Source organism: Lycium barbarum, chromosome 12, assembly GCF_019175385.1.
Source record: "Lycium barbarum isolate Lr01 chromosome 12, ASM1917538v2, whole genome shotgun sequence".
Taxonomy (NCBI): Eukaryota; Viridiplantae; Streptophyta; class Magnoliopsida; order Solanales; family Solanaceae; genus Lycium; species Lycium barbarum.
In genome coordinates this window covers 20595464-20667552 of record NC_083348.1, presented here as the reverse complement: position 1 = coordinate 20667552, position 72089 = coordinate 20595464, and the positions used below count along the sequence as shown (strand labels likewise).

General features: G+C 39.9%; 2 protein-coding genes across 2 annotated transcripts; both read left to right on the top strand.

Annotated features, from left to right (window-relative positions):
* The first annotated feature begins 39228 nt into the window (after nucleotides 1–39228).
* Nucleotides 39229–40235, top strand: LOC132624162 (uncharacterized). Its single transcript, XM_060338983.1, has 2 exons — nucleotides 39229–39598; nucleotides 39853–40235. The coding sequence occupies exons 1-2, from the start codon at nucleotides 39229–39231 to the stop codon at nucleotides 40233–40235; spliced, it is 753 nt and encodes a 250-aa protein (XP_060194966.1).
* Nucleotides 40236–59460: 19225 nt separating this feature from the next.
* Nucleotides 59461–61035, top strand: LOC132624161 (uncharacterized). The gene is made up of 2 exons (XM_060338982.1): nucleotides 59461–60195; nucleotides 60253–61035. Exons 1-2 carry the CDS (start codon nucleotides 59461–59463, stop codon nucleotides 61033–61035), a joined length of 1518 nt encoding a protein of 505 aa, XP_060194965.1.
* The last annotated feature ends 11054 nt before the right edge of the window (nucleotides 61036–72089 follow it).

Here is a 72089-nt window from a genome sequence, read left to right as displayed (position 1 = left end):
TAGACGTAAGTAAGAAATGATATGAACCTTGGGGTAAATTCTACTCTCTAGTTCCAAGCATAACTTAGGATTCTATTTATTCCTTAATGTTATTGTCACGAGCCTACTATATGATTGACTAATAAATGATGTATAGAAGTTCCTACTCTTATAGAATTGCATAATTAGAGGCATACTTGGCTTTCGAAAGCTACACCACGTTAAATTGATACATGTACATGAAATCTGACACGTTCCTTGCTATAGTTTGTAATGAGATTTAAAAAGAAGAACTGAATATGATTATAATCCTAGCACTTGAGGGCTGGTTAGTTACTTATCTATTGAGTCTCTAAAGATGATTTGCATGCATGTGGTTGCTTATTATTCTGCTAGTGCTTACCGCTATATCCTTCACTGAGTCCCGGGCCAGGACACGTTTTCGTGCGCATATTTTTTACATTATTCACCGAGTCCCTCACTAGAGGGCCGGGACACGTTATATATATATGATGATATGGGGATGGCGGCCAGGAGGGCATATGTTCATTATTCACCGAGTCCCTCACTAGAGGGCCGGGGCACGTATATGTATATGTTTATGATGCTATGATTGTAATTACCGAGTCCCTCACTAAAGGGTCGGGACACATTATATATGTTATATACAGAATGATTATTCAGCTTTGATTACAAAACTCTATATTGATATTGATATGAGAACGATACCGATGAAATATGTTCAAAGGTATGTTTTATGAAATTCTGTTTGTTGCATTGGGTCCTACACACCTTGTCTCAGTATGAGTCTATTACTATATTTCATGCTTTACGTGCTCAGTACATATTTCGTACTGACCCCCTTTCTTCGGGGGGCTGCGTTCATGCCCGCAGATACAGACGCTCGTTTCGGAGATCCGCCAGCCTAGGATATCTATTCAGCTACTTTTGAGTGCTCCTTTGTCTCGGAGCCTAGCTTGTGGTATAACTCCCTTTTGTTGTATATATATGTGTTTGTTCGGGGTACGGCGGGGCCCTGTCCCGTCATATGATACTGTCATCACTCTTAGAGGTCTGTGGACATTTGTGTGGGTATGTATATAGTTGTTGTTGCGTTGTATGAATAAGACTTATGTTTGGGGCGTACCCATTCGTAATGGCAGCCTTGTCGGCTTGCATATATATATATGTTTGGGATGTTGCGTGTAGTGGCAGGCTTGTCGGCTTGCGTAGATATATATATGTTGTTGTTGAAGATCGTAACTCCTCAGGAGACAGAGGCCTACGACATACAGAATTGTGACAGATTTAAAATAACGTCCTGCCTTTTTATACAAATAAGTTCATAATATACTGGTTATAAAAGATTATAGTTAACAGGGGATATGAGTGTCCAACTCGGGCACTAGTCACGGCCTACGGGGTTGGGTCGTGACAAAAGTGGTATCAGAGCGGTTCAATCCTCGGAGTGTCAACAGACCGTGTCGAGTAGAGTCTTGTTTATCGATGTGTTGTGCACCACATTTATAAACCGGAAGCTACAGGACATTTAGGGTGTCATCTTTCTTTCTCATTCTAGATCGTACGACAGAGCCTGAACCTAGGAAAGATTGTTTCTGACCTCTTTTCTTGTAGGTAGGTGCAGAATTGCGAGAGATGAAGAGGCCAGCTGCAGATAGTGGGGGTGCTAAGAAGGCCCCTAGGGTAAATTCGGGACCCCAGCCTCCAGGACCGAGTAGGAGGAGCCTCAGATATTCTATCGAGACTGACCCCTCGGAGGACCCAGCGACAATTCCTCCAGAGTTTTTGATATCCAGGGAGGCGGTCCCTGAACCCATACCAGTTGTTCCTATGGTAGGGCACCACATCAGACCGCCTACCCCGGTAAGTGTTACAGATTATTCTAGCCCCTGTCCTAGTCATCGGCAAACCTGGAGTTGCCCGGTTATCTATATTCGCCGGATTTAGATGAAGCAGATGATGAAGGTCAGACAAGTAACTGGCGGGCAGACGATGACGAGGAGCACACTTCACCTTCTAGATCACCGGATCAGACTAGAGACTGATCGACTACAGGTATATGAGACCTTATTGAAATTTCCTATGTATGTGCATTTGTTATAGATTGTTACCTAATCGCGGCAAGTGGAAATCAAAGGAGTCAACAACCAAGTATTTACGAGTAACAGTAACCAAGGCGTTCCCACCCGTGGGAATTTTGGAATCTAGAATGGAAAATAGTTGCACGTACAGGTGAAAGTTGGATAGCAAGGGTACGTAATGAGAATTTATATATACGGAATGGAAAATTGGCCATCATTATGGTGAGTTATGGTAAGTATAGTAAGGAAAATGGTTGAATGGATACATTGCAGATAAGTCCAGTTAGAAAGTGTGCACAGAAGAAGCTAAAGGAACCAGTAACTTTAAACATAATATATATTAGACATACTACGAATGCTGCAGGTACGTTTGAAACCAGCAGTTAAATATGGAAAAGGAAAATAAACAAGAAAGGGTGACAGATACAGTTTGTGTTGGGTATACGAGGCTATTTCGTCATTTTTATCTTGCGGTTGATTAGGAAGCCCTGTGCGGCTACGATACGATATATATATATGTATGTGTTAGCCCTGTGAGGCATTGTTGGTATTTCCTGTGTGCAGGTTTGAGATAGTAAGAAATACAGGGGAAGCTCTGCTAATTGTTTTTTTGAAATAAAAAAAGAATGACATATAAGTTCGTAATATTTTTGAAAGGTCGTGCCAACAGTAACGATAAGATTTGGCTAAGTCGCAAGTACGTCGGACTTCGAGAAATAAAGTTAATGGTTGAATTGGTAATAATAGTAAATACGAGGTCGACATTGATATGGTAAATGTATCATGTTGGAGTAAGGCTTTAAGAGATACCATCCATGTCAACTGTGAGGGGCATCATTCTTATTTGGGAAATTTGATTTTGAAGGAGCAAATATGAGCAGTAAAGTTTGGAATTCATTTGAACGGACCAGGTACTTTCCAGCCGCATTTTACCTCAGAAAAAGCTCGTGTTGAAGAACCAAAACGTCTAGCGGTTAAGTTTCACTCTTATCCGAAGAGTATGAGGCACACAGTAAGTAATTTATGGACAAAAAGGTTCGCTCACAACCTAAGTACAAATCTAGAGGTGAATTATGTAAATCAAGCATTAGGAGCCCCGTGATACTAGTCGGACTCTAGTTCCCCTTCTGATCATTGTTTGGAGGATATTTATAGGAATGAGTAAAGTCTGGTAAGGAAGTGACTAAAAGATAAGACGTGATCTATACGACTAAGGTATAAACGAAATTATGAAATGGAAAGGCGGGGTACAGAACAAATAAGAAAGACCTACAAGTCCTACAGGGAAAGTTCGGAATAGAGATCAAGTGGTAACGAAACTGAAAGCGAGCACAGGAAGAGAAGGAATTAATAGAAGAAAGAAGGATGGGTCGCTGCGGATGTGTATTGATTATAGGCAGCTGAACAAACTAACAATAAAGAATAGATATCCCCTCCCCAGGATTGATGATTTATTTTACCAGTTGCAGGGTGCTAAATGTTTTTCAAAGATAGACTTGCGGTCAGGTTATCACCAGGTGCGGGTAAAGGAAACAGACATTCCGAAGACTGCATTCAGGACCCGATACGGGCATTACAAGTTTAAAGTGATGTCTTTTGGGCTGACCAATGCTCCAGCCGTGTTTATGGACTTGATGAACAGGGTGTTTAAGCTATTCCTCGACTTGTTTGTGATTGTATTTATTGATGATATTCTGGTCTATTCACGATCGGAAGAAGAGCATGCAGATCACTTGAGGATTGTACTTAAGGTCCTCCAGAATCAGAAATTATATGCTAAGTTCTCTAAATGTGAATTCTGGTTGACTTCAGTAGCATTTATGGGGCATATTGTTGGAGCAGACGATATTCGGGTAGACTCGCTGAAAATTGAGGTCGTCAAGACTTGGCCTAGACCTACGACGCCTACTGAGGTACGTAGCTTTCTGGGGCTATCAGGATATTACAGGAGATTTGTAGAAAAGTTTGCTTCGATTTCAGCGCCTTTAACAAGGCTAACACAGAAAGCGGCTAAATTCCAGTGGACCGATGCTTGTGAACGAAGTTTCCAATTATTGAAAGATAAGTTGACCACAGCTCCAGTTCTAACTCTTCCTGAGGGGCCAGATGGCTATGTTATTTATTGTGATGCTTCCGGTGTTGGGTTGGGTTGCGTGTTGATGCAGCATGGCAGAGTTATCGCCTATACCTCCCGACAGCTCAGGAAGCACGAAAGAAATTATCCTACCCATGACCTGGAGTTGGCGGCGGTGATACATGCCTTGAAGATATGGATACATTATCGATATGGCGTACATGTTGATATTTATACAGATCATAAGAGTCTCCAGTATATCTTTAAGCAGAAGGAGCTGAATTTGCGGCAAAGGAGGTGGCTAGAGTTGCTGAAAGATTATGATGTCGATATTCTATATCACCCAGGAAAGGCTAACGTTGTAGCAGATGCACTCAGCCGTAAATCTATGGGTAGTTTGGCAGGTGTACAGCCAGGAAGGAAAGAGATAGTCCATGAGATTCATCAGCTAGCTAGACTTGGAGTTCGTTTGGCTGATTCTGATGGCAGAATTTTTATGCGAGGTGTTGCTGAGTCCTCTATTGTAGAAGAAGTGAAAAGATGTCAATATGAGGATCCTCTTCTTGTACATTACAGAGACACAGCACTTCAGAAGGACGAGACCCCATTCAAGATGTCATCTGATTGAGTACTACGATACAGAGACAGATTATGTGTACCTGAGGTTGCAGGATTACGGCAGCAGGTAATGGGGGAGGCACATTATGCTCGTTATTCTGTTCACCCAAGATCAACAAAAATGTATCAAGACCTTAGGTGTTTGTATTGGTGGGAAGGTATGAAAAAGGACATAGCAGAATTCGTGGCCCGGTGTCCAAATTGCCAACAGGTCAAGATAGAGCACCAGAAGCCTGGAGGACTACTGCAGGAGATGGAGATTCTGACCTGGAAATGGGAGGTAATTAATATGGATTTCGTCACAGGTCTACCTCGCACTCCACGGAAATATGACTCTGTCTGGGTTATTGTTGATAGATTGACAAAATCAGCCCACTTTCTTCCAGTCAGGACTACGTATTCAGCTGAGGATTATGCCAGATTGTATCTTAAGGAGATTGTGAGACTTCATGGGGTTCCCACAGCTATTATCTCGGATAGAGGGGCCCAGTTTACAGCTAATTTCTGGAGATCCTTCCAGGAGGGATTGGGGACACAGGTGAGTCTCAGCACAGCATTTCACCCTCAGACTGACGGACAGGCTGAGCGTACCATTCAGACGCTACAAGATATGTTACGGGCCTGTGTCATTGATTTATGGGGCAGCTGGGATGATCACTTGCCGCTGATCGAGTTTGCTTATAATAACAGCTACCATTCTAGCATTCAGATGACACCGTACGAAGCTCTATATGGCAGGAAGTGTAGATCCCCTATAGGCTGGTTTGATGTTGGTGAGACTAAGCTAATAGGCCCAGATATGGTTCAGCAGGCTGTCGATAAGGTGAAGCTTATTCAGGAAAGGTTACTGGCAGCCCAGAGTCGGCAGAAGTCATATGCAGATAATCGACGTCGACACTTGGAATTTCAGGATGGCGATTGGGTGTTCTTGAAGGTGTCACCCATGAAGGGTGTTATGAGATTCGGCAAGAAAGGGAAGTTGAGCCCGAGATACATTGGACCTTATCAGGTTATCCGTAAGGTAGGCCAAGTTACCTACGAGTTAGATCTACCAGCGGATTTAGAAGCAGTACATCCAGTCTCTCATGTGTCAATGCTTCGGAAGTATATAGGCGATCCTTCCAGGGTGTTTCCTGCAGATGATATCCAGGTAACAGAGGAGCTATCATACGAAGAGCAGCCTATAGCCATACTTGATCGATCAATCAGAAGGTTGCGAACAAAAGATGTGGCGTCGGTTAAAGTGTTGTGGCGGAACAATAATAGGGAGGAGATGACTTGGGAGGCTGAAGAGGAGATGAAAAATAAATATCCTCACTTGTTTTCCACGCCTACAGGTAATCTAAACCCCCTTACTTGATTGTGTTAATTGTCTGCTCAATCAATATGTTAGCGATAAGGAAAACCCTTCCCAAGACTCTTATAGAACCCGACGGGATAAAAATTGACATTCCAGGATGAATGTTCTAAAGGGGGGGAGGATGTTATATCCCATATTTTCATACATTGGGACGTTTGAAACTAAACGCGACAAGTTAAAGACAAGACAATTTTAAGATACGAAGTAGAGACTTTAACTTCCGATTTTGTTTCTAGTCACAAGTTACCTGTAAATTTCATTTGGTATAGAAGCATTAATGGAAAATTGGGATTAAATTAACCATGATTAGATTATTAATTAGGATTAAAAAAAACCAAATCAGTCCATAAAATAAGCCATAGTGGCCGTGTAAGAGGATGGAAGTGGTCAATGATCATTGACCCAAAATTTGAGTGGGACACATGTCCAAATCATGTAATGCATATATATAACACAAATTCTGATTCATTCATCACTAACTAGCTCATTTCCACATTTACAAAGCAAAAAAAAAAAAATAAGAGATAGAGAGAGAGGCTCTCGGCTACAAGCTGGCCGAGAATAACCTTCTCCAAATTGATCCAAAAATCAGTTTCTTAAGCAATTCAACTCCCTTGAAGGTGTGTATTAACGTGTAGCATTCATTGGAATAGCAAGAACAAGTGTTAAAATTCAAGAAGTGAAAGTGAAGGGCTAGCCGATTGAAGGGTTTAGTTACAAGGTAAGAATTGATCCCTTCTCATATGTTTTATGGTGAATTGAATGTTTATGATTGTGCATGTTGGTATTGGACTGTTTTTCTTGAAGTTGAAATGGGCCGTGTGCTATAGACCTAGGTGAAATGATGCTTAATCTTCTTGTACATGTATTGGGAATGAATTGAATGTGTTGTAGTATGGATAAATGGATGAAAATCATGAAGTTGTTGTAGTTGTGTTGAAGCCGTGTAGGGGACTGCTTTAGGAGAAATTATGGACTGTTTTGTGTCATGTTTTAATTGTTGTTGTTATGGACATTGTGGTGTATTGTATGCATTATGGAAAGATGAATTGGGGTGTAAAATAAATGAATTATGTTGAAGTAGGAAAACAGTCCCAAACCGTGGACTGTTTTAATGATAGGAGTGGATTAGTGCGTTTTGAATGTGGATTGTTGTTATGAACGTATAGTGAAAGTGAAGCTTAATGATTCAAGTTGAAATTGAAATGGTTTGTGGGCTGTTGTAAGAATAAATATGATGCTAAAACAGTTCCAATAATCGTATAAGTAATGTTGTAAATGTGTTGTTGTCGTTGTAGTTGAAGTTGGAAAACTGCGAATTGAAAATGGTAATGTTGTGCGTGCTGTTTGGCCGTGAATAGGGGACTGTTTTGAATGATGTACGGACTGTCCAAAGTTCCCTTAAGTCATGTTTAACCAAGTTCGGATTGATACTTGAAAGTATGATTAGCAATATTAGTTTGTTGTACTAGTTGGTTTGAATACGAACGAAACGTCGTCTAAATGTTAGAAAGGGATTGTTAACGTTAAAATACATATTGAATTCCCTCTTAGACTAATCGTAGCTCTTGATATCTTGATATAGGATAAGTACCATTGGGCAGCAAGAACAAGTTATAATACGACTAAACGCTAAAGGTATGTAAAGCCTATTCCTTCTTTTTCTTGGCATGTCCTAGACGTAAGTAAGAAATGATATGAACCATGGGGTAAATTCTATTCTCTAGTTCCAAGCATAACTTATGATTCTATTTATTCCTTAATGTTATTGTCATGAGCCTACTATATGATTGACTAATAAATGATGTATAGAAGTTCCTACTCTTATAGAATTGCATAATTAGAGGCATACTTGGCTTTCGAAAGCTACACCACGTTAAATTGATACATGTACATGAAATCTGACACGTTCCTTGCTATAGTTTGTAATGAGATTTAAAAAGAAGAACTGAATATGATTATAATCCTGGCACTTGAGGGCTGGTTAGTTACTTATCTATTGAGTCTCTAAAGATGATTTGCATGTATGTGGCTGCTTATTATTCTGCTCGTGCTTACCGCTATATCCTTCACTGAGTCCCGGGCCAGGACACGTTTTCGTGCGCATATTTATTACATTATTCACCGAGTCCCTCACTAGAGGGCCGGGACACGTTATATATATATGATGATATGATGATATGATGACATGATGATATGGGGATGGCGGCCAGGAGGGCATATGTTCATTATTCACCGAGTCCCTCACTAGAGGGTCGGGACACGTATATGTATATGTTTATGATGCTATGATTGTAATTACCGAGTCCCTCACTAATGGGCCGGGACACGTTATATATGTTATATACAGAATGATTATTCAGCTTTGATTACAAAACTTTATATTGATATTGATATGAGAACGATACCGATGAAATATGTTCAAAGGTAAGTTTTATGAAATTCTGTTTGTTGCATTGGGTCCTACACGCCTTGTCTCAGTATGAGTCTATTACTATATTTCATGCTTTACATGCTCAGTGCATATTTCGTACTGACCCCCTTTCTTCGGGGGGCTGCGTTCATGCCCGCAGGTACAGACGCTCGTTTCGGAGATTCGCCAGCCTAGGATATCTATTCAGCTACTTTGGAGTGCTCCTTTGTCTCGGAGCCTAGCTTGTGGTATAACTCCCTTTTGTTGTATATATATGTGTTTGTTCGGGGTACGGCGGGGCCCTGTCCCGTCATATGATACTGTCATCACTCTTAGAGGTATGTGGACATTTGTGTGGGTCTGTATATAGTTGTTGTTGCGTTATATGAATACGACTTATGTTTGGGGCGTACCCATTCGTAATGGCAGCCTTGTCGGCTTGCATATATATATATATATATGTTTGGGATGCTGCGTGTAGTGGCAGCCTTGTCGGCTTGCGTAGATATATATATGTTGTTGTTAAAGATCGTAACTCCTTAGGAGACAGGTGCCTACGACATACAGAATTGTGACAGCTTTAAAATAACGTCCTGCCTTTTTATACAAATAAGTTCATAATATGCTGGTTATAAAAGATTATAGTTAACAGGGGATATGAGTGTCCAACTCGGGCACTAGTCACGGCCTACGGCGTTGGGTCGTGACACCAAACCCACAAAACTACGAATCTCGATAATAGTAGTGGGCCTCGCCCAATCCCTCACAGCCTTAATCTTCTGTGGGTCAACCATAATTCCCTCTTTGGACACCACATGACCCAAGACTGCCAGAGACTCTTACCAGAACTCACATTTAAAAAATTTCTCAAATAGGCTATCTTTCTTCAACAACCCAAGGATGGTACGAAGATGGCTCTCATGCTCCACTCTACTCTTGGAATACACTAAGATTTCATCAATAAACACAATCACAAAAGAATCAAGGAACGGCCTAAAGATGCCATTCATCAAGGTCATAAATTGTCACGACCCAAGTAGGGGCCGCGATGAGTACCCGATACTTGTACCGAGCACCCCCTATCTCATATAGTATTCTTGTTACTAAGTGGGCCGCATGAACTGTACCATATATATATATATATATATATATATATATATATATATATATATATTTTTACTTACCATTAACACTAGTAGCATAGTTATAAACATAGGCTAACAAACTCGGCTAGCACTTTATGCAATAACGAGGACCATCAAAAGTACAAACATCTAACTGTACATATCTGTCTACGAGCCTCTAAACATAGTACACATATACATAGGAAGGGCCGAGTACTACTGTGCCCGAATATATACACAAAATAGTACCAAGGGACTGAGGCTCCGGGACAACTGGAGCGCTGCCACTTACTGCTGATAGAACTCCTAGGAATCAGGTCCATCTACCTGCTGACCTGCGCGGCATGAAACGCAGCGTCCACAAGAAGGGACGTCAGTACAAATAGTGTACCGAGTATGTAAAGCATGGAAGATAATAAAACAGAAACGTAAAGCATGATTATCAATATCATAGGGTCATAGGACATATAATGAGACGAGAAAGTAACTTGTACATCGGAATACCTTTTTCAGGCCGGATACCATGCATGCTTGTCTGTCTTTGGAAAACATTTCTTTTTCATAGTCATAGAAAATAGAGCTTATATTATGTCATGTCTTATCATATCATATCATATCGTATCGTATCATATGAGATCGTGTCATATCATATCGTGTCATATCATATCATGTCAAATCATATCAGGTCATAGCATATCAGGTCATAGCATATCAGGTCATAGCATAGCAGGTCAGAGCATAGCAGGTCAGAGCATATCAGGTCATAGCATATCAGGTCATAGCATAGCACCGAACAATGTCGGCTCGCCCACATAGCACCGAAATACATCGGCTCGCCCATATATCCCGCGTCCGGGCATCCCGCGTCCGGGATGATAACGCCAGCTGACCAGGTGGCAATGAAACATGTTTCCCTTCCCATTCCCTATGTATCCCTTCCTCCACGCCATGTACATATTCATATCGCATATACATATGTCATATAAGCATGCAGGAGAGCCCAATTAAAATTATGTATCCATCGGAGTGACGTAAGGTCGGTGACCTCCGATTACATTATGGAATGACCGTGGTCGCTTTGTCTCACCTTGAAGGAACTAGTATCATAAGGCGAAACTATCAATGAAGAATATCATAAGGCATCGTTTCATATGCTTGGAACCTTTAAAGTAGTCATTACCCATAATAGAGTTGAGATATCAAGAAATAGTTTAACATTGTCATATTGTCATATTCGTAATAGGAACATATCGTCAGCATATCTATCATAGAAATTTTCTCATCTTTGACTTCATCGTTGTCCTCATAAGATCATATTCATCATCTTAGTCATAAGAGCTTCCTATCTCTTAAAACTTGGCTTTCGAAAAATATGGACATTATAAAAAAAACAATTATGAACTATTAGGAAAAGACTTATACCTTGAAGTTATAGACTTATTGTCACGACCCGTCTAGGGGCCGTGACGAGTACCCGATACTTGTACCGAGCACCCCTTGTCTATCGTTTTACCTTTACCTCTTAGCAAGCCATGTAAACAGAGCCATTTTTTTTTAACATTAACATTAGCGGCGTCATTCTGAACATAGACTAATAAACTTCGTTATCACTTATACATCAACATTAGCATGCCAAAACACCATATACCTAACTATACTTAACTGACTGTACATATCTGTCTACGAGCCTCTAGACATAGTACACTTATACATAGAAAGGGCTGAGTACTGCCATGCCCGAATATATATACACAAAATAGTACCAAGGAAGTGAGGCTCCGGAATAACTGGAGCACTGTCAACACTGCTAGTAGAGCTTCTAAGGATCAAATCCGCCTGTCTGCTGACCTGCGCGGCATGAAACGCAGCGTCCACAAGAAGGGACGTCAGTACGAATAGTGTACCGAGTATGTAAGGCATGAATAGTAATATACAGAAAATATGAATCATGTATAATGACATAAGAGAGTTACAACACATGTCCTGGGATAGTAACATAACCTGTATATATATATACCCTTGGCAGGTGCTATGCGTACTTAGCTTTCCTTTAAGAATCTTTCCTTGTTCATATACATATACATATACATATAAAATAGGACATCTCATATTGTCGAGGCGTCGGCAGCCGATCCATTTAACCATAAATATACACATCCCGCGTCCGGGACGATATCATATCATGTAATGCCAACTGATCAGGTGGATATGCGTTCATAACGCTCTGCCCTTACCTCCATTTTCCCCGTATACACATGCATATATCATGTACATATATCAGCGTCTATAGCGCTCTAGCTCTTTTATCATATACATATACGTGTGTCGTGTAGGTACATCAGCGTCTATAGCGCTCTAGCTCTTTCGTCATGTGCATGTTTTAAAAAAATATATACACATATCTTACATACATTTACATGTCTTATATGCATTTACGTATCCTATATACATATGTCTCATAGGCACGCAGGAAAGCCCAAAGAAGAATCATGTAGTCATCGGAGTGACGTAAGGTCGGTGACCTCCAATTATATTATAGAATACTCGTGATCGTTTTGTCTCACCTTGAAGGAACGAGTATTTTAAGGTGAGACTACCAACGGGGAATAATATTAAAGTAAACGTAGAATGAAATCGGGGCATCATAGATGACGGTTCATAGACTTTGAAATCTTTTAGAAAATAAAGTCATAGCTAGGAAATATAAATAAGATTCAAATATTAGTTTATCATTTTCATGTTTACATAAGATACTTAGCTTAGTCATCTTAGTCATAGAGTCGTTCCGGTAGTACGTATCATAGGCATATTCTCTTATCTAACATCATTGTTATCATTATCGTCATGGAAGTGCACTCGTTAGAGGAGTCATAGTATTTATCATTTGGTATTGAAATCGAGATCAAAGGTTCCCTTTGGATTCACTTCAAGTAAGTCAAGCAAAACTGTAAGGAAAAATTCGACAGTAGCGGGCCCACCTCGGGCCGGATGTGGTAGCGTATACGATTTACGTATGTTATGTGTCATAGCGTTACTTGTGAGGGTCTTAGGGTAATCGGGTCCCATTTATACAAGTTCTAAGGGTGTAGGAAGTTTTTCCAACAATTGGCACACTTTCTAGTTCAATTCTATTGAACAAAAAGTGAAAAACTTTAGGTGCGGATTCCGGGGAACCGAGTTGTCCCCGAGGCTCGTACCCAACTTATTTCAAAAAGGGTGAAGCCTTACATGCCTCTTTCCGCTTCTTTTGCTATTCCGAATTCACGTTGCAATCTCGTCAAAATCTGCAAATTGGTCACATTTACCCAAACTTTCATTAGGGTACTTAGAGTTAGAATCTTAAGGAACCGCTTGGCTACCGAAATTTCGGCAGCACTTCCTCTGTAAATATACCATCCTCAACATTCAACATAGCCAAATTCTCATCAATCACAATCCGGGAATTCAAACCCGGCCAAACTATTAACATAATTCAACAATCACACTAAAAATTCACATATTCCATTCAAGGTGCATTCCAACACTTCAATTAACATTCTACCTCCTTCAATACTCTCCAATTCCAATGAAACAACAATAACCTTATAATACATATATTCCAACAACATCATAGTAATACATTACCTGTCTTCCATACAAAAACATTATTTTCAATTTACACAAACTTCCAATTGCCAATACTTCACCAAACTTGTCAAGTCTTTATTTGCGATATAACATCTACAACACAACGATTAAGATATTAATCACAACTCGCTCATTATTCTTTCACAACTCACCAATATACACGACTATACATCAAGTATACACGGCCACATATACCATGCACACTCACACGGCTCCAACATGTATACACCACTACAATCTCTCCAAACTCATTCAACTTCCATTTTCCACATATCATTCACAACAATAACAACTAAACACTAATTAAAATAATTGAAGCATGACTCCCACACACATATATATATACACGGCCATATACTATATTTCTCTCCTTCATGAATTTCATCCATTTTAACATACTACAACACATATAAACCATATATAACACATAAAACAAGATCAAAACTCACCTTTCTTCTTCAACTTCTCACTTGACTACAACTTGACAACTTGTATGATTTTGAATATTTCTTGCTCCAACAACAACTCCACCTTGTTAATCACCCTTTACTTGGTAGAAAATGATTTTTGGAGAATTTTTGCAAATTTTTCTTGTGAAAATTGCTCTTGGCCGAAATGGCCTTAAGTTTTTCTCCTCTCTCTCTTGTTCTTGCTTTTCTTGAAATTTCTAGAACATTATCTGGAATAAGATGACTTAGTCATCTTATTTATTGACCAAATTTTATTTAATATGGGCTTGGGCCATAACCATGGCCGGTTGGGCCTCACAAATTTGGGCCTTATTATTGTTTTTGATTTTTTTGGGCCAACTCGGTTTGGTCCCGAGTTGGGCCTAGCCCACTGACCTTTCGACCTTAAAACGTTCATATCTCCTTGTACCGACGTCACCTGGGCACCGACGACCTATGGTTGGAAAGATAATTCAATTATCTACAACTTCTAGTTCTTGGTACTTTTCCAAATTCCAAACTTATAATACTGTTTTTGCCCCTTGAAGTCAGATCACCCGAAAACGTTTTCTTAAAATATTCGTTTGGAGGACTTCCACTTTGATTTGGCCCAAGGGTCCTTCTTGAGTTGTGTTTAACTTCTCATATGTGATTCATATGTGTTTTCAGATGTCCCAAAAAAATCTCGATGTGTGGGTCCCATCTCAGCAAATAATCTGACGTTCAAAAATACGGGATACAACATTCTCCCCCCCTTTAGAACATTCGTCCTCGAATGTTAAACTGGCCTCATACTGTATCATAATACTTTGGGGAGGTCTCCTTCGTAGACATCTCACATGTCGCTTAGGTCGCTTTTATGTCGTAAGTCCATTGAGTAAGCTCTGAACGTTGGCCCTACGTTAATAAGTCCCCTTTCTGTCACGCTTTCTCCTCTTCCGTTAGTCTTGTCCGTCTCAGCCTACATGACTTTTATAGGGTTTGTAACCACTCCACACACTCTAATTTACATTGGACTACCTAGCTTCACATTCGTCTCTTGTTCCCACATTTGTGAAAATTTCAGCATATTTCCCAGGGGACCACCCATCATGAAATTACTCTCACCCTAGCACGCTTATCCTTGAAACTTTAGTGCATTTCAGCGTCTTAGCGTTAGTATTTTCGCCCGCACTCCCTCACACTACTTATATCACATATTATGGAACGAGTTGGGGTCTTAGCAGTTTTCGAAACGCCGCGTAACACATCTCTTCTTTTATTTACGGTTCTAACCTCCGTAATCTCTAGTATTCGTCTTTTTACCTGTGCGTATGGCTGCCTTTCATCCTAATTTCTGAATTCTTAATATGATCAACAATATAAAGGCAACGTAGGATAGGATAGAATCTGAATCAATTAACATACACATCATAGAAGGTGCCGAAAAAGTACCTGTGGCCGCATCTGCGGAAGGCTCAGGGTCCTGTCGTCCTATCAATGCATATAGGCGGTGCGGAGGACCAGCTGAACTAGGTGTCCCTCCTCTACCTCGGCCGCAGCCCGCTGGAGCTTGGGAGGTCTGTCCAAGGGGGCGTACGGTCGACGATGAACCAACCGCGGACCCGACGGGCTGGGCTTGGTCTCCCTCATACCTCAGTGGGCAATCACGCATCAAATGGCCAACCCGCCCACAAGTATAACATGCACCTGTACCTGCGCGACACTCTCCAGAATGTGGTCTACCACATCGCGCACACCGTGGCGGGGGTGGCATCATCCTGCTAGAATCAGCTCTATACTGGGATCCTGACGCCTTAGTACCCTGATCTGGTCGTGAGTGAGTAGAACGGTCAAGTCCCCTATCCGTAAATCGAGGCGGTGCACTGGCCGCCGGTTGTTCTGAATGCCTGAATAGCTCTTGTGCCTGTCCCCCTCTGTACTCGCTTCTAGTCCTGGAAAACCTGCCCCTTTTTCTGGAACCCCTATCTGGGTAACGCTCCTCTCGCCGTGGCTGATATTGTTCCTCCAGATTTTGGGCGTGGGCCCGGATTCGAGTAATAGTCATCCCGTCCTGGAGTGAAGCTGTCAAACATTCCTTAACCAAATGTGGCCCTAGCCCACTCACAAATCGGTGTACATGATCTCCCTTATCCGCTATCATGGCTGGGGCATACCTGGCTAATGAATTAAAACGGAGGTTGTATTCTCGAACGCTCATATTTCCCTGTCTCAGGTTCAAGAACATATCGGCTCGAGCCCGTCGAACCTCTGGCGGTAGGAAATGTCGCAGGAACGCCTCAGTGAACTCCTGCCAAACCGGAGGGGGTGCATTTGCTCCCCTCGATGATATCCAGCTACTATACCACAGAACTGCCACATCCCACAGCCTGTATGAAGCCAACTCTACGGACTCCGTATCCGAAGCATGTATGATCCCCAGAGTCCTCAGCATCTCATCTATAAAACTCTGCGGGTCCTCCTCTGGTTTTGATCCATAAAACTCTGGAGGCTTCAGGGTGATAAAGTCGCGGGCTCTTGCACTTACCGCTCTGCTTCCCAGGTCTACATCTTGCCGCTGAGCCTGTGCGGCAATGAGCTGGGTTAATAACTGGATGGCCTCTGCCATCTGCTGGCCCGGAACTGCTGGCGGTGGAACTGGAGGTGCGGGGGCTGGAGCTGGAACTCTTTCCTGCTCTGCTGGTGCCGGGGGAGCAGGAACAGTCTGAGGGGGAGCCTCATTATGAGATTCTTCTTCTTCTAGCTCCCGTTCAACTCTGCTGGCTGCCACCCCCTTGGCTTTCTCGGCCATCGTAGCCTTTTTCTTCGGCGGCATTACTGAAACCATAACACAGGTTTAGGAAAAGGAATATGGAAGCCTGGCAACTTAGCTCTATCGCACGATTAAAGAATGCAAAGAAGGTCACATTTCCTAAATGCCCTGTAGCCTCCTGTTTATAAGTGTGGCGCGCTACACACCCATAAACAAGACTCTACTGGACACGGCTCGTAGACAAACCCCTAGGACCGAACTACTCTGATACCACTTCTGTCACGACCCGTCTAGGGGCCGTGACGAGTACCCGATACTTGTACCGAGCACCCCTTGTCTATCGTTTTACCTTTACCTCTTAGCAAGCCATGTAAACAGAGCCATTTTTTTTTTGAACATTAACATTAGCGGCGTCATTCTGAACATAGACTAATAAACTTCGTTATCACTTATACATCAACATTAGCATGCCAAAACACCATATACCTAAATATACTTAACTGACTGTACATATCTGTCTACGAGCCTCTAGACGTAGTACACTTATACATAGAAAGGGCTGAGTACTGCCATGCCCGAATATATATACACAAAATAGTACCAAGGAAGTGAGGCTCCGGAATAACTAGAGCACTGTCAACATTGCTGGTAGAGCTTCTAAGGATCAAATCCGCCAGTCTGCTGACCTGCGCGGCATGAAACGCAGCGTCCACAAGAAGGGACGTCAGTACGAATAGTTTACCGAGTATGTAAGGCATGAATAGTAATATACAGAAAATATGAATCATGTATAATGACATAAGAGAGTTACAAAACATGTCCTGGGATAGAAACATAACCTGTATATATATATACCCTTGGCAAGTGCTATGCGTACTTAGCTTTCCTTTAAGAATCTTTCCTTGTTCATATACATATACATATAAAATAGGACATCTCATATTGCCGAGGCGTCGGCAGCCGATCCATTTAACCATAAATATACACATCCCGCGTCCGGGTATCCCGCGTCCGGGACGATATCATATCATGTAATGCCAACTGATCAGGTGGATATGCGTTCATAACGCTCTGCCCTTACCTCCATTTTCCCCGTATACACATGCATATATCATGTACATATATCAGCGTCTATAGCGCTCTAGCTCTTTTATCATATACATATACGTGTGTCGTGTAGGTACATCAGCGTCTATAGCGCTCTAGCTCTTTCGTCATGTGCATGTTTTAAAAAAATATATACACATATCTTACATACATTTACATGTCTTATATGCATTTACGTATCCTATATACATATGTCTCATAGGCACGCAGGAAAGCCCAAAGAAGAATCATGTAGTCATCGGAGTGACGTAAGGTCGGTGACCTCCAATTATATTATAGAATACTCGTGATCGCTTTGTCTCACCTTGAAGGAACGAGTATTTTAAGGTGAGACTACCAACGGGGAATAATATTAAAGTTAACGTAGAATGAAATCGGGGCATCATAGATGACGGTTCATAGACTTTGAAATCTTTTAGAAAATAAAGTCATAGCTAGGAAATATAAATAAGATTCAAAAATTAGTTTATCATTTTCATGTTTACATAAGATACTTAGCTTAGTCATCTTAGTCATAGAGTCGTTCCGGTAGTACGTATCATAGGCATATTCTCTTATCTAACATCATTGTTATCATTATCGTCATGGAACTGCCCTCGTTAGAGGAGTCATAGTATTTATCATTTGGTATTGAAATCGGGATCAAAGGTTCCCTTTGGATTCACTTCAAGTAAGTCAAGCAAGACTGTAAGGAAAAATCCGAGAGTAGCGGGCCCACCTCGGGCCGGATGAGGTAGCGTATACGATTTACGTATGTTACGTGTCATAGCGTTACTTGTGAGGGTCTTAGGGTAATCGGGTCCCATTTATACAAGTTCTAAGGGTGTAGGAGGTTTTTCCAACAATTGGCACACTTTCTAGTTCAATTCTATTGAACAAAAAGTGGAAAACTTTAGGTGCGGATTCCGGGGAACCGAGTTGTCCCCGAGGCTCGTACCCAACTTATTTCAACTAAGACATGCCATAGAAAGAAGGGTGAAGCCTTACATGCCTCTTTCCGCTTCTTTTACTATTCCGAATTCACGTTGCAATCTCGTCAAAATCTGCAAATTGGTCACATTTACCCAAACTTTCATTAGGGTACTTAGAGTTAGAATATTAAGGAACCACTTGGCTACCGAAATTTCGGCAGCACTTCCTCTGTAAATATACCATCCTCAACATTCAACATAGCCAAATTCTCATAAATCACAATCCGGGAATTCAAACCCGGCCAAACTATTAACATAATTCAACAATCACACTAAAAATTCACATATTCCATTCAAGGTGCATTCCAACACTTCAATTAACATTCTACCTCCTTCAATACTCTCCAATTCCAATGAAACAACAATAACCTTATAATACATATATTCCAACAACATCATAGTAATACCATTACCTGTCTTCCATACAAAAACATTATTTTCAATTTACACAAACTTCCAATTGCCAATACTTCACCAAACTTGTCAAGTCTTTATTTGCGATATAACATCTACAACACAACGATTAAGATATTAATCACAACTCGCTCATTATTCTTTCACAACTCACCAATATACACGACTATACATCAAGTATACACGGCCACATATACCATGCACACTCACACGGCTCCAACATGTATACACCACTACAATCTCTCCAAACTCATTCAACTTCCATTTTCCACATATCATTCACAACAATAACAACTAAACACTAATTAAAATAATTGAAGCATGACTCCCACACACATATATATATACACGGCCATATACTATATTTCTCTCCTTCATGAATTTCATCCATTTTAGCATACTACAACACATATAAACCATATATAACACATAAAACAAGATCAAAACTCACCTTTCTTCTTCAACTTCTCACTTGACTACAACTTGACAACTTGTATGATTTTGAATTTTTCTTGCTCCAACAACAACTCCACCTTGTTAATCACCCTTTACTTGGTAGAAAATGATTTTTGGAGAATTTTGCAAATTTTTCTTGTGAAAATTGCTCTTGGCCGAAATGGCCTTAAGTTTTCTCCTCTCTCTCTTGTTCTTGCTTTTCTTGAAATTTCTAGAACATTATGTCGAATAAGATGACATAGTTATCTTATTTATTGACCAAATTTTATTTAATATGGGCTTGGGCCATAACCATGGCCGGTTGGGCCTCACAAATTTGGGCCTTATTATTTGTTTTGATTTTTTTGGGCCAACTCGGTTTGGTCCCGAGTTGGGCCTAGCCCACTGACCTTTCGACCTTAAAACGTTCATATCTCCTTGTACCGACGTCACCTGGGAACCCACGACCTATGGTTGGAAAGCTAATTCAATTATCTACAACTTCTAGTTCTTGGTACTTTTCCAAATTCCAAACTTATAATACCGTTTTTGCCCCTTGAAGTCAGATCACCCGAAAACGTTTTCTTAAAATATTCGTTTGGAGGACTTCCACTTTGATTTGGCCCAAGAGTCCTTCTTGAGTTGTGTTTAACTTCTCATATGTGATTCATATGAGTTTTCAGATGTCCCAAAAAAAATCTTGATGTGTGGGTCCCATCTCAGCAAATAATCTGACGTTCAAAAATACGGGATACAACACTTGTAGCTTTTGCAAGTAACTAAGATATAAGAAAAACATTTGAGACTTTACGACTTGGGGATCATGCCTTTGGAATCTTTAGAAGATAGTGTCATAACCAAGGAATAGAATATAAGATCAAGAACTACTTTGATACTTCCATACTCATATTCATATTGGGTCCTTAGCTTAAGACTCTTAGTCATAGAATCATTCTTGTCATACTTACCATAGACGTATTCGCTTCCTTAGCATTATCGTTATCATGGTCGTCATATACATATTCCATTAGAATAGTACAGTACTTATCGTTTGATAATCGGAACAAGGATCAAAAGTTTCCTTTGGATTCTATTCCAAAATTAGTCAAACGGAGCAATAGGGAAAATTCGGGAACAATGGGCCCCCCTCGAGTCAAATGAGGCGGCGTACCAAATTTACGTACATTATATTTCATGACGTCACTTGTGAGGATTTTGAGGTAGTCGGGTCATATTTATGCAAGTTCTATATGTTTAGGAAGGTTTTCCAACATTTTACACAATTTCTAATTCAATTCTACTGAATGAAAAAGGGGAAACTTTAGGTGCGGATCCCGGAGAATGGAGTTGTCCCCGGGGCTCGTATCCAACCTAGTATGCCTAAGACATTCCATAGAAGGAAGGGTGAAGCCTTACATACCTCTTTCCGCTCCTTATGCTATTCCAAATTCAAGTTGCAAATCCGCCAAAATATACAAATTGGTCACATTTACCAAACTTTGGTTAGAGCATTTAGAATTGGAATCTTAAGATAATACTTGGCTACCGAAATTTCGGCAGCACTTCCCCTGTAAATACTCCATCCCACCAAGTTCAACTTGGCCAATTTCAATCAACAACAATCCCGGGAATTCAACCCGGCCAAACTATCAACATAATTTCAACAACCATACTAACAATTTCCATATTCAATCCAAGATACATTATAACAACTTAATCAATTTACTACTTCTTTCAAAACCTTCCAACTCCAATAAAAACAATAACAACCTTATCATATATATATTCCAACAATCACCATACTAATATCATTATCTTCCATACATGTAAGAACATAATATTCAATTTACATAATCTTCCAAGACAAGCCTCCAACTACTAATACTTCACTAAGCTCATTAGGCTTTTATTTGCAACATAAAATCCACAACACAACAACCAACATACCAAATAAAACTTGCTCACATCCCTTCATGATTCACCAAATATACACGGCTATACATCATGCATATACAACTACAACCTCTCCAAAATCATTCCACTTCCATTATCAACATAACATTCACAACAATAACAACCAATTACTAGATAAAATAATTAAAACATGATTTCCACACACACACATATAGCACACCTCACGGCCACAACATAGTTTTTCTCTTCCATGAATTTCACTCACTTTTGCATACTACAACATGCATAAAGATCCATAACATATAAGAAAAGAGTTTCACCTTACCTTTTTCTCCACTTCTTCACTTGATTAAAATTGGTAACTTGCAAGAATATGAAATCTTCTTGTTCCAATGAACACTCCACCTTGCTAGGAATCCTTGAATTGGTAGGAAATGATTTTTGAAGAATTTTTTTTTTTTTTTTGGTCTTGAACTTGGCCGAAAATGGCCTATGGAGAAGTTTCTCCTTCTTTCTTTTCTCTCTTCTCTTGAAATGTCTAGAAGATTATGGGACTATTTAGAAGACTTAGTCTTCTTTTAATCCCATAAATTTTAATTTCCCATGGGCTTGGCCCATCAAGAAGGAAGTTGGATGGCCAACCTTGGCCCAAAGTGATCTAGCCCATTTTTTTATTTTTTATTTTGCAATTCGTGAAAAATTATTTTCCAAATTCCAAATTTTCCCTTCATCCTCCTTATATTTCCACGAGTCATATTGCGAATTTTCCCTTTATACCCTTGACCTTTCTTAATATTCCCACTTCAAAATTTTCATAAACCACTTATGCACCCAACAAGATCAAAATTATAGTCTTGCTCTTGACCTTTCGCCACTATCTCGAATTATCCAAATACGCAAGAATGTGGGATATAACATCCTCCCCCCCTTTAGAACATTTGTCCTCGAATGTTAAACTGGCCTCATAGTGTTTTATAATACTTCGGGGGGGGGGGGGGGGGGGGGGGGTCTCCTTCGTAGATATCTCACATGTCGCTTAACATATCCATTTCAGGAACTTGGGTTGCCTTCTGCGATCCTTTAACAATTGTAATTCCTTCTTCGCAGAGTTTGTCGCATCTACTCCCTTTCTATAGGTATATTCCCGTATATCACCATATTAGGGTTTTCTAGCCTTAACTAGCATGGGTTCGGCATCGGTCTTACCCTGTGACATCCGTACTTATCTCCTTCATCACGTCTTTCGGATTTCATTCGACTAGCATATTCCATGTATCGCGACACTATTTGTTAGGGTCCTATAGTCACAGATAAGATGTCATATACATATATACATTCCCACCACTGTTTTACGTACAACCACTTCCAAGCACTAATCAAACTTTCTTTAGTCCTGGAGTTCTGTCATGCTTTCTCCCCTTCTGCTAGTCTAGTCTGTCTTGACTTACACGACTTCTATAGGGTTTCTACCCACTCCACACACTCTAATTTACATTAGGCTACCTAATTTCACATTCGCCTCTTGTATTCACATTTATGAAATTTTTAGCATATTTCCCAGGGGGGTCACCCATCCTCCCACCTTAGCACGCTTAATCTCGAAACTTTGGTGCATTTAAATGCGTGAATGCTGGTATAATTATATCGACTGCCCCGTACGACCTTTGTCACATAATTTAAGGTAGGTCGGGGTTCTAACAGCTTCCAAAACGTCCTCACGGCGGGTCCCACTCCTATCTTCACTTTCCTGACCATACAATTACCATATTGCCTCTGTTTAAATCTTCACTGTTTACTTCCATCCATACATATAACTATCTTTTATCCGGGGTTTCTAAATTCGCACTGGTGGCGGAGACATCTCAATCGCCATTACTCATAACCGCTATGTCTTTGGCCCCTTTTGAATTTCTGTCTGCCGTCATTAATTAGTATGCTTGCAGAGATTACGTATACATAGAAAGTTTCAAAGAAAATCTCATATACCTGTAGCCGATCAGTCTCGAACCTGCTCGGGGGAGCTGCCATGTGAAGTATGTTCCTCATCCCCGTCTATCTGCCCTTTCCTCGTGTGACTCTCGTCATTTCTCGCATCCGAATCGGAGGAGTACAAATAACCAGGCGATTCCTGGTTCACTGATGACCAGGACAAAGGACAGGAGTAATCCGCAGCACTCTCCGAGGTTGCCTGACTAACATAGTGCTCTATCACAGGAGCAGCTGGCATATCCCCGGAAGTCTCCTCCTCCGTTGTCCCAGAAGAATGCTCCGATGGGTCTGTGTCGTAACTATCCTCCTCCCTAGAGGTAAGAAGCTCTGGAGGAGTCATCGTCGGATCCTCCGAGGGATCTGTATCGTAGCCACCCTCCGTGGAATCCCCTGCTCTAGGGGTCAGAAGCTCTGGAGGAATTGTTGTTGGGTCCTCCGACGGATCTGTATCATAGCTGTCCTCCGTGGGATCCTCCGACGGGTCATTCTCAATCGAATAGCCGAGGCTCCCCTTACTCGGCTCTGGAGATACTCTAGGGGCCTTCCTGGTGCCCCCACTATCTGAAGCTGCTCTCTTCATCGACATTACTGAAACCATAACATGGGATTAGGAAAAGAATAAGGAAACCTGGTAGCATAGCTCTATCGCACGATCTAGAATACAAAGAAGGTCATATTTCCTAAATGCCCCGCAGCCTCATCTCCATAAGTGTGGCGCGCTACACACCCATAAACAGGACTCTACTGGACACGGCTCGTAGACAAACCCCTAGGACCGAACTGCTCTGATACCACTTCTGGCACGACCCAACTAGGGGCCGCGACGAGTACCCGATACTTGTACCGAGCACCCCCTATCTCATATAGTATTCTTGTTACTAAGTGGGCCGTATGAACTGTACCATATATATATATATATATATATATATTTTTACTTACCATTAACACTAGTAGCATAGTTATAAACATAGGCTAACAAACTCGGCTATCACTTTATGCAATAACGAGGACCATCAAAAGTACAAATATCTAACTGTACATATCTGTCTACGAGCCTCTAAACATAGTACACATATACATAGGAAGGGCCGAGTACTACTGTGCCCGAATATATACACAAAATAGTACCAAGGGACTGAGGCTCCGGGACAACTGGAGCGCTGCCACTTACTGCTGATAGAACTCCTAGGAATCAGGTCCATCTACCTGCTAACCTGCGCGACATGAAATGCAGCGTCCACAAGAAGGGACGTCAGTACAAATAGTGTACCGAGTATGTAAAGCATGGAAGATAATAAAACAGAAACGTAAAGCATGATTATCAATATCATAGGGTCATAGGACATATAATGAGACGAGAAAGTAACCTGTACATCGGAATACCTTTTTCAGGCCGGATACCATGCATGCTTGTCTGTCTTTGGAAAATATTTCTTTTTCATAGTCATAGAAAATAGAGCTTATATTATGTCATGTCTTATCATATCATATCATATCGTATCGTATCATATGAGATCGTGTCATTTCATATCGTGTCATATCATATCATGCCAAATCATATCAGGTCATAGCATAGCAGGTCAGAGCATATTAGGTCATAGCATAGCACCGAACAATGTCTGCTCGCCCACATAGCACCGAAATACATCGGCTCGCCCATATATCCCGCGTCCGGGCATCCCGCGTCCGGGATGATAACGCCAGCTGACCAGGTGGCAATGAAACATGTTTCCCTTCCCATTCCCTATGTATCCCTTCCTCCACCCCATGTACATATTCATATCGCATATACATATGTCATATAAGCATGCAGGAGAGCCCAAAGAAAATCATGTATCCATCGGAGTGACGTAAGGTCGGTGACCTCCGATTACATTATGGAATGACCGTGGTCGCTTTGTCTCACCTTGAAGGAACTAGTATCATAAGGCGAAACTATCAATGAAGAATATCATTATGAGAAAACATAAAATAGGTTCATAAGGCATCGTTTCATATGCTTGGAACCTTTAAAGTAGTCATTACCCATAATAGAGTTGAGATATCAAGAAATAGTTTAACATTGTCATATTGTCATATTCGTAGTAGGAACATATCGTCAGCATATCTATCATAGACATTTTCTCATCTTTGACTTCATCGTTGTCCTCATAAGATCATATTCATCATCTTAGTCATAAGAGCATCCTATCTCTTAAAACTTGGCTTTCGAAAAATATGGTAAGTAAAAAAAAAATATATATATATATATATATATGGTACAGTTCATACGGCCCACTTAGTAACAAGAATACTATATGAGATAGGGGGTGCTCGGTACAAGTATCGGGTACTCGTCGCGGCCCCTAGTTGGGTCGGGACATAAATGCAGTTGGGGCATTGGTAAGCCCGAAAGACATCACTACAACTCATAGTGGCCATATATCGTCCGAAAAGTTGTCTTTGGAATATCCTCCGCCCTAATATTCAACTGATGATAGCTTGAACGCAAATCAATCTTAGAAAACACCGAAGCACCCTAAAGCTAGTCAAATAGGTCATCAATACGAGGCATATGGCAATTTTTTCAGATGGTGACCTTGTTGAACATGCGGTAATCAATGCACATTCTCGTGGTCCCATCTTTCTTCTTCACAAATAACACTGGAGCACCCCAAGGGGAGACACTCGATCTAATGAACCCCTTGCTCAATAAATCCTGCAATTGTTCCTTAAGTTCTCTCAACTCGGCTGGTGCCATCCGATATGATGGGATGGAAATAGGATGAGTACCCGGGTCCACGTCAATACAGAAATCAATGTCACGATCGGGTGGCATACCCGACAAATCTGATGAAAATACCTCCGCGAACTTGCTGACAATAGGAATAGACTCAAGAGATGGAGATGCAACAGTCATGTCACGAACGTGCGCCAAATATGCTAAGCACCTCTTACTTACTAATTTCTTCGCCCGAAGGAAGGAAATAATCTTCTTCGGAGCGGGACTAAGAGTACCTCTCCACTCAAGCCTAGGGATGCCTGGCACGGCTAAAGTGACTGTCTTGGCGTGACAGTCCAAGATCGCATGGTAAGAAGAAAGCCAGGACATACCCAATATAATATCAAAGTCCACTATATCCAGAATCATCAAATTTACGCAGGTGTCATACTCCATAAAAGTAACTAAACAAGACGAGTAGACACGATCAACAACCACAGAATCTCCGACTGGAGTAGACACATGAACAGGTATGTCTATGCTTTCACAGGGTAAATCCCAACCGATGGCATGAAATGCAGATACATACGAATAACTGGATCCAGGATAAAATAACATGGTAATAGACTGCCCCCGAAAATAAGTAGTACCTGTCGTCACTGCATCGGGGATCCCCCTCCGGAGGCCTAGCTCCCTCATCCTCGCTGCCTCCACTCTCACTGCACAGTCAACCGATGACAGAAATATGGACGTCTCGTAAGCACAACCCAGCATGACTCGCGAAGTCTAAGTGCTACCCATCCCAAATCATTGCCAAACAGAGCCCATGTACTAACAACGATTTTGGAATAACATCGGAATCGGCCATGCAATAATGATGCCGGAATATAACCATCGGACATCGGCCTCCTCACAATCACTCAAGTAAAAGAGTTTATCAAGTGTCAATTTGATATAAACAACGATTCTGGAATGGATCTTCGGACATCGGCCTTTTTAACAATCACTCAAGTAAAATAGTTTATCAAATATCAGTTTCGCTCAATCAACGATATCGGATCATCACTGGATATCGGCCATGCATGATAAATATGAGAGAATACATGAAATGCATATGTCAATCACCAACAGTCGAATTCAACATCACCAATACCACAACGGTTATGCTAACAACATATCACATCACAATACCAACAGTGGGTATGCCAACATGTATCAATAACTCTAGTACCAAAAATGGGTATGTCAATCCTATTCCAAATCAGGACAACGAGCAGAATTCTATATCTACCAACTACACATGGCATCAGGCCAACACATTTGAACAATCGACATGCATAACGGGGTGCCTAGCCCCAACACACATTAGGGCCCAACCTAAGGAAATATCCATCCCAAATCCACACCCGAAGGTTCATATGATGTCTCCAACATTATAATCTATATGTGCTTTACTATACGAAGTCTCACCAAAGGTTTACCATAACTACCTGGACTGCCGAACCACAACACCAACAAGTCACTCTATCGCCTTTCCTTCCTCTGAAGCTCAGAACCAAAGTAGGCTAAGCATAATCGAATTCTAAATTAGAAATCATAGAGAATGATACTTATATTGCTATGACATCAATTAGGTCCATTTTAACCCTAGAAATTGGGGAAACAAGCCCACAAGGAAAAAACAAAATATTCGCAAGTAAAATATCAAATTGAATCCTAGGTTATCATAACCCAATCATTAATTGTTGATTTAGCTTAAGAATTATCCCCAAATCTGATTTCTAGTAAAAACCCACAAATTGGGTATGAACCCTAATTCTCCAAATCCGAAATTCAACGTTAAAAGTGGAAGATATGGACTTACTAAGCTTATATTCTTCACATTTTACCATTAACATCATCAATTTATCAAGTATAATCTTAGAGAAAATTCTCCCAAAACCTCCTTCAAATTCCATTTCTAAGGGATTGGAAAGGGAAGGGGAAAATCTCTGAGAGGCCATATAACCGTTATGAGGTTAAGGAATACTTTTTACAAAGTTTTAAGAAAATATCTAAAGGTTCTGGGATCAAGCAAATCGAAGAAATTAAGTTTGTTGAAACTTTGAAAAAATTTGGCAGAATTCTGGACAAGATTTTTGGTCAAAATTTAGGAAGGTTTATCTACTAGATATGAGGAGTTACATAATGCATAGCCTATGTAAATTTAAGTTCAGAGAGTAAATTTAAGTTCAGAGAGTTTTCTTTCCAATTCAACTTATAGATCACAAATTTGAGAAGTACGGTGCCATGTACGACCCGTACCAAAATGCACGATTTCAAGTATGGACGTTATATATATATACGACTTGTATATTTGGGCCATATATCAGGGCGGTGGCAGCATCGTTTTATATATATTTCGACCAAAGATCATATTAGCTCTGAAAAACCCTCTCCAACATAACTAATCAACCCCTAAGCGAAATCAAGGATTAAAAGAGAGAATCAAGTGTCAAATGTTTCCGGATGGTTGTTGAAGTTTAATTCTTCTTTTGGTAGTAGCTTCAAAGAATACTTCATAGTGAATTAATCTTGCAATTGAAGTGTTCTTGAGTCCTTGAGGTAAGATTCCACCTTATTTTCGTGTTTATGAGTTTTTTAGATTTTTATACAAATGATTGAAGGGAGAAAGTTGTAGGAAAAGGTTCTACTATATGTTGAGGTTCATGTTGGGTTCTAATATGCTTTGGCCATATTGTTAATGTGTTATTGAGCTAATTCTTATTGTCTGAATAGTGATTAATGTTGAGTCTGTGTTGAGGTTGTCATACTTGATGTATATGGAAGAAGGAGGTGTATAATTATGGTATACAAAGCGTATATCGGGTTGCTTTACTATATATCTTTAAATGTTGATTGATGTAAGGAAAAGAGGCTTATATAAGGTTGTTGCAATTGTTGTTGGCTACTGAATGTGTTGTGGTGATTAGGAAATAGGGAAAATGCAGCCCGTTTCATTTTAGAATCAATTTATCATTTGATATACGTGATATACTAGCACCATCTAAGTTTGTAAAATGCATTCCTTTGTTATAGGATTGGAGTACTAGTACAACAAGTTTATTGTGTGATTGTGTTGACGACTTGAGGTATGTTAAGTCTAACTTTCCTTCTCTTGGCATGATCTATATGAATGGGACGTAAACATAGCACTACTCCATAATGAATCCACCCTTAGTAGTGATGTGGCGTGATTTTTACGCCATAATCGATACTTTTCGGCTATAAGTTTTACTTGTTGTTAAGCAAGTCAATGTGTTTTTACGTGTTTCTTAGTGTTTTTCAGGTAAACGAACAGATTTGGCACAATCACAGTTGAAGTGCAGAACCAGGTCGTAAATTGAGGTTTATGGCTCGTATTCTACAATACGGGCCGTATTCCGTGGTCGTATTAAAGGATTTTAGAAACAGAAAGTCAAGCTGATAAGATGGTGATTTACGAGCTGAGTTTATGGACTGTATTTCAGTTTACGGTCCGTATTCCATCACGTATTTAGTCATTCAAGCGTCTGGCAGAAAGTCTGAGATTAGCAGAGTGAAAGACGACCAAGCAGTTTACGGACCGTAAACCACTTTACGGTCCATATTTTGGAAGGTTAGTTGCACACAGCTGAGAAGACGACGTGGGCGTAAACCATTTTTACGGTCCGTAAAGTGATTTACGGACCGTATTTCATCATGACGGGACTGAAGTGCAAAATCTGTAACTTATGTAATTTCGAAACGTATAAATAGTCATTGTAGGGTTTTAATATTCAGCATTCAATATATTTTTGTCTCTTGACTTAGAACAAAAACTTCTCTCTAGTTTTTGAAGATTCAAACATCAATTCAAGTATTACCAATTCCTTTTTATTCCAAAGTAAGCATTTATGAATTCTTCAATTTCTTATTTCTTGTTCTTTGTCATGAGTAGCTAAATTCCCTTACTAGGGTTGTGAACCCAATGATGGGTGTTTTGTGATTGGGTGTTGTGATTGATATACACATAATGGATTATTAGGGTTTGATTATTCTTCATTCATAATTAATGGTTGCAAACATTGATTAAAGCCATAAACCTTAATTTATTTGGGAAAGTAATTAGGGTTGGTAAGAATAATTAACAAGGACTCAAAGCTTTAACCTTTGTTTAATAAATTCACTTAGGAATAAGATGAATTTACTTGGCATGATTAATCGTTCTTCATGGTAGCTTTCTTATATTTGAGAAAATCATAGAAAGACATAATCTTTATTTATTGGAAAATAGTAGAGATTCACATAGAGATTAAGTGCATTCATATAATGATCCATTAGAAGTATATCAAGATCAATACCCATGATAATGCACCCTATCTAACGGGGACACAATCTTAGTTTCTTTTACCATAAATTTCCACCAAAACAATAGTTTAGAGATTAGTCATAGACAAAACCCAACTTTTACCAACATTATCGGATTAAGATATTAGACCTAGAACTTAGCATTTACGATTTTAGTAACCTTTTCACACCATATTCCCTGTGGGATTCGACCCCAACCTTGTTGGGTTACTATATTTGACAACGTCCGCGTTATACCAATAATAGGTGTAATTTGAGTGTATGCTGATTTTGCCAATTATTTGGTAACAGGTATAGTTCCCAATGATATCAAAACTTACCAAAAGAAGAAATTCTTGCGGGATGCTCGACAGTACTATTGGGACGAGCCTTATTTGTTCCCCACATGCGCTGATAACATCATTCGGCGTTGTGTTCCGGAAAGTGAAGTGATGGCAATTCTAAAGGCATGCCATGACTCTCCTGTTGGGGGTCATCATAGCGGAAACCGGACTGCAGCCAAGGTACTTGAGTGCGGCTATTACTGGCCCACTATGTTTCATGATGCTAATCTTTTGGTGCGGTCCTGTGATCAATGTCAAATGCAAGGGAAAATCGGCAGAAGGCAAGAGATGCATATGAATTTCGTTATGGAGGTGGAAGTGTTCGATGTTTGGGGGATCGACTTTATGGGACCTTTTGTGAGTTCTGGTGGAATGAAATACATCTTGGTAGCTGTGGATTATGTGTCAAAATAGGTTGAGGCGGTGGCTTTACCCAATAATGAGGCCAAGAGTGTTATGGGGTTCCTTAAGAAGAACATATTTACTCGTTTTGGAACTCCGAGGGCGATAATCAGCGATGGTGGATCCCACTTTTGCAATAAAGCGTTCGCGGGACTGATGGAGAAATATGGTGTAAAGCATAGGATGGCAACGCCTTATCACCCTCAGACAAGTGGATAGGTTGAAGTGTCCAATAGGGAGATCAAAAGTATTCCAGCAAAGACAGTGAATGCCAATAGAACTGATTGGGCCCGCAAGCTCGATGACGCTCTATGGGCATACCGGACTGCTTTCAAGACTCCAATTGGGACTTCACCCTTCAAGCTTGTATTCGGGAAAGCTTGTCACTTGCCGGTTGAACTTGAACACAAAGCTATGTGGGCGTTGAAGAAGCTGAACATGGATTGGGAGGAAGCAACCAAACTGCGGTTGTTTCAATTAAATGAGATGGATGAATTTCGGTACCAGGCATATGAGAGTGCAGCCCTTCATAAAGAAAGGATGAAGCAATACCATGACAAGAAGATTCTAAAGCGAGAGTTCTACAAGGGCGCACTGTATTACTGTTTAACTCTCGGCTGAAGTTGCTACCGGGTAAGCTTAAATCGAGGTGGTCGGGCCCGTTTGAGGTGGTAGGTGCTTCACCCCATGGCGCGGTTGAATTGAAGTCAGGAGATGGTACCCGGACATTTAAGGTGAATGGGCAGAGATTGAAGCACTATCACTGAATGGTGCCGGAGGATAGGGTTGTTGATCGCTACAGGTTGAAACACCTCAGAACGAACAATGATCTGGTGTACCAAGACAAGGAGTGATTGGTCACCACCGTCGTGCCGCGACGTTAAATTAAGCGCTTCTTGGGAGGTAACCAAGTGTAGTGTTTATTTTTCTTTGTTGTTCTTCGTACATATAGGGTAATGGTTGTTTTGGTGCAGGAATATATGACAGGAAAAAAAATATTCTACTGAAATGCAGGTAAGTTCAGTTGTCAAACACTGTTCCGCTACATTGCAAAAGACGCCTGAAGTTTACGGACCGTATTTCACAATACGGCTCGCAAACCAGGGCGTATTTAACAATGCTGCAAAACAGTGAGCACTGTAATGTAACATGATGGTTTACGACCACGTAGGACGGACCGTATTTCACAATACGGTCCGTAAACCTGAACGTAAACTAACATGAGACAATACAGTGCACTGCCCACAATAACATCTCTAAATACGGGCCGTAAATCAATTTACAGACCGTATTTAGAATAAAAAAAAAAAGAATAACACAGCGATTTAAATATAACAAGCAGTTTATATCAAGGGCAGAAGAACTCAAACACCGCCAACTTAATATCACCCCCACGATTTTCCCACCATTAATATTCTCCCTCCATTTTTTTCAACTGAAACGATCCCTCTTCAACTTCCCTTTCATCCCCACGACTTCCCACAATAAACCCATCACTTTCCATCTTCCTCACCACCATAAATACACCAACCCCACTCACCAACTGACCCAGCTCACCACAAATTCGTATCCCCTTCTGCCCTAGGTTTAAATTCGTTTGTGATTCAAGTGTGTTCTCTCAAAATCTGTGCCTACAGTGGTCAGTTAGTTCTTCGCCAAAAAGGTATGATTGGCTTTCCTTATTCTTCTACATCTGTGAGTTTGAACTTGGTGGTAAGTGATTGTTTAGACTGGGTTTGTGAAGTTATGCATTTGATACCTTAGTTAATGATCTTGTGGGGGATAAATATGTTTAACTCTTTCAAATTCTTGTGGGTCATTGTTAATTACACCCAAATGGGTTGGAGGGCATTCCATACTTCAAATTCAAAATTTGAAGTTTTGGTCTGCCTACCAATGGCTTGACTTTGCGGGAATTATGAAAATTGGTAGAAAATGGATGAAGTCTGAGTAACCTAGGCCCCGAACACAATGTGAAACCACGATGTGCAATGAAATTTTTAAATCAAAAAAAGTATGTCAATCTGTGGTGCGTAATACGACTTCACTTTACGGACCGTATTTCACTTTACGATCCGTATTTAAGCATGTATGATTGAGCAGATTATTACCCAAAAAGGAATCCCAGTTTACGATCTCACTTTACGGACCGTATTTCACTTTACGGTCCGTACTTAAGCTTATAGAATGGGACAGCATGTTATCCACTACAAATGCTTAGTTTACGATAGTACTTTACGGACCGTAAACCAGTTTACGGTCCGTCTTTTGTGTTTACGACCACAGACAGAACATGTATTCTGTGCACAGTCATATATTATTATCTTTGGTTGATTGTTCCATGGTAACTAATATGTGGTGTCTTTTGCAGTAATGGGTCAGAAAAGAAAAGCAACGAGAGCGGGGGCCCACAGCACGGGCAAGAAAAAGAGAGCGCGCTCGGATTCAAGGATGATAGATGAACCTTCCACTTCGGAAGGGGAACAATCAGGATCCGAGTACGCCGAGGTCATACCGCCACCAAAAGCCCGGGGGGGCCCTACCGAAGACACAATGGCAACCACATTAACCCTGCCCTCACCCATGACTCCATCAAAGTCTGCGTCGGAAGCCTCCCAGTCTGAAGAGGGGGATTCTGACGCGGAAGATCAAGCAGGGGGGCTGCCACCCAGACTCCACCAGAGAGTTACTCAGTAGGGCCTAGTGAGGGCAGTGATCCGGTTGATGGTACGCCGCCTAAGGGTCGTAAGCTGGTCGTCAGGACCAAACATTTGGATGAAGAAAAGTTGCGGTTCTCGGTAAAGGGGTCAAAGGAGTTGTATGAGCAATGGATGGCCGGGTCTGAAACTGGTGGGCAGCCGTCGAGGAAAATATTTGAAGAACGGCGGCTGATTTTCAATGGTATTTCAGCTTATCCACAGCTGGATGATACCATCAAAGGGTACAAGTTAGATGCATTCACTCATGGGTCGGGAGAGTATGCTCCACATATTGTGCGGGAGTTCTATGCATCATATGGGGTCGTCCTGAAGTCGATGAAGAAGCCGAGTCTTGCTTGGCATCAGATCCCCATGCTGGAAAATGTGACGGTCCGGAACTTCCTGGTTGATATTTCCTCCAAAGCCATCAACAGGGTCTTGTTTGGAGATGATTTTGTGCCTCCTACTGATCTGCTCTTGTTCCTAGACAAACGAGACAGAAAGGACGAAAAATCCGTAAGGAAATGGACCACAGCAGCTATCACATCTGAGCCATATGAGCAAAAATGGGTTAATGATTGGAAAGCAAAGATCACTAAAAGTTGTTTGTCCACAGAGGTTAAATTCTGGTGGACGTTGCTGCGATACAGGATCACGCCAACCCAGGCAGATAATACCCTGTCCACCAGTCAGGCAGTGACCATTGCCTCCTTCATGTCACGGTACCCGATGGATGTTGGCGGGTTAATAGCTGAGGAGCTGCACATGCGGGCACACAAGCCCAACCAAAACATGGTCTTTCCATGCCTTATCACGACATTGTGTCGACGGGCAAGGATAATTCCGCTTCCAGATTGGGACGGTACCATTACAGCTGCACATATAGGGGATTGGCCTAAAAATAAGGTGATAAGAAAAAAGGACCGGGAGGCGGAGCAGTCCGGCGATGACGACGACACTCAGTTAGAGATGAGTCCGAGCCGTGCCTATGGGACTGATCTAGTAGGTTCCGAGTTTGGTGCTGCCACGACAGGGCCGGAGGCTCCCACGACAGGTGTCCCAGCTACTGTCGATACACAGGGTGATGCAACCACACTAGCTGTTTCGGAGGCAAGACCTCCACCACCACATCCGGCCACACAGGGTCCTCCTTCGGGGTCTGCCACTGTTTCTGCGACAGCCGAGCCTGCTAATCCAGAGGTGGGGTTGCTACACTTCAGCCCTGCTAACTACAGCCAAATCGCAATCAAAGCAGTGCGGACCGAAAGGCAAGTAGACAAAATCTTGCAACAATTCAGGCCGAATATGGCAAGGATAGTGCAACAACTGGTCACTGAGGCAACCACAGAGATCCGTACGGAGTTTGAGAAAAAGCACGAGGTGTATCAGGCTCGACTAGACAACTTTGAGGCGAGATTGTTGACTCGAGACCAGACCGCACCCAGTGGGGAGTCTAGTTCTTTGAGGAGTGAGTTGGAGAAGCTGAAAAAGGAGCTTGACACACTCAAGATGCATGGGATGGTAGCCGCACCAGCACCAGCACCACGGGCCATTTTGCCTAGTACGTTTAAGGTGCTGGATTTGCTTGATTCTAAGGAGGAGACGGAGGATGCGGAACCTTTTGTTCACGGTACTGGAAAGAGGGTCAGTGAGTCATCTGAGGACACAGAGGAGTTGGCCAGGAGATTAAAAAAGACTGAAAAGAAGGATCTGCAGTAGGCGATCTTTCAGTCATTGGTTGAGCCGCAGCGCCAACCTGGAGAGTCCTCAAGTCAGCCGCCGGATGCGGCGGGCCAGCCATGAGATGTTCATATCATTCAGGTATTTTCTCGCTCCCTTGTTCTTATATTTGAAGCACTGAGACAGTGCTTGATTTTTAGTTGGGGGTGGGACTTATTGATAGTAGGGTAGCGTAAATATGTGTTTAGGAACCCCCTCGGCTTTTCTTTGCTAGAATTATTTTCCTGAAGGGGGTTTATTTTGTTGAAACTAGCATGTTTAGGATGTTGCTTAGGTTGAGTAGAATAATTTTGACTTATTTGGTGTTACTTTGTAACTGATGGCATGTGTGTGGTTTGTTGAAAATTTTGGACCCCTCAGAAAATTTGAAAAATGCATACTTAGAACAGTTATTGTCTGACATGATTGATTCTTTATATGACATTGTGATTATTGGGGTATTGTGTGTGATGAATGACTACTTAGGAGGCCACAAGTGTAAAAATGATTATCCTTATGCCGATGTGTGTGTGAGTTGTTAGTTTTGTTCTGTTTACGCATGTATAATCTAGAACTTGCCCGGTTAGTCTTGTTTGAAATCCGAAAGTTAGTTTGGTTGTGAAATGATCTTAGGCTTTCTTTGTGTTAATAAAGTCACTTTGCCTAAATAAGCCTCACCAAAAGCTGAAAATATCACTAGTCTTCCCCTTTTGAGCCTTTTTGACCCTTTTCTTGGCTAGCCGAATGAAACCTCACCCGTTGTGAAAATTATCCATCTTCGCACCCGTTCCCTCCTTGATGCTACTAGATAGACGAGGCAAAACGCCTAAGTTGGGGGTACATTAAATGTGAAGTAGATGTGAGAACAAAGGTTGGGGGTGGTGAAATTTGCTAGTAGAGAGTCGATGTGGTAGTTGATACTATATAAAATGTATATATATATATATATATATATATATATATATATATATATATAATAATAATAATAATAATAATAATAATATATTCAATCAGAAAATTGAAACAAAAAAAGAATTGCTAGTTGGATAGGAATAAAACCACATCGAGGTCGAAAACGTTAAAGAAAAGAAAGGGGCTGGAAAGAAAAGAGGCGAATCAGGGTAAAGAGATGTTGTAGTGTCAAGGAGGGTGAGTCACTAATACCAAAAAAAAAAAAGTATCCTACCCGTCCCTAAGCCTACATTACAAGCCGAAACAAGTCCTAATGTGATCACAACCGAACGAGCCTAGGCTGAGAACATGGAAAATAAGGGCAAGCCTATGGTATTTGCATGTGTGAATATGAATTCTTTGTGAGTGTTTAGTGTCTTTCTCTTCTCGTTCATCTTCGTCCCATTCTTGTCGTATATATGTGTGTTGGGACATTCTTTGGTCTATGTGAGGGCATAAGGATGAGAATTGAACAAACTAAAGTGACCGCCGAAAGTAGCATTTGTGTGCATGATAATATGTTCGATAATGTAATGTCATGTACTGAAGAGTCATGGTTAGTCATAACATTCTTAAAGTGTGTAATATTGCTGTACAATAGACAGATGGGATGGTCAGTTGAAGGAAAACATGCATGCCAGAAGTTCCGAGCCAAAACCGATATAGACATTTTTATTCTGTGATATCTAGGTGTTAGATTGAGTCGTTGCGTGGTATGGCTTGCTTGAGGACAAGCAAATACTTTATGTTGGGGGTGTTGATGTGGCGTGATTTTTACGCCACAATCGATACTTTTCGGCTATAAGTTTTACTTGTTGTTAAGCAAGTCGATGTGTTTTTACGTGTTTCTTAGTGTTTTTCAGGTAAAGGAACAGATTTGGCACAATCACAGTTGAAGTGCAGAACCAGGTCGTAAATTGAGGTTTACGGCTCGTATTCTACAATACGGGCCGTATTCCGTTGTCGTATTAAAGGATTTCAGAAACAGAAAGTCAAGCTGAGAAGATGGTGATTTACAAGCTGAGTTTACGGACCGTATTTCAGTTTACGGTCCGTATTCCATCACATATTTAGTCATTCAAGCGTCTGGCAGAAAGTCTGAGATTAGCAAAGTGAAAGACGACCAAGCAGTTTACGGATCGTAAACCACTTTACGGTACGTATTTTGGAAGGTTAGTTGCACACAGCTGAGAAGACGACGTGGGCGTAAACCATTTTTACGGTTCGTAAAGTGATTTACGAACCGTATTTCATCATGACGGGACTGAAGTGCAAAATCTGTAACTTATGTAATTTCGAAACGTATAAATAGTTATTGTAGGGTTTTAATATTCAGCATTCAATATATTTTTGTCTCTTGACTTAGAACAAAAACTTCTCTCTAGTTTTTGAAGATTCAAACATCAATTCAAGTATTACCAACTCCTTTTTTATTCCAAAGTAAGCATTTATGAATTCTTCAATTTCTTATTTCTTGTTCTTTGTCATGAGTAGCTAAATTCCCTTACTAGGGTTGTGAACCCAATGATGGGTGTTTTGTGATTGGGTGTTGTGATTGATATACACATAATGGATTATTAGGGTTTGATTATTCTTCATTCTTCATTCATAATTAATGGTTGCAAACATTGATTAAAGCCAAAAACCTTAATTTATTTGGGAAAGTAATTAGGGTTGGTAAGAATAATTAACAAGGACTCAAAGCTTTAACCTTTGTTTAATAAATTCACTTAGGAATAAGATGAATTTACTTGGCATGATTAATCGTTCTTCATGGTAACTTTCTTATATTTGGGAAAATCATAGAAAGACATAATCTTTATTTATTGGAAAATAGTAGAGATTCACATAGAGATTAAGTGCATTCATATAATGATCCATTAGAAGTATATCAAGATCAATACCCATGATCATGCACCCTATCTAACGGGGACACAACCTTAGTTTCTTTTACCATAAATTTCCACCAAAACAATAGTTTAGAAATTAGTCATAGACAAAACCCAACTTTTACCAACATTATCGGATTAAGATATTAGACCTAGAACTTAGCATTTATGACTTTAGTAACCTTTTCACACCATATTCCCTGTGGGATTCGACCCCAACCTTGTTGGGTTACTATATTTTACAACGTCCGCATTATACCAATAATAGGTGTAATTTGAGCGTATCAAGTAGCTAGAAGTTTCGGTGTTGATTCATGATCAGATAGGATTTCTTCTAGAAAGTTTTTTTCTTGATTTGTGAGTCCTATAGAGTCATGTAATGATAACGATGTTAGTCTCATAACGATGTTCAGAGGTGTAACGAGCTTACGTCACTCTAACAGACTCAGAATGTACTCTGATCATACTTATGCATTTATATATACATGTCATACTATGATAATGATGCCCACAACGGCCGATGGCAAAATATACATGTGTATATATATATATATATATATATGTACGACAGTCATTATATACGCATCACTGGTCAGTTGGCAAGGATAATGATGCCCACAGAGTCTTGGACAGGCGTTATATACTCATATATATGTATGAACAGGCATTATATACACATATGTACAGTACTTATGCATATCATGGCCCTCATAGGTAATTTAAGGATCTCAAGTAGGGTTTTTTAGAAATAGACATGTGTTGATTTGATGCTCGTTACTGGTGGACTTATCACATTGTCTTCTAAGAGTGCCTTTTGGTTGAAGTCACAAGATGGTTATACATATTAAATGAGGCCTCTTATTTATGACTCAAACTTCAAGATTGATGAAGAAACTACTACTGCCATGTCGTGGATCTCGTTTGCAAATCTGTTGCCTACTTTCTTTGTCAATGAGTCTTTGTTCTCACTTGCTTCTGATGTGGGAAAACCTTTGCATCTTGACTTGGCTACTGTTAATAAGACAAGGCCAAATTGTGTGAGGGTGAAGGTCGAAGTGGATTTAATATCAGATTTCCCAAAGTTTGTTATGATGGAGATTGAGGATGAAGATACAAAACAAGCTAGGAATGTTAAGGTAAAGTTTCACTATGATTATCTTCCGAAGTATTGCACTGAGTGCATGCTTCAAGGACATGTAAATAAGAGTGTAGAGTTCTGTATCTTGAACTAGAGAAGGATACTTCAGATGAGAAGGTTGTTGAACCTGTAGATAAGATAGAGGAGACAAAGAAGAATAATGAGGAGCAAAAGAGAGTAGTGAATCAAAGCAGAGACCAACACATATGATATAAAGGAAGATTAGTGCAACAATATTTACCAAAAGTGCTCTCTAGTGGGAAAGTGGTTACTTATCCAAGTGAGACAAGGTATAATGAAGAACCAAAGTAAATTCCTACAAATGGTGGAACAGTGGCTCAGAAGGAGCCTCACAAGGTTCAGGATAAAAGTAATCAGGATGACGGTGTTATAAATCAGAACAAGTATGGAGTTTTAGGCAGTATTCAAGAAGAGGAGGAGATAATACAAGAAGAAGATATGAATACAAGTGAGGCAACTCAGGATGCTAATAAGGCAGACACTAATTTAACCCTTGAGAAAAACATTCAGATGGAGGATCAGATTATTAATGGAGATACCACTCAAGCAACTGACAATTTGAGCGGTTCAGGCAATAGTGTATATCAAGAACTTGTAGACAATGTGATAGTAATAGATAATCACATAGCTGTAGAACAACATGAAGAAGAAACTGATGAGGTGGGAGATTCTATAGAAGCAGAGATTTCAAAGTAAGATCATAGTCTTGTGGATACATATGGAATGCAGAATCAGGCCATTAAGCATTTGTTTGAACTTGATGGTAACAAGGATGACAGTATGGAAAATAGCAGATCAACAGACAGGGAAGAGGCTTAGGATTCTAATAATATCAAGGGCATAGCATAGGCTCAGATTAGTGATATATCTTCAGCAAAGTTGGTGCTACCAGTAATTAGCACAGATGGTGTTAGTGCTGAGGATATAGTGATTAATGACAATGTTGTGGTGACTCATTCTATGGAGGTAGCAGTTAATTCTCAGGCTGACAATCTAACAAGTGAAGGGGTGAACAAGTCTGGTGGGAATTGCAGCAACGTATCAATGAAGGGACACAATTAGTAGTAGTGACAGAAGTGCAAGTGAACAGCTTATGCATCACTAAGGAGCTTTCTTCCAACAAAGTGCTCCATGATCTGGTGTCTGATAATGTAGAAAATTAGGAGCAGGACAAAGAAGAGCAGATTAATTTAATGAATGAGAAGGTATATAAGCAGGCTGGAGTATCTCCTAAAGTCTCTCAAGCAGTTTCCAGTTCCAGAGTTAAAAAGAAGGGGCAGAAAAAAATGATTAGGAATGGTCCAGTAGAAGAACAACCCCCTATTAGGGTGTTACCAAAGAGAGAAGTCAATAAACAATCTTTTAAATGATGTTAAGGTCATTTATTTGGAATATAAGGTCTGTGAAAACTCAAAAGGCATTTCATAGACTCCAAATGCTTCACAGACATGACAAGTTCTTTTTGATAGCATTGTTGGAACCTTTTCAACAGGCTAGATACATTCAAAGATACATGAGTAGATTAGCCAAAGCTAATGCTTTTTCTAATTATAGTGGAAAGATCTGGTGCTTTGTGAACACTAATATTGTTGTAGAGGTGATATGAGACACAGTTCAACAACTGACATTGAGACTGTTCTTCCAGGATTTGGAAAAAACTATGTATACCACTCTGGTATATGCAAAGTTTGATGAAACTGCAAGGTTAGAATTATGGGACAACTTGTATCAATTGTATAATAACATCATTGGGGCATGGATGATAGGTGGTGATTTTAATGTGGTCTTGAATGAAGAGGAAAAGATTGGTGGCATCCCTATTTAGCCTCAAGATGTGGAGGACTTTGCCTTTTATGTGAATTCTTATGCACTGGAGGAGATTGGCTTTAAAGGCAGCCCTTTTACATGGTGGAATGGTAGAGCAGGAGATGATTGTATCTTTGAGAGTTTGGATAGAATGTTCGGTAAAGCTCCATTGCAAGATTGGTTTAGTAACCTGGAAGTGGAACATTTGGCTAGGACAGGTTCAGATCATTCTCCCCTATTATGTACTTATGGAGAAACAGATCAAAATCAATACAAGCCTTTCAAATTTCTGAAGTTCTGGGTAGAACATGATTCTTTCATGAACATTGTGAGGCAAAATTGGCCAGTATGGGAACATGAAGACCCATTCATTAGCTTCAAGTGTAAGATGAAGAATTTTAAAGGGGCATTGTCTCAATGGAGTAGATTGACATATGGAGATATTTTCAAACAAATCATTATTATGGAGGAAATAGCCAGAATCAAAGAAGGCCTATTTGAAGAGGATCCCTCTCCTATTAATAGGTGTGTATTGCAAAAGGCTCAGGCTAAAATGAAGATATACTTGCATTATGAAGAAGATTTTGGAGACAAAAATCTGGTCTTGACTGGTTCGTAGAGGGTGACAGGAATAGAAATTTCTTTCATACTATTGTGAAAGGAAGAAGGGAAAAACTACAAACAGGAAAATTCAGAATTCAGAAGAGGATTAGATTGAGGAGGAGGAGCAAATAGCTGCAGAAGCAATCTCATTTTACGAAAAACAGTTCACTCAGGAGAATTTAGATCATGTGGAAGAAAACCTTCTGGATCATATTCTTGTTCTAGTTGATGATGATATGAATGATCAACTTAGGAAAGTACCAACCATGGAGGAAGTAAAGGATGCCGTTTTCAATCTTAGTGGATCAAGTGCTTGTGGTACTGACAGTTTCTCGTGTATTTTCTACCGGAAGTGTTGGGATGATGTTGGAATGGGTATGCATAGTATGGTATTGTCATTCTTCAATGGAAACTCTCTTCCAAAATCTATTACTCACACAAAACTAGCATTGCTTCTTAAAAAAGAATTGATTAATACTTTCTCTGATCTTAGGCTAATCAGTTTAAGTAACTTCACAAACAAAGTGATATCCAGGGTGATACATGATAGGCTGTATGATATCTTCCCTTCTTTGATATCTCTAAATCAGGCTGGATTTGTACAAGGGAGGAGAATTATTGAAAATGTTCTTCTAGCTAAAGAGATGTTACACCTCACACTTTCAGAGCATGATCACGCCACTTATTTCACCGTATTAATGGAGTATCGGAGACGTCCCATGAAGTTTTGGAAGGTACAAGCCATGGGAAGTATGTAACAATGAAGTAAAGGATGAATTACGATCTCGTAAGTCTTAACCGGGAAGGACAACCTTGAAACCTAAGGACATTACCATTATCAAGCATCATTAATGATAAATATCATGTATGGAGAGTTTCAGAAGATTCTGGGACCAAGCAAATCAAAGAAAATAAGTTTGTCGAAACTTTGGAAAAAAGTTGGCAGAATTTTGGACAGAATTTTGGGTCAACTTTGGAGGGGTATATCTCCAGGTATATTAGGAGTTTTAAGGTGTTTTAAAATCCTAAAATTAAGTTCATCGAGTATATTTTCCAACGCAATAAACCGCTCGTCAAAACGACATCGGAGTAGGGAGTTATGGCCATTTTAAGATAACCTATCCAAGTTGCCAAATGGCTTCCGCGGGTCCCACTTGGGAAAGTCATTGGAACCGACCTATGAGGGGTATAAAAACTCCCCATCAACCCTATTGTTTCATCATTTTACATTCTTATGAGTCCTAGAAACTTCCTAACACATCCGCCAGACATTTATAGCCCATTAAATTAAGAATTTAACAAGATTACACCAAACTAGTCCATGAAAGGTGATTGTTCTTGCTTCTAGTTGATGCTGTGGTGAGTTTGGTCTTGAAGAAAGTTCGTGTGGCTAAATTTATTCAAGTATAAGTTATGATCTTCATCCAATCTATTATGTTGAGTTGATTTGAAGGTTTAACAAGTCTTAAAAGTGAAAATAGTTATGGAGGAAAGGACATAAAGTGTTGTGTAGTAGTTGTAGAGTTTATGGAATGTTTTGAGCATGTTGTGGCCATGTGGTTGGGCTGATTTCCATGTATATGGGTACTATATAATGTTGTTGGTGTGTTGATGTAATTATGCTCCTTGATTGGGAAGAAAGGAAGTGTATATTGTTGTTGTATGTTGAAAACCATCGTGTGGGATGTTTATGGAATATTTTGGTATTGATGATGATGTTGTTAATATTAGTATTGCTATTGTTGTTGTTTTGTTGGTATTGTGATTTCGGGCTAAGGATATAAACAGGGGAGATGCTGCCCGAATTTCGACAGATTCTAAACGAATTAATTTGAGGGCTTAAGACAAGCATATGATGATAAGCCTAACAATAATATGAATTCTCTTGAATGTAGATTTACGAGCTTGGGAGGACAAGCATTAAGTAGTTAATGTTAAGGCGATCGAAAAGGTATGTTAAGGCTAGTCCTTTTCTTTCTAAAGGCATGATTCTTTTCTTATGAACGTATATATGTTTTCCATAACACTCTTATTCCCAAAATCTAGAAGTTCATGATTCTCAAGGTTTTTATAATGCTAAAGATAAGTATGATCCATGATGGTAATGATGATGATGATCCCATTTCTAGAGATTCCAAAGTTTACAGTCTTGATGCTATTATGAGATTACTGAGCTTATTTCATGATTTCCTTGATTTTATTCATTGTTGTTGATCTCACCTTATGATAATTGTTCCTTCAAGGTGAGATATAGTGATTATGATTCCTCCATAATATAAATCAGAGGTTACTGACCTTGCGTCATTTTGATAGAGTAGTAACATTTAATTGAGTTCGCGTGCATGTTATATGTATTTATATATGTGTAATTTAGATACTATATATATTTCACCGCACCTTAATGGCCGGACAAGATACTATATATATATTTTACCGCACCTTAATGGCCGGACAAAATACTATATATATTTCACTGCGCCCTAACGGCCGGACAAGATACTATATATATTACTGTGCCTTAACGGCTGGACAAGATACCCTGTAAATGTATATATGGAAAAGTCGTTTTTTTAAGAAGCTAAGCATACATGAAATCCGTCTTAAAAAGGCATTCAGAGGCACAACCTGATCTCTTTTATATTACGTTATCTTCATACTTTCATTATGTTGTTATTCATGCCTTACGTACTCAGTACATTGTTCATACTGACGTCCTTTCTTATGGACACTGCGTTCCTGCCCACAGGTAGAAAGGTACACGGATTTGACCCATAGGAGATTTATCAGCGGATTCTCAGGAGCACCCATTTACTTCAGAGTTGCAGTCTATTGGTATTGGTCCTATGGTCACTTGTATTCTATGTAGAGGCTCGTAAACATATGTGTATAGTTAGACATTTCATAACCCTACCAGCTCATATCATTGTATAACCTTTTAATAGCATTGTCGGCTGGTGATGATGGACATAATTGTTGAAGATTATATAGAGATGTGCCGTTATATTGTGATATATCTCCTTACAGATTATGATATCCAGGAGCTATATTTGTGGTCCACCCAGAAATGATTATGAGATGTATGTTTAGAGGCGCTCGGCGTGTTAGCTCCGGGTGCCCGTCATGGCCCTCTAGTTGGGTCGTGACAAGAGATAGTCACAGAGATAAGGAAAAAAGGGAAGCCAGCTAATGTGGTGATTAAACTAGATATGGCCAAGGCCTATGACAGGGTGGCTTGGTCCTATCTTATCAAAGTGCTAGGGAAGATGGGTTTTTTTGATGTGTTCATTAATATGATTTTGAGATTGTTGGCTAACAATTGGTACTCTATACTGCTAAATAGCAACGCTAAGGGGTTTTTTCAAACTACAAGGGGAGTAAAGCAAGGAGATCCTTTATCTGCTGCATTATTCATCCTGTCTGCTGAGGTCCTTTCTAGAGCTTTAAACTCTTTAGCTGAAGAAGATAGATTTGTTGGATATGGTATGCCTAAATGGTGTACAAGGAACAATCACCTTGCATATGCTAATGATACCATCATATTTGCATCTGCTGAGAAATATTCTTTGGAGAGAATCATGATCATTTTGAAGAAGTATAAGGAGTTATCATGTCAGCTAATCAATAGGGATAAAAGTGCTTTCTATTTGTACGATAAGGTGGCACAGCATATCCAACAAGAAGTTCAGCAGATTACAGGCTTTAATAGAGATCAATTTCCTTTAAAGTATCTGGGGTGTCCTATATTTCATACAAGAAGTAAGAAGATGTATTACAATGATCTCATTAAAAAGGTTAAGAACAAACTACAAAGCTGGAAAGGAAGACTTTTATCTTATGGAGGGAAAGTTATTCTTATCAGCAGTGTTCTTCAAAGTATACCTGTGTATAGTTTGTCAGCTCTAGTGCTACTAAGTACACTATTAATGAATTACATAGGATCTTTACAAGATTTTTCTGGAATAACAAAGAAAAGTAAAGAAGAAGACACTGGGAGTCATGGCAAAACATTTGTTTGCCAAAAGAAGAAGGTGGCCTTGGTTTTAGATATTTGTATGATGTTTCAAAGGCTTTGTATGCTAAGTTATGGTGTAGATTCAGAACTACTAATTCCATGTGGTCAAACTTCATGTGGAACAAGTACTGTAAGAAACTTAAGCCTACTAGAGTTCAATGGCAGGGGGGATCTTAGATATGGAAAATGATGATGCATGCCAGAGATGAAGTGGATCAGTTCATATGGTGGGAGACAAATAATGGTTCATGTGATGCATGGGATAACAACTGGACAAAGATTGGTCCAATTAGTCACTTTGTACATGAGACTGATCATATCAATACTAACATTGTGGAATTTGCTGATGTAATGACTGAAGATGGTAAGGAAGGAGCTGGTGTTTGTTTAGCAGAATTCAGAGAAGGATAGACCTTGGTGGACTTTAACTAGTTCAGGAGAGTTTTTCAGTAGGAAGTGCATGGAATATCCTTAGACAGAAACAGGAAACCTCTACTTTCTACCATAAATTGTAGGTCAAAGGTCTTCCTTTCAAAATTTCCTTCTTACTATGGAGAGTGTGGAGACTTAAGTTACCTGTAGATGATGTGCTCAAGAGAATGCATATTTCTATTGCTTCTAGGTGTAAATGCTATGATGATCCTAGTCAGGAGGAAACCTTGCAGCACTCGTTCTTAATTGCTTCCTTTGCAAAATCCACATGGTCATATTATAAAGATGCAGCATGAATTACTGAGCCTTTTGTGTAGATTCATCAAACAATAGTGTAGTGTTGGGAAAGTGCATGTCATGCTAAGTTGAAGACTATTATGCAAGCTATACCAGCTATGGTGTGTTGGCAACTTTGGAAGAGGAGAAATGCCATAATGCATGGAGGAAGAATGAGCAGAACTATGGTGATCCATAGTATAAATCTGAATTTGCATAATCTCATCAAGTCTTTGTATCCTTGGCTGCAGCAGGTACCTTACTCATGGCCTCAAATGGTTCAACTCTTGGAAGGATATAGGCCAAACATTCTGTGTAAAGAGGTCATGTGGATGCATCCAGCTATAGGATGGTTCAAGTGCAACACTGATAGGGCCTCTAAGGAAAATCCAGGGATGAGTTATGCTGCCTTTTACATAAGAAATGTTAGAGGAGATTTAATGTATGCTGCAGCTAGAACACTGAATGATACTACCAATATTTGTGCAGGGGGCTATAGCAATAGGGGATGGTATTGAATATTGTGGGACACATCAGTTTTTGCCTGTGATTATAGAAACTGATTCCTTGGCTTTTCTAAACATTATAAGGTAGATATAGAGTATCCGGTGGAACATTAGAATGGAGATAAAGAGAATACAATATTGGAGTAATAAGGGGCAACTGCAGTTTGCTTATATCATGAGGGAAGGCAATGCACTTGCAGACTGTTTAGCTAACCGTGTGATTTTGCAGGTACTTTATAGGTCAATAACTTTCAGGAGCTACCATCTGATGCTAAGAAAATCTTAAACATTGACAAGAATTTGTTGCCTAGTTTTAGATACAAAGTATACAAGTGCAGGGAACTAGATTGAAGTGTTTCCATAGTTTGTTCATCACTACAGCAGTAGCAACATCAAGTTAATGCATTCACCGCAACAATACAAGGAAGATGCTGCAGTTCATCAAGGATACTAGTTAAATGCAGAAGTAGAAACTTAGCAACATGGAGAAGGCAGTAATTTTCCAGATTGATTTCTTGATTTCCATAGCATCTGGTGAGAGCTTTGAGGTGGTTTATAATAGAAACATCATACAATAGGAAAAACTCAGCAACTCCAAGATGTTGCGGGAAAGAGGCTATCTGTTACAATATGTTACTCAAGTTCATTTACAGGAACTTCTAGCTGAGGAAAAGGTTGTTGTTTTTGGCTGACAAAATGCAGATACCAAGCTTTAGATTATTTCAGTAGTCTCATGCCTGAAACTTAACTACTTGGGAAGTTTTATCAAATGTGTGGTATCAACCTTTTGGTTCATTCTATTGGAAGAATCTCCTTAGTATTCTAGTTTTTTGGTGAGACACAGATGAATATTCAGCAAGCTTGATCATAGAGGAAGTTAGCAACAAAAACAGAAGCAGGATGGCAACTACAGCATAGCTTCAGCTTTCCAAGGTTGAAGCATAAGCAGCAGCACGTTTTCTTGATTTTGTTTTATTTTACTAGTCTTATTGTAGGCACTTTTGGCAAATTTTATTCTGTACAGACTATTTTGTTTTAATAAAACTTAATCAACATCATGTTGGTTAGTTTGATAAAAAAATAAAAAGTTGTTAGAAAAGGCGGAAGGACGGCGTATGTTGCTCAAAAAGTTATATATTGACAGAAGTTTTCTTACCTATAACTCAATTTCGGGAAAGATATCATGAAGTTATATGAGTATATGGATATTAGGATCATAAACTGTCACGGAGGAACATATAAGGTGAAAGGTAAGACTAAGATGCAGAAAATATCCTCTATAAAGTTTTACGACTTTAAGAACATCAAGTAAGTAATGCAAGATTGAGCAGTTAATGGATAAAACAAGAGATGCTAGGCGAAGACCATTTAAAATAGTATAAGGGGTGAAAAGTCGTGAAACATAGAAGTGGAAACTGAGAAGGAAAGGAGGTGAATGAGTTTGAGACTACAAGTAATGTAAGTTACATTCTTCATTATCGATGAACTAGTAATCTAAAGGAGACCTACCATAAGGTCACATAATTATGTAACAGAGAGACGTCAACTCAAGATGGACTTTATTAAGAAGGAATCTTGTACTAGCTATTATTACAGTGATGAATGAGTTAATGAATAGAAGGAAGAAAATGATTAAAGGAAAGAGGATCAAGGGAGATTCATAAAGGTCTCTTTGACGGAAGGCTAAGCCCGTGGGTATGCCGCAAGGGTATAATCCTCTATGTACATGTACATCTCAACAACTTGTCTCGGAAGATGAAAGGTTACCTTTAGATCAATCATGAGCATCCAAGAATATGGACCTACGGAAAACATAAAGACGAGTAGATTTTTAAACATAACTATTGGATCATTTCCCTAAGGGGGGAAAATAAGATGATAAAGAACTAGGTCAGAAGTGTACCTTGTTTAACCACGAAAAGATAGAAGAATCATGACAGAAAAGGGATTAGGAACCATCTTAAAGCATGATGGACGAGTATATCGATAAGGAAAAGGAATGAATTGATGACAAACGCAGTTAAACACTTTATACACGGGAATGTTAAATAGAATGATAGGAAAAAGTTGAGAGGTCTAGCTCCATTGGAAAGTCCTCTTGAGATTATAAGATGAAGACACAATGGTAGGTCAACTAGAGAAGAAATAGAGAAGGACTAATCATGATAACACTCGGAGTCAAAGGGGGCCTATGATAATATCTAGATGGGATAGTTACTCTGAATTAGTCGTACCGATACGAGGTTGCAATATCGAAGAATGGTCAGAATGGGAGCAAAGACAGAGGGTATCACAACTCTAAACCATTCGAATTAATGAATACCAACGTTGACTTTAAGGGTAAGATGTGAATTTGATGAAAGGAGAATGACAGAACGAGAAAGAGTTGAAATAAAGGTAAGTCGGTATTATATATGGGTAGTGGAATGAATGTAAGCTCGAGAATAAAGAATTGATAAAGGAACTTCATCAACTAGCCAGCTCAAGGTTCTAGTTGATCGATTCAGATGATGGAGGCATTGTGGTTCAGAATACCGCCGAATCATCTCTTAATCCAGAAGTGAAAGAGCATTAGTCCGAAGATCCCATGTTTAGGGAGAATCAGAGGAGGCATTCAGAAAAAGAGCACCTCAGCCTTTGAACTTGATCAATGGGTCTTGAGATATCAGGGCTGATTGTGTGTCTGGAATAAATAAGATAATATGTATGATAACATAGAGGATGAAGCCAATAGACAATGTACAGAACTTCATGTATAAGGAATCCAGAATGTAAAGGAATTGGGGTTGAATTGTGAGAAAAATGAAATAAGATAGGCCGCAACAGCTTGGTTAAAGTAAGGTAAATTCGGGTAGAGCTAATGTACTTTTATTCGTGAAGCTGCAAGCAATTAACAAGTAGGCAGCCAAAGTTTGTAACAAGGTCGTTGGATGAAGTAGGGCTTCGTATTAAAAAATAGTAAGAATTAATAAAGATCCATTGAGCAGATGTATAACTGTAATGATCAGAATGTAAATGGAGGGAAGCGATAATAGCTAAAGCATAGTATATGTCATAAACGCAGAGAACAAGGACATAGTGATCGAGAATATAACAGAGTTACTTCTTTAGCCAAGAAAGAAAGGATATCGACAGGAAGATCTTGTCTAACCCAAAGAAGTGGGCTGTAATGGGATTAAAATTATGAAAAAAGTAATAGACACCAGGACCGAAGACGTGTTTCAAGATTGATAGGAGAGATGGCATAAGGATAGGAATGAGATCCATTTCCCATTCCATTCAAAACACCAAAAATATACAATGATGACATTGACTTTGACAAGACAACTTAGAGAAAGAAATTATAAAATGTCAAGATTGTAGCGGACTGAAACAGAATATAATGATTATGATAGAGAGGCAAGGATCGATTATTTCTGATTCTGCAAAGAAGGTCATAAAAAGCTCAATAAAAATTGCCTACTTCACTGGATAAGTTACCAAAGGTTATACAAAACGACGAGATGCAGAAAACAGTTCGGATATATAAAATATTGCCTTAGTTATGGCTACTATAAGTGTTCTATTACGGATTTGTAGACCCTCCTCTTGAGAAAACTTGGATGCAACAAATTACTTATATCGCAGCTTTTCAGAGAGGTGGTTAAGTGAAATGTGCATGCTAGACGATCAGTAAGAATCCCGGACATCCTGAGGACATCATCTATCAAGTTGGAACCATCGTGTTATCTACATATATGGAAAACTATGAGGATCTTAGGATATCGTTACAAAATGTGATATGAAAGGGAATGAGGATTCACCATCCTATAGCCTAAAGGGTGAAATTGTCCTACCAAACGGATTACTAGTCTAAAGCTAACAAAGGATTGATGTATCAAGTTGAAAAAGAGTTAGTATGCAAAGGAAAGGTATTCTTATGTACGAAGAATCTAATGGTACAACAAGACAAGTAGATTAGGGTATATAAGGCCACACCAAACTATAAGAGACTAAATGAAAACCACCTCAGGAGTTGGATACGTTTATACGATAGCAACACTTTGGTATTGAAAGAATGAGTCGAACGGTATGAGAGTAATAGAAAGATCGAACGTATGAGAAAATTTCAGTAGTTGTACATTAATCCCTAAATCCATGATTCTATAGAAAAGTTACATGTTACCAAGGATACGAACAAGACTATATCAAAGGCAAATGAGGAAAGAAACGGCAAGCGTTCAACAGTAATTATAGCGTTCTTATATGAAAGGAATGGAACAATAGCATGATATAGACAAGTGTAATGAGTTAAAGGTCTCAAGAATCTCAAGGATCAGAAGTTACCCTGATATGTCCCAATATTGAAGGACAAATGCTCCAAAGGGGGAAGGATATTACACCTCGCAAATTTTCTCATTATTTGTGTCATCAGTAATCTAATGTAAGCTCAGAGAGGCCATGGAACCCTTATAAGTTTGAGGAAGACTTTTAACAAAGTGTTAAAAAAGTATCTAAAGGTTTCGGGATCAAGCGAATGGAAGAAATTACGTTTGTCGAAACATTGGGAAAATATGGCAGAATTCTGCACAGGATTTTTGTTCAACTTTAGGGAGGTATATCTCCTAGAATATGAGATTTTATGGAATGCATAACCTATTTAATTCAAGATCAGAGTGTTTTCTTTCTAATTCAACTGACAGATCACAAATTCTAGAAGTACGGTGCCATGTATGGCCCGTATCAAAATGTGCAATTTCAAGTGCGGACCATGTTTATATATATATATATTTGGTCCGTATATCAGGGCGGTGGCAGCCTATTTTTATATATATTTCGACCCCTGTTCATTTTATCTTCACTTTGACATCTCCTTAAGATCATATTAGCTCTGAAAAACTCTCTCCAGCATAACTAATCAACCCCTAAGTGAAATCAAGTATTGAAAGAGAGAATCAAGTGCCGAATGTTTCCGAATGGTTGTTGAAGCTTAATTCTTCTTTTGGTAGTAGCTTTGGAGAATACTTCATAGTTAAGTAATCTTGGAATTGGAGTGTTCGTGAGTCCTTGAGGTGAGATTCCACCAAATTTCCATGCTTATGAGTTTGTTAGACGTTTATACCAATGATTGAAGGGAGAAAGTTGTAGGAAAAGGCACTACTATATGTTGAGGTTCATGTTGGGCTCTAATCTTTTTTGCCCATATTTTTAATGTGTTATTGAGATAATTGTTGTTGTATGAATAGTGGTTAATGCCGAGTCTATGTTGAGGTTGTTGTACTTAATGTTTATGGAAGAAGGAGGTGTATAAGTATCGTATATGAAGCATATATCGGACTGTTTTATTATATATCTTTAAATGTTAATTGAAGTGAGAAAAAGGCTTATATAAGGTTATTGCTATTATTATAGGATGTTGGATGTGTTGTGGTGATTAGGAAACAGGGAAAATGATGCCCGTTTCATTTTAGAATCAATTTATCGTTTTATATACGTGATATACTAGAACTATCTAAGTTTGTAAATGCATTCCTTTGTTATAGGATTTGAGTACTAGTATGACAAGTTTGTTGTGGGATTGTGTTGATGACTTGAGGTATGTTAAGGATAACCTTCCTTCTCTTGGCATGATCTATATAAATGGAACGTAAACGTAACACTACTCTATAATGAATCCACTCTTAGTAGCTAGAAGTTTCCATGTTGATTCATGATTAGATAGTATTACTTCCAAAAGGTTTATTCGTGATTTGTGAGTCCTATAGAGTCATGTAAAGATAATGATGTTAGTCCCACAATGATGTTAAGAGGTGTAACGATCTTACGTCACTCCGACTAAATCAAATTGTACTCTTATCATGCTTATGCATTTATATATACATATGGTACTATGATAATGATGCCCACAGCGGCCGATGGCATTATATACGCACCACTAATCAGTTGGCTAGGATAATGATGCCCATAGAGGCTTGAACAGGCGTTATGTAAGAATATATATGTATGAACAGGCATTATATACTCATATATACAATACTTATGCATATCATAGCCCTCAGAGGAAATTCAGATATACAGGTTGTATCCTTTTATCCTATGTTGCTCTTATGTTTCCTTTATTCTACTCTCATGTCTTGCATACTCAGAACTTTATTCATACTGGCGCCCCTTTCTCCTGGGGGACGCTGTATTTCATGCCCGCAGGTCCAGGTAGACAAGGTGCCAGTCCGCATTAGTAGGTTGCATGTTCAGTTTATATTGGGGCATTCCACTGTTCTCGGAGTTGCTATCTTGTCTTGGTATAGTATTTGGTTGTACATACTGGTATGGCGGGGCCTTTTCCTGACCTTATTATGTCATGTACTCCAGTAGAGGCCTGCAAACAGTTGTGATACAGTTAGATGTTGTATGGCCTTCTCTATCTGTATTTTGTTGTATAGACGTCCATGGCGGCCTTGTCGGCTTGTACTATCATGTCCAGCATGTTTACATATATATGTCCTTTTGGGCCTTGTCCCTTCCTAGTTTATTTCCCGTATTAGTTAGCAGCTTGTCGTATGATGACCTTCGAGGTCCACCCTTATTTATGATTATGTTATGAAAGTATGTTTAGCGGTGCACGACAAGTAAGACCCAAGTGCTCGTCTTGACCCTTCGGTTGGGTCGTGACGCAGGAAGAGTCATGGTGGTCGCTGGCGGTGGATCGAAGGTGGACGACTTGTCCATCGAATGGCCTCATAGCACATTGAACTAATCTTACTGTTGTTAGTTATGCTAATTGTTATGTCCCGTATTTTATACATTGGGACAATCCGGATTAACTATGATAAGTTAGGGCCAAGACCATTACGGGACTTGAAGTCGAGACTTTTGACCTTCGATTTTATTTTGAGACATAAGTTGTTCATGAAATTGTTGGCATGGAACACTTAGGAAAAGTTGGGACCAAAAGTCACATAATTGGATGTTGAAAATCATGCAAGTAGTCCCACACTTTGTGGCCAATTTTAAATGGTCCAACTCATGGGTGGACCATGGACACTTGGAGGGTTCATCTTGGGGCTTAAAAGATGACTTCTAAGTCATCTTCTAGCACTTCCACACTTAGCAAAATAAACCAAGAAGTTGAAGAACTTCAAGAACAACCATTCGGCCAAGCCTAGGGAAAACCAAATCAAATTTGAGCCATTCCAAAAATATTTCTTTGGTGAAAATCCACTAATTGAAGGTCCCTAAGTAACGCGGAAGTGTTGTTGGAGCGATCAAGCCATCCGTTTAGTAGATCGCCAACCCTATGCAAAGTGTGGAGTTGAAGAAGAAAGGTAAGATTTGATCTTGTTTTATGTGTTATAAATGTTGTATGCATGTTGTAGTATGCTAAAATGGATGAAAATCATGAGATAGGGTATGTTGGAAGTGGGTCGTGTGCTTGGTGTGTTAGCCGTGTGAGGTGTGTGTATGTTGTGTGGTGTGGAGGTGATGAATTGATCTTATGTAGCATGTTTGATTGTTGTAGTGTGTAGGATGGCTAAGAATCACTAATATATGCATGTGTGGTGATAGCCAAATGTGGGTCATACTATATGCCAAAGAACGCATTAATGTCGCTTAATGTTTTAGTGGTTGTTGTGATGACTTTTATGTTGGAAATAAGAGTTTAATGTCGCAAGTTGATATGGTAAGTGTTGCGGACTGATTTGGAGAATTATGTGCAATTAATGCAACTTTTATTTTCATGAGAATAGCATTGTTAGAATGTGGATTGTTGGTGCAAATCATGATTCGAAAGTCAGAAGTGTGTATAGCGAGGTTCTCGGGTTTGGGACTGTTTTCGGGAAAATTGGAGCAATTGTTGGATTGTTGGAAATATTGTGTAAGTTGTTTAAAATGTCCTTGAATATTGTTGGTATGGGTTCGGGTTGGTAATTGAATGTATGAGCGGTATTGTGGCTTGAATGTAAGCCGTCGAATTGAATATTATGAATGTTGTTGAATGATGTAAAGGAGAGTTATTAATGTTATATTGCCTTTCGGATTGGTCATTGGGGTTGTTAGGTTGGTTATTGTTGTTGTGATTGTTGATTTGGCCGAGTTAAATTCTCGGGGTTGGCCTTTTTACAGGGGAAATGCTGCCCAAATTTCTGTAGAATTGAGTGTTAGTTTGAAATAAATCGCCTAAGTGCCTATGTCTAATGTTTGATATTCGTTGGCGTATTTGTAGACCTTGGGGAGCCCGAGGCGTAGGTTGGGATTAGCTTGAGTTGGGCTAGCTTGGAGTGCGTACGAGGTATGTAAAGCTCAAACCTTCCTTCTTTTGGCATGCCTTAGTTATACATAGGTTATATCACGAGCCTCGAGGAAATTCTAGATTCCCAATCCGAGTACGTTATGACTCTTATATATTTCTTGGCACTCGTATGTTTGATGTGATGAAATATGAATCCTTATGTCTTCGAAATAACCGATTTCCAAATGTTTCACAAAAAGTTTTGTTTTAAAGAATTCCGTAATTATGGACGCCGTATCTTTCACATAAAGGCTCGGATTGCTTCGATATCTTCGTAGGAGTTTGTATGGCATATGATGAGTGTGTTCTCCATAGGCGGGCCCGGCTTGGGTCGATACCCGTCCGTGGGTCCCGCGACTTTCCTTTATGTAATTCGGAAGACTTTTGAAAGAATTTGGTATGACTATTATTTCGATTTTCAAGTATGGTCATTTTACTTATATTTGAGTCCATGATAATGATTTTATGCGTATGGTTACTCACGACTCTGCTCGTGCGTTCTGTTATATCTTTCGCCGAGTCCCGGGCCGGTTCTGTTGTCGTGCGCACTTTGTTATACTCCGGTGTTATGCTGTGTTTATGGTTCACCGAGCCACTCGCTAGAGGGCCGGGTTCCACTTATATTTGGTGTTATGCTGTGTTATGATGTGTGACGGGGATACGGAGATTTGAAACCTTCTGGTGTTATGCTGTGTTATGGCGCCATCGACGGGCGGGCGACCATATTCTCTGTGCCCTATGCATGACTTATATTTTGAGAGTAAACATTTTGGTATTTTGGGTTTGCACTTATGTTCTGTACTTCTATTTCGTTTATGCATCAGATTTGTTTTCTGTATCTTCTGCTTTGCATACTCAGTACATATTTCGTACTGGCCCCCTTTCTTCGGGGGGGCTGCGTTTCATGCCCGCAGGTGCAGACGCACAGTTTGGTGATCCAGCCGTTTAGGACACCCTCTTCTGCTGTTTGGAGTGCTCCTCTTATTCCGGAGCCTATATTTTGGTATATATCTTCGTTCGCTACGTATGTATGTACTTGTTCAGGGGTACGGCGGGGCCCTGTCCCGCCATATGATTCGGTTGGTCTGTTTAGAGGTCTGTAGACGTATATGTGGGTTGTGCCTACTTCTGTATAGGTGTGTTTGTATGATCCCACTCGCCATGGCAGTCTTGTCGGCGTGCGTTTGTATATGTTTTGGGCCGTTGCGCCATTTGATAGCTTTGTCGGCTTCTGATATATATGTACATATATGGTTGTGTTTGAAATGTGTCTGAGATAGTTTGATATAATTTGAGGCAGTGTGTGATATTTGTGCCCGTATACGCTATCTATATGTGATTCGGATTTGATGAGTGTGTTCGGGTGCCCAGTTCGGGCACTAGTCACGCCCTACAGGGTTGGGTCGTGACACTAATAGTCTTTCACAAAATAATTGTTGAATACAATTAGCGTATATATACATATAGGTATACATATATTGAGGAAGTCTAGTTGCAATGAAATCTCTTTTGAAGCCCATCTAGATTAACCCTTGTCACTATGAAGACTAAGGGCACTAGGAGTCTTAGTGTTGATAAGACACTGTCTAATATTATGAAATATATCTCACGTTGTTCTTATATAAGTTTTAAGTTCATATGTTCATGTGGAGGTAGTTCGCTCAGTCAAGTAAAGGCATAGAATGCCAGTCCGCCCAGCCCAAGGTTCGAGGCGTGACCGAAAAGAAGTAGAAAAATAAAAAAGACATCCCTCATATGGAGCTAATTTCTTATTTTTTCTGTTAAACTAGATTTTGATAAAAGTAAAGTGTGAGAAAAAAAAGCTCTTTTCTCTCTCTCCTTCTATTCCCATGCAAACCCTAAACTAAACCTATTTTCAAACTATGGCCACTCTGGCCACTGGTCAGCCGTCAACGGCGGCTGGACAGCCTCCATAAACTTCCAACCTATATCACTACCTTCCCCTTACCAACACGGAAATAGCCGCTTCTCAGCCAATTGTCCCCTTCTCTCAATTAAAGGACAAATCCTACAAATTACATGCAGACTCTTGTACATGAATGTACCCCTACTACTGACTCCATTGTTGATCCTATACCTATCAAGGAGGTTCAATATGTTGATGGTATCCCAGTAGTGCGTTGGACTACATCAGAAGTCTCAAGAATGGAGAAAATGGAGAATTTAAAGCATGCTATTATAGGTAAGTTCTCATATGGCTAGCCAGAAATGGATTAGTTGAGAGATATTATTCCAAGTCAATGTAGTGCTAAGGGAAAGTGTCAAGTTGGATTCCTAAGAGATCGACATGTTTTGATTTGATGTTCTTTAATGGAAGATTTCATAAACATCTCTTCTAAGAGTGCCTTTTGGTTGAAGTCTAAGGATGGTAAGTCTTATCAGATGAGACCTCTCATATATGATTCCTATTTTAGCGTTGAAGAAGAGACTTCAATTGCAATGACATGGATATCTTTTCCTTATTTACTGCCTACTTACTTTGTTAAGGAATCTTTGTTTACCTTAGCATCGGCAGTCGGGAAACCCTTGTTATTAGGCATGGCTACTATTAATAAAACTAGGCCTAATTGTTCTAGGGTAAAGGTACAACTGGATTTATTATCAGATCTTCCTAAGTTTGGTATGATGGAGATTGAAGATGACAAAACCAAGGAAGTGAATGTTATGAAAGTGAAGATTGATTATGATCATTTGCCTAAGTATTGTACTGAATGTAAGTTACAAGGCCATGCAAGGGAAGAGTGTCGAGTGTTACACCCTGAGTTGAAGGCAGAAAAGAAAGAGGTTGTCAATGAAGGAGAGGCCGAAGTAAAGAAGAGTGAGGAAGTGACAACTGAGAAACAAGCAGTAGCAACAACATCTAAGGGATTTCAATATCCAGGAAGGTATAATAGATAGAGATATCCAGTGCAGCAATATTTGCCAAAAGTTTTGTCTAGTGGGAAAGTTGTTACTTATCCAAATGCTACTAACATGGGAAAGAAGAGGAAAGAGGATGGTCATGGAGGGAAATACAAGCAACCAGAAGGAGTTACACTTCAAAAAACTTTGAAGTATTGAATGACAATGTAGATGAAGGGGTGGATAATGACAACACAAAGGATTTGGTTCCTACTGATTCAGTAGGGACATCCAAAGAACCAGATGTTTTAACCAAGAAGGCAGATGATGTTCACAAATCTGATGAAAGTTTGAATGTAACTAGGGAAGAAGGTAATATTAGAATGCAGGATGAGAATGGGAAGGCAAGTTCAGGTACTGAGATAGTTATTTATAAGGGTCCTGAAGAAAAGATTAACCATGTAGATGATCCTCAAGAGAAAGTTACTGATGGAGAAAACAAAGTAGCAGATAGCCAAGAACATGCAGAAGATGGAGAGAAGCAGAAATTAAATGATTGTGCGGACAATTTAGCTCAGGATGTTCAGGAGCATGAGCTAAGTATCATGGTCTTTAATCAGGAGCATATTCAGAAGGAATGTCCTCTTCCAACTTTGATTAGACAGGAGGATCAGTTGGCTGTTTCTATAAATCATGATGAAGTGGGATCCTTTCCACTTAAAAGGGAGGAGCCTGATGATTTGCATGTGGATCTGGTGGAAAAAGGTCAAGATCAACAAATTTTATCCCTGAATAAACCTTCTCCTTTAAAGGAACTACATGATGTAGTGTCCCATAATCTAGTAGATATGGCATTACCTAAGAAAATTGAAATAGGCAGTAGTGCTAAAGATATGGTAGATGAGCAAGAAATAGAGCAAGTGTTTAATCATGTAGCTAAAGAAGCTGCTATTTTCCAAAGTCCATGCAGAAAAGGACTAAGAACGGCAAACATCAAAGTCTAGTGGATATTCAACCTATAAGAATATTGCCAAATAGAGCTGTGACGAATGCCAATAAATATTAATGAAGACTTTATTTTGGAATATCACGTCTGTGAATTCACAGCAAGCCTTTCATAGAGTGCAACTGTTACACAGGCATCATAAATTCTCCATTATGGCATTGATGGAACCATTTCAGCATTTTAGACACATTGAAAGATTTAGAAGGAGATTGGGCATGAGATATGCACATCACAACTGCAATGGTACAATTTGGTTCTTTATAAATAATAATACAGATGTAGAGGTGATTCAGGATACAGATCAACAGATCACAGTTAAGCCAAGTTTTCAGGAGGATAACAAGATTCTTATGACTACTATGATTTATGCAAAGTGTGAAGCATTGGAAAGAATTAATCTTTGGGATAACTTGTGTAACCTAGCTGATCAAATTGAAGTACCCTGGTTTGTGGGAGGGAATTTCAATGTCATTATGAATGAATATGAGAAAATAGGGGGTCTGCTAGTTTATCCAGATGAGTATGAAGATTTTGCATTCTGTGTTAATTCATGTAAACTCTTTGAAGTTGCTTTTAAAATGAGCTTATTCATATGGTGGAATGATAGAGCTGGTAGGGATTGTATTTTTAAAAGGTTGGATAGAATTCTCACTAACTCAAAACTACAGGATTGGTTTAGTCACAAAGTTGAACATTTATCTAGAACTGGTTTTGATCATGCTTCTCTTCTACTTACTTGTGGAGATTCATCTCAACATGCAAGGAAACCCTTAAGATTTCTAAAGGTTTGGATAGAACATGAGTCCTTTTTAGAGGTTGTGAATCAAGGGTGGAATGCTGAGTTTGAAGCAGATGAACTCATCACTTTTAAACTGAAGCTTAAAAAGGTTAAGTTTGTTCTATCAGAATGGAGTAAAGCTACTTTTGGGAATATTTTCAAGTAGCTCGTAGTAAGGGAAGATATTGTGAGAGTTAAAGAACAGCTTTTTGAAGATGATCCTTCTCCTGCAAACAAGATGGTCCTCCAACCGGCACAAGCAGAATTGAAGAAGTATATGCATTATGAAGAGGAATTCTGGAGACAGAAATCTCAGTTTACTTATTTTTCTAATGGGGATAGGAATACAATGTTTTTGCATAATATGGCAAATGGTAGGAGGAAGAGATTTCAGATCAAAAGGATAAAAAAGCAAGATGGAAGTTGGATTGAGGGGGAAGATGCTCTAGCTAAGGAAGCAACTCAATTTTATCATTATGGATTTACACAGGAGGATATCTCTTCGAATTTTTCATTGCTGCAACATGTTCCTAATATAGTTACTCAGGAGAATAATCAGATACTTACCAGCATGCCAACTCTTGAAGACATTAAGAAGGCAATTTTTGATCGGTCAGGAGATAGCTCAGGTGGTCCAGATGGTATGATAGTAGCATTTTATCAAGTATGCTGGGATATTGTGGGGTCTGACGTGTATAATGTAGTGAAACTCTTTTTTGAAGGACAAAATTTCCCAATGTCCATAACTCATACAAATTTGGTTCTGATCCCAAAGAAGAATAATGTTGAGACCTTTGCAGATATGAGGCCCATAAGTCTAAGTAATTTTATTAACAAAGTTATCTCTAGAGTGGTGCAGAATAAGCTTGAAAATGTTGTGCCTACTTTGGTATCTGCTAATCAGTCTGGTTTTGTAAAGGGAAGATGTATCATTGAGAATGTACTGTAAACTCAAGAGGTAGTATCAGATATAAGACTTAGGGGAAAAATAGCTAATGTGGCGTTTAAACTAGATATGGCTAAGGCCTATGATAGAGTGTCCTGGGATTTCTTGGCAGGAGTTCTGAGGAAGATGGGATTTTTTGGCAAGACACCTGATGATTTTGTTGTGGATGAAACAGTACAAGATGTGAAGGAATTGAGAAATCGGGAAGGGTGGAACATGAGTAAACTACAACAACTTTTTCCCACTGATATTGTTGATCATATACTGGAAGAATTAGAATTTCATGCATCTATAGAAGAATGGGATAAACCAAGGTGGATGATGACAACATCTGGTAAATTTACAGTTGGAAGTGCATGGGAGCTCTTAAGAAAGAAATCTGTGAAGTCTGATACATACAAAAGCATGTGGATATTAGATTTGCCTTTCAAAATTTCATTCTTTTTCTGGAGATTGTGGAAATGCAAATTGCCAGTAGGGAATTTAGTGAGAAGGATTGGGATTGATACAGAAGGAAAATTGTTATATCCCGTATTTTGTACATTCGGATGTTTCAAGATAATTGCGAGAAGTTAAGGGCAAGGCTATATTTTTTATCTTGTTTAACACACAAGTTGTTTGTGAAAATTATTGATGTGGAAATATTAAGAAAGGCTAGGGGTAAAAAGGAAAATTCACAAGGTGGTTCATGGTAATATTGAGGAAGGCTAAGGGAAAATTTGGAATTAGAAAAATAATTTTCATGAATTACAAAAAAAAAAAAAAAGAATGGTCTTGAAAATAAGAGGCCATGTGGCCGTCCAAGTGATGTGGGCCAAGGTCCACATGGGAGCTTAATATAAATGGATAAAAGATGAATAATAGAGCACATTTATCATTTTCCACACTTGAGAAAATTCAAGAAACTTGAAGAAACAAAGAGAAGGCCATTTGGCCATAGCAAGAAAAAATTGAAGCCCTCAAATCTTGATCAAAAAAACATTTTCTTCTAGCAATTCAACAAATTGGAAGGTCCTCTTTAACGTGGAGTAGTTGTTGGAGCAAGCAAAACACTTATTTGTGCATTATTACCACCCTAGCCAAGTTGAGGAGTGTAGTGAAGAAAGGTAAGGTTTAATCCTATTTTTCATATGTTATGAATGTTTTGTACATGTTGTAGTGTGTGGAAATGGATGAAAACCATGAAACCCTATGTGTTGGTGTTGGCCGTGTATGTGTTGTGTTGTGTAGGAGTGATGAACCAATTTTTACTTAGTACTTTGGTTGTTGTTGTAGTGGATTCTTTGATGAAAATGAGAGTTTAATGATTCAAGTTGAGGTTGAAATTGTTGTGGGTTGTTTTAGAAGCCAATGTGGATTGAATGTAGTCTCTTGTATTTATGGAAAATAATGTTGTTAGCATGTGAATTATGGGTGTAGTTCATGAATTTGAAAAAAAGAAATGTGTGGTTGTTGTTATTGTTGCATTTTGGAGGTTTCGGGTGGAGTGGTATATTGGTTAGATTGTTTTGAATATTGGGTGAATTGTTTGAAGTGTTCTTGAATCATGTTAGAATGATTTCGGATTAACACTTGAATGTGAGATCATTGGTGTTAGCTTGACTGTATATGGTCGATTTGAATATAAATGGGATGTTGTCGAATTATGTAGAAAAGATTTACTAACGTTAGAATGCGTTTTGAATTGATTATTGATGTTGTTGACATGATTGTTGGGATTGTTTATGATGATTTGGCCGAGTTGAATTCTCGGGGTTGGTTGTAATTACAGGGGAAATGCTGCCGAAATTTCTGTAGATGAGGTATCAGTTTAGAATTGAACTCTTAAGTATCCATAGCTAATGTTTGGTATCTACTAATATTGTTGTAGATCTTGCGAAAGCCAAGACTTAAGTTGGATTAGCGTAGGAAGCGGGCAAGGTATGTAAGGCTTACCCTTTCTTTCTTTGGCATGATCCTTGTGAAACGAACAGACCAAGTATATGTATGATTTCAAAGAAACTCCTATTCTTAGAGCCACTAGGATGGCTAATTTTCTTGATTTCCATAAGCTACTTCATAAGGTTTTGATACGTATCTATGATTTCCGAAGCTCTATTTGATATGTTTCCGAGTTTGTCTATGATTCTTATTCACTTCTTGACATGAGTACGCTCGATATAGTTGAGCTTATTGTATGGTTGAATAACGAGTAAAGTATAAAGAGTTCATGTCCCTAAAAGGGGTCTGTAAGTATTAATGTCTCTAACTTTTGTATACAGTCTTGGATTGCCTTGGAAACGTTCGTAGAGGTTCTGTGGTAAAAGCGTCCATAACTTTCTCATACTAAACCGGATTGACTTGAAACGTGTTTACGATCCTCAAGTGTCGGTTTGTGTACTTATTTTTCGAGTCTTCAAAGAAAATTTATTTATATGCATATGGTTTCTCACAACTCTGCTCGTGCATGCCTTAATACATCTTTCACCGAGTCCCGGGCCGGGTATGTTATCGTGCGCACTCCATGGCATTGTTCACCGAGTCCCTCATTAGAGGGCCGGGTACGGTATATGTATATGATGACATGATGAGATGACGATTTGTTATGACGGCCAGGAGGGCAGATGATGATTTTATTCACCGAGTCCCTCACTAGAGGGCCAGGTACGGTATGTATATATGTATATGCATGATGATATGATAGCATGCTGACATGATGACATGACTTTATTCACCGAGTCCCTCACTAGAGGGCCGGGCACGGTATACGTATACATATATTCATGATGACGTGATGACATGATTTTATTCACCGAGTCTCATAATGGGCCGGGTACGGTATGTGGTATTGGTATGCTTGATTCTGTTTCGTACTGCACAGGTATAGCGGTTTCTTTATTATCATACTTGTCTCCTGGAATCTCTATTTCAGTTATGATCTTTTCAATTGCATTTCATGCCTTACATGCTCAGTACATATTCCGTACTGACCCCCTTTCTTCGGGGGCTGCGTTTCATACTCGCAGGTACTGACGCTCGTTGCGGTGACCCATCCGCATAGGACATCCATTCTGCTGTCTTGAAGTGCTCCCTTGTTTCGAAGCCCACACTTTTCGTACAGATCCTTTTGTTGTACATATATATACATATGACTATTTCGGGGTACGGCGGGGCCTTGTCTCACAATATGATGTTGTTTTTATTCTTAGAGGTCTGTAGACATGTACGTGGGTCGTGGGTCGTATTTGTTCAGTGATGTTTATGTGGTTTGTGTTTGACATTCCCCTACACTACGATAGCCTGACCGGCTTACGTACGATATTATAAGTGACGATTTAAATCATATATTGTCTTGTATGAATGAAAGTCCCTAATATGCTAAACGCAAGTAGATTTTGGCTAGTAAGTTTGTACGAGTGTCCACCTCGGGCACTAGTCACGGCCTACGGGGTTAGGTCGTGACAAAAGTGGTATCAGAGCGGTTCATCCTCGGAATGTCTACAGGCCGTGTCTAGTAGAGTCTTGTTTATCGGTGTGTTGTGCACCACATCTATAAATAGGAAGCTACAGGACATTTAGGATGTCACCCTTCTTTCAATCTTAGATCGTGTGATAGAGCTGTATTACTCTAACAAATTGCTATGCTTACAGTGATGCCTCCAAAGAAAGCGACCGCTGCCCAGATGGGCAAAGCAGTAGCAGGAGAGACCAGTCAGACTCGGAGAGTTACTCGGGCCCGTGCCCACACTATGCCTGAGATTATGCCCCAGTCAGCGGGCTCTGCTACGCCGCCGTCATCAGAGGAGCCTAGAGCAGCAGCCGCTGCCGCTGTGGATCAGGAGGCGGCTCCACTATTAGCTCCGGAGGCTCCAGCGCCCAAGCCTCCAGCTCCTCAGCCAGGAGCGGAGGATAGGGCGATGAGAGATGTAGTACAGTTGTTGACTAGATTAGTAGCGGGGCAGGCTCGTAGACACGGGCTGGGAGGTGATTATGTAGATAGACATGACAGCTTGAGGGTTCGTGAGTTTTTGACTTGTAATCCCCTAGAGTTCTACGGGTCAAAGCCCGAGGAGGATCCCCAGGACTTTATTCAACAGATGCAGCGTGCGCTGAGGTTAGTTAGAGCTTCTGAGACCGAGTCTGTCGAGCTGGCTTTATATGGTTGCGTGATGTAGCTATCAACTGGTATGAGTCTTGCGAGCTGTCTAGAGGCGAGGGTGCTCCTCCAGCAGTGTGGGACGAGTTTACAATAGCCTTTCTCGGCCATTTTCTGCCTCTAGAGATGCGGCGAGCGAGGGTGGACAGATTCCTACAGTTGAGACAAAGGGGCAGAAGCGTTCGAGAGTACAGTTTAGAGTTCGACTATTTGGCTATATATGCACCCACTATTGTAGCCGATATGACTGACAGAATGCACCGATATGTGATGGGGCTAGATCATTATCTGGTGGATAGCTGTATGGAGGTGGCATCTCAGCCTGGGATGGATATTGCTCGGGTGCAGGCATACGCACAAGGAATGAAGGATCGACACAGAGGGCGCCATCCCGATAAAGATCGTGATAGGGGCCAGCCCAAGAGGGCTAGATCAGCAGGTTATTCCGGGGAGTTTCGAGCCGGGCAGCCTCAACAGCATACTAGACATCCTTCTCAGCCAGCACGGAGTGCACCCCCACAGTCTACTGGTAAGAGACTTGATAGCACAGTATATTCAGAGGCTGGTCAAAGCTCCAGGGCTTCAGGTTCGCAGTCGAGCAGAGGGATCAGCCAGACGAGGCCACCTTTGCCTCGGTGTTCTCGTTGTGGTAGGCCCCATTTTGGGGAATGTCATTTTGCTACAGGTGCTTGCTTTACTTGCGGCCGTCAAGGCCATATCATGAGGGAGTTCCCATTTAAGGGTGGTCCAGGTGGTTTAGCCCAGCCCACTGGGTCAGTTGCTGGTTCATCTTCCTCTTCTGTAGTCATGCGCCCTACGGGGCAGGGTATGCCGACACCAGCAGGCCGCGGTAGGGGTCGTGGCAAAGCTCCCAGTTCTACCGGTCCTTCGAACCGCATATATGCCTTGGCTAGCCGACAGGGCCCAGAGGCGTCACCAAACGTGGACACAGGTATATAATTGGTCTTTTCCCGAAATGTATATGCATTGATAAGTCTAGGCTCTACTTTATCATATATCCCCCCGGTTACTAGTAGAATTGGGATAAAATCCGAATCGATAGAATCGTTCGAGGTAGCCATACATATTGATGAAAAGTGAATATTGAGGATTTGAAAGGCTAACCCGGTAATTGTATAGTTAGAAGAGTAAGAGACCCTCTCTAGATCGGAGGGAGACACGTTACGAAACATTTTGGAAGTTGTTAAGATACCGACTTGCCCCAGATTACGTGATAAAGGTCATGCGGGAAAGTGGATGCAGTTATACCAGCATTAACACACCGAATTTCATCAGAGTTTCGAGGTTAAGCATGCTAGGGTGAGAGAAATTTTAGGATGGGTGACCCCCTGGGAAGTGCACTAAAGGTTCCATAAATGTAGATATAAGATACAAATGGGAAATTAGGGTAGCGTAAGCGAAATTAGAGTATGCGGAGTGGATAGAAACCTTAAAGAGGTCGCGTAGGCTGAGGCGGACTAGACCGGTGAAAAGAAAGAAAGCGCATCACCACTCTGGAATTAGGGTGAATTTGAATAGCGGTGGAAATATTTGTGAGCGAAATGGTAGTAAATATATATATGCATATGACATCTCATTTGTGACTGTATCGATCGATAGGTGAATCCCAACAACCAGTGTTCCGATGTATAGAAGACACTAACTGAACGGAATTCAAGAGACAAAGCGAAAGACATAGTACAGATGTTACAAGGTAAACTGATACTGGATCTACCACTAGTTAAGGCTGGAAAGTCCTAATACAACGATATTCGGGAACAGAAAGAAAGTGAGTGCGTAGAGGGTAAGGAGCTTCGAAGTATCAGAAATGTCAAAGGAATGACCAGGATAATGAGCAGTTGACCAGAAAACTCATGATATGGAATGAGGATTCATGTGAAGATCGAGAGGTTCGATTATAAAGAAAACAGGATGAAAATAAGGATACTGACGGCTTGATCAAAGGAAAAGGAGAGTATTTAGGAAGAAAGTAACTGGAAACGGTTATGCACCAAAAGGTTAATGACACCGTTAGACATAAGAGACAGGGGTATGTCAAAATGGAAAAAGTAAGCGTCGGAAATGGATGCCCTTATAAGTATTCCGACTAAATACGGGAACGTAGTTAGCAAGGAGATAGACAGGACAGACTCCGCGATGAAGGAACTTCAATTGTAAGAAGATCGCGGAAAGCGATGGTTACTTAAAGGGCATAGGCGTATATAGACCCTCTTAATAAAGGGGGGGGGGGAGAACATATTAGACTTAAAATGAACTATGACGATTCAAGCTCCAGAAAAGGAGACTTATTAACTCGGGGCCAGAGTTCGGGGTATGTTGGCATATCGTGAAGGTTACGAAAAGACGTAGAAATGAATTGACAATAAGTGTACCATGAGGTAGATATAGGGACAAAATATGGAAGACATCTGGAGAGGTCAGCAAATATAAAAAGGACAGCCCGAAACGGCACCATATGAGGCTCGGTATGGCCGGAAGTGCAAATCACCGATCGGTTAGTTCGATGTTGATGGAACTAAGTTAATCGGCCCAGATATAATTCAGCAGGCAATTGATAAAGAAGGACCCATTCAGAAACGGTTACGGGCAGCCCAGAGTCGACAGAAATCATACACCGATAATCGACGTCGACACTTGGAGTTCCAGGTTGGCGATTGTGTATTTCTGAACGTGTCACCCATGAAGGGTGTAGTGAGATTCGGCAAGAAGGGAAAGTTCAGTCCAAGGTATATTGGATCTTATCAGATTGTCCGCAAGGTAGGCAAGGTCGCCTATGAAATAGACCTACCATCCGATTTAGAAGCAGTGCATCCAGTCTTCCACGTGTCTATGTTTCGCAAATGCATTGATGACCCTTCCAGAGTGGTTTCCATAGATGATATCCAGGCGACAGAGGAGCTATCCTACGAAGAGCAGCCGATAGCCGTACTGGATCGTCAAGTGAGAAGACTGCGTACTAAAGATGTAGCTTCCGCTAAGGTGTTGTGGCGAAACAATAACAGGGAGGAGATAACCTGGAAAGCTGAAGAAGAGATGAGGAGAAAGTATCCTCACTTGTTTCCTATACTTACAGGTAATTTGAATTTCTAAAGTGGTTATGTTGATTGATGAATGAACTGTATATGACAACTATAAAAAGAACTCCCCCGAAATGCTTGCAAGACCCATTGAGACTAATTCAACATTCGTCTTCAACATTCGAGGACGAATGTTCTAAAGGGGGGGAGGATGTTATATCCCGTATTTTGTACATTCGGATGTTTCAAGATAATTGCGAGAAGTTAAGGGCAAGGCTATATTTTTTATCTTGTTTAACACACAAGTTTTTTGTGAAAATTATTGATATGGAAATATTAAGAAAGGCTAGGGGTAAAAAGAGAAATTCACAAGGTGGTTAATGGTAATATTGAGGAACGCTAAGGGCAAATTTGGAATTAGGAAAATAATTTTCATGAAATACAAAAAAAATATGGTCTTGAAAATAAGAGGCCATGTGGCCGTCAAAGTGATGTGGGCCAAGGCCCACATGGGAGCTTAATATAAATGGATAAAAGATGACTAATAGAGCACATTTATCATTTTCCACACTTGAGAAAATTCAAGAAACTTGAAGAAACAAAGAGAAGGTCAGTCGGCCATAGCAAGCAAAAACTGAAGCCCTCAAATGTTGATCAAAAAAAATATTTTCTTCTAGCAATTCAACCAATTGGAAGGTACTCTTTAACGTGGAGTAGTTGTTGGAGCAAGCAAAACACTTATTAGTGCACTATTACCACCCTAGCCAAGTTGAGGAGTGTAGTGAAGAAAGGTAAGGTTTAATCCTCTTTTTCATATGTTATGAATGTTTTGTACATATTGTAGTGTGTGGAAATGGATGAAAACCATGAAACCCTATGTGTTGGTGTTGGCCGTGTATGTGTTGTGTTGTGTAGGAGTGATGAACCAATTTTTACTTAGTACTTTGGTTGTTGTTGTAATGGATTCTATGATGAAAATGAGAGTTTAATGATTCAAGTTGAGGTTGAAATTGTTGTGGCCTGTTTTAGAAGACAATGTGGATTGAATGTAGTCTCTCGTATTTATGGAAAATAATGTTGTTAGCATGTGAATTATGGGTGTAGTTCATGAATTTGAAAGAAGGAAATGTGTGGTTATTGTTATTGTTGCATTTTGGAGGTTTCGGGTGGAGTGGCATATTGGTTAGATTGTTTTGAATATTGTGTGAATTGTATGAAGTGTTCTTGAATCATGTTAGAATGATTTCGGATTAACACTTGAATGTGAGATCATTGGTGTTAGCTTGACTATATATGGTCGATTTGAATATAAATGGGATGTTGTCGAATTATATAGAAAAGAGTTGCTAACGTTAGAATGCGTTTTGAATTGATTATTGATGTTGTTGACATGATTGTTGGGATTGTTGTTGATGATTTGGCCGAGTTGAATTCTCGGGGTTGGTTGTAATTACAGGGGAAATGCTGCCGAAATTTCTGTAGATGAGGTGTTAGTTTAGAATTGAACTCTTAAGTATCCATAGATAATGTTTGGTATCTACTAATATTGTTGTAGATCTTGCGAAAGCCGAGACTTAAGTTGGATTAGTGTAGGAAGCGGGCAAGGTATGTAAGGCTTACCCTTTCTTTCTTTGGCATGATCCTTGTGAAACGAACAGACCAAGCATATGTATGATTTCAAAGAAACTCCTATTCTTAGAGCCACTAGGATGGCTAATATTCTTGATTTCCATAAGCTACTTCATATGGTTGATACGTATCTATGATTTCTGAAGCTCTATTTGATATGTTTCCGAGTTTGTCTATGATTCTTATTCACTTCTTGACATGAGTACGCTCGATATAGTTGAGCTTATTGTATGGTTGAATAACGAGTAAAGTATAAAGAGTTCATGTCCCTAAAAGGGTTATGTAAGTATTAATGTCTCTAACTTTTGTATACAGTCTTGGATTGCCTTGGAAACATTCGTAGAGGTTCTGTGGTAAAAGCGTCCATAACTTTCTCATACTAAACCGGATTGACTTGAAACGTGTTTACGATCCTCAAGTGTTGGTTTGTGTACTTATCTTTCGAGTCTTGAAAGAAAATTTATTTATATGCATATGGTTTCTCACTACTCTGCTCGTGCATGCCTCAATACATCTTTCACCGAGTCCCGGGCCGGGTATGTTATCGTGCGCACTCCACTGCATTGTTCACCGAGTCCCTCATTAGAGGGTCGGGTACGGTATATGTATATGATGACATGATGACATGACGATGTGTTATGACGGCCAGGAGGGCATATGATGATTTTATTCACCGAGTCCCTCACTAGAGGGCCGGGTACGGTATGTATATATGTATATGCATGATGATATGATAGCATGCTGACATGATGACATGACTTTATTCACCGAGTCCCTCACTAGAGGACCGGGTACAGTATACGTATACATATATTCATGATGACGTGATGACATGATTTTATTCACCGAGTCTCATAATGGGCCGGGTACGGTATGTGGTATTGGTATGCTTGATTTTGTTTCGTACTGCGCAGGTACAGCGGTTTCTTTATTATCATACTTGTCTCCTGGAATCTCTATTTCAGTTATGATCTTTTCAATTGCATTTCAAGCCTTACATGCTCAGTACATATTCCGTACTGACCCCCTTTCTTCGGGGGCTGCGTTTCATACCCACAGGTACAGACGCTCGTTGCGGTGACCCGTCAGCATAGGACATCCACTCTGCTGTCTTGAAGTGCTCCCTTGTTTCGGATCCCACACTTTTCATACAGATCCTTTTGTTGTATATATATATACATATGACTATTTTGGGGTACGGCGGGGGCCTTGTCTCGCCATATGATGTTGTTGTTATTCTTAGAGGCCTGTAGACATGTATGTGGGTCGTGGGTCGTATTTGTTCAGTGATGTTTATGTGGTTTGTGTTTGACATTCCCCTACACTACGATAGCCTGACCGACTTACGTGCGATATTATAAGTGACGATTTAAATGATATATTGTCTTGTATGAATGAAAGTCCCTAATATGCTAAACGCAAGTAGATTTTGGCTAGTAAGTATGTATGAGTGTCCACCTCGGGCACTAGTCACGGCCTACGGGGTTGGGTCGTGACAAAAATGCTATTGCTGTGATCCTAAACAATGTTAAATTGTGGATGATTTGCTTGTCACAGGAAAAATTGCTTCACAGGTTTGGAGATATATAAAAGTTGTTGTAGGACTCACTTCAACTTTTCTTCAAGTGAAACAAGTGATACAGGTTTGGTGGAATGGTGAATTTTCATCTAAGTTCAAATCTATTATTAGAGCCATACCGGTGATCACAATGTGGCAAATATGGAAGTGGAGAAACACTGTGGTGCATGGAGGGAAGATGACAATAAATATGGTGATATACAAAATAAAGTCGACCATACATTAGATGTGCAGAGTTAGAAATCCAAGAATGCAAGTACCAAAGTCTCTTCCTCAGATTATGCAGATGATTGAAACATACCGACCACACATAGTGCGCAAGATAGTGAGATGGAATTTGCGTATGCCAGGGTGGTTTAAGTGTAACTCAGATGGTGCTTCTAGAGGCAAACCAGGGCCAAGCTCAGTGGCAGTTTATATTAGGGACTCTATGGGAGATCTGGTGAATGCTGCAGCTACAAGAATATCAGATGGATCAAACTTAGTTGCTAAAGCAATGGCTTTACAGGAGGGGATTAAATACTGTGTGACAAATAATCTATTACCAGTAATCTTGGAGACTGATTCAATGACTCTTAAAATGATCTTGACAGGACAATGGGAAGGACCATGGAGTATCTTTTTGATGATAAAAGATATTACAAGGTTGAGGAGGGATAAGGAAGTGAGAGTGGAA

Coding starts and splice junctions, on each gene's coding strand:
- LOC132624162 (XM_060338983.1), top strand. CDS start 39,229: ATGAGGCCTCTTATTTATGACTCAAACTTCAAGATTGATGAAGAAACT. Junction 39,599..39,852: donor AAATAAGAGTGTAGAGTTCT/GTATCTTGAACT, acceptor ATGGTGGAACAG/TGGCTCAGAAGGAGCCTCAC.
- LOC132624161 (XM_060338982.1), top strand. CDS start 59,461: ATGGCATTGATGGAACCATTTCAGCATTTTAGACACATTGAAAGATTT. Junction 60,196..60,252: donor TTAAACTGAAGCTTAAAAAG/GTTAAGTTTGTT, acceptor ATTTTCAAGTAG/CTCGTAGTAAGGGAAGATAT.